General features: G+C 37.6%; 3 protein-coding genes and 1 long non-coding RNA gene across 7 annotated transcripts; 1 reads left to right on the top strand and 3 right to left on the bottom strand.

The window, feature by feature from the left end:
• Positions 1-2,346: 2,346 nt before the first annotated feature.
• Positions 2,347-2,925, bottom strand: LOC120104674. The gene is made up of 2 exons (XR_005507038.1): positions 2,673-2,925; positions 2,347-2,391 (listed from the first exon to the last, which is right to left on the bottom strand). It is a non-coding gene; the product is annotated as an uncharacterized LOC120104674 (long non-coding RNA).
• A 2,296-nt stretch (positions 2,926-5,221) lies between these two features.
• Positions 5,222-34,507, bottom strand: LOC120104671 (uncharacterized WD repeat-containing protein alr3466-like). Of its 3 annotated transcripts, none has more exons than XM_039116179.1 (20): positions 34,088-34,507; positions 33,748-33,996; positions 31,662-31,740; positions 29,779-29,857; positions 29,396-29,694; positions 27,446-27,667; positions 27,137-27,264; positions 21,653-21,727; positions 21,359-21,430; positions 18,368-18,433; positions 18,132-18,249; positions 15,544-15,640; positions 14,067-14,226; positions 13,947-13,995; positions 13,761-13,843; positions 9,441-9,661; positions 6,564-6,650; positions 6,410-6,485; positions 6,229-6,285; positions 5,222-5,547 (listed from the first exon to the last, which is right to left on the bottom strand). In XM_039116179.1, exons 1-20 carry the CDS (start codon positions 34,382-34,384, stop codon positions 5,473-5,475), a joined length of 2,589 nt encoding a protein of 862 aa, XP_038972107.1. In that variant the 5' UTR covers positions 34,385-34,507; the 3' UTR covers positions 5,222-5,472. The 3 variants fall into 3 exon arrangements, with proteins under 3 accessions (XP_038972107.1, XP_038972109.1, XP_038972108.1); XM_039116181.1 differs by having other exon boundaries at positions 29,396-29,686; positions 34,088-34,506; XM_039116180.1 differs by having other exon boundaries at positions 31,662-31,783; positions 34,088-34,506.
• A 1,944-nt stretch (positions 34,508-36,451) lies between these two features.
• Positions 36,452-47,483, top strand: LOC120104672. 2 transcript variants are annotated; one of them, XM_039116182.1, is made up of 7 exons: positions 36,452-36,643; positions 36,810-36,855; positions 39,675-39,798; positions 40,828-40,917; positions 44,415-44,494; positions 46,650-46,754; positions 47,373-47,483. In XM_039116182.1, the coding sequence occupies exons 1-7, from the start codon at positions 36,485-36,487 to the stop codon at positions 47,399-47,401; spliced, it is 633 nt and encodes a 210-aa protein (XP_038972110.1). In that variant the 5' UTR covers positions 36,452-36,484; the 3' UTR covers positions 47,402-47,483. The 2 variants fall into 2 exon arrangements, with proteins under 2 accessions (XP_038972110.1, XP_038972111.1); XM_039116183.1 differs by lacking the exon at positions 40,828-40,917.
• A 2,794-nt stretch (positions 47,484-50,277) lies between these two features.
• LOC120104673 (COMM domain-containing protein 9-like) lies at positions 50,278-51,902 on the bottom strand. Its single transcript, XM_039116184.1, has 4 exons — positions 51,700-51,902; positions 51,320-51,409; positions 50,613-50,732; positions 50,278-50,512 (listed from the first exon to the last, which is right to left on the bottom strand). Exons 1-4 carry the CDS (start codon positions 51,874-51,876, stop codon positions 50,462-50,464), a joined length of 438 nt encoding a protein of 145 aa, XP_038972112.1. The 5' UTR covers positions 51,877-51,902; the 3' UTR covers positions 50,278-50,461.
• Between the last annotated feature and the right edge of the window lie 5,918 nt (positions 51,903-57,820).

The following is a 57,820-nucleotide window of genomic DNA, read 5'->3' on the forward strand; positions in this document are numbered from 1 at the left end:
AGGGACGACCTACCAACGGCCGGTCCCTTGTCCGACCGCATGACGTCGTCAATCTCTGCAACAAGAACGAGATGGTCGGGCTGAGAAACCGAAGGAAAGAACGAGACGAAAGAGGAGAAAAAAGTCAAAAAAGAAATGGTGGCGGGCTCACGGTCGGTGGGGACCGAGCTCAGACCAACATTCACCAAGGTATCCTCGGAAATAAGGCGGGCCACCGGGGGGAGCTGGCCCTCGGCAACCAACCCCTTCAAGGCGGCCAAGCCATCGGATTCCTTCCTCGACAGTCTCGATAGGCCGATCGGGGACTTCATCGGCGTCTCCCAGGTCGCCCTGATTTCCCAAGAGGGATCTACATCGATGAAGAAGAAACGCTCCTTCCAGCCGTGAATGGAGGAAGGAGCCTCTTTGACGAGGCCGCACCCTCGCCGCGCCGCAAAGCACCACCACCCTTTGTCCTGGGGGTGGCCACTCAGGCTGTAGAACTCCCAAAAAACATTCAGAGTGGCGGGAATCTCGTGCATGCGGCAGAGAACCTGGAAGACCGTCAGGGCACGCCACGAGTTCGGCACCAGTTGCGTCGGCGCAACTCTTAAACCCCGGAGTACCTGCACGACTAAGTCCGAAGGGGGAAAGCGGAACCCGGCCTGGAGAATGCCCTCATTGATGGCGATCTTTCCTGGAGGAGGATGGGACATCCTCTCCTCAGGCCCCGGGAGCGTAACGTTGCAGGCCTCGGGAAGGTGGTACCGAGCCACGAGTTTGTCTAAGTCCTCGGCGACCAGCTCCGACTTAATGCGGTCTGCTCTCACTTCGCCCATTCCTAATGGCCAATACCTACGGTCAGGACGGGGACAAGAAGGGGGGAAAGACCGGAACGACTGGGGTACACTAGTACAAAAGGAGAAAGTACGAAGAGCCCTAAGTAGAAGAATGGGGTAACTCACCGGAAGAGAAGGAAGAACGGCTCCGAGAGCGTCAAAGGAGAAGCAAGCGAACAGTCCGACGGCAACAACGGCAGCGCAAAGGGGAAACTCGAAAATGTCTGTAAAGAGGAAGACGGACGGGGGAGGGCCCCCGATTAAATAGGCGGAAAGGCGGGTGATGCCTCGATGACGCCAGAGGACGTCTGGCCGCCGAAGGGTCGCTCGCGCCCCAAAGGCGAATCGACACCATTAAGGAAAGATGTCCGCCGAAATCCTCAGACTGCCAGGTCAGCAACAACCGCCATACGCCATAAAGAAGGCGGAAAGCTCGAAGCGCGCGCGCCTCTCCGAGGGATGGCGGCAATCTTGAAGCATCACTCCCTTCACCCGTTCCCCTTCTGGTTCCAGGCTCGGAAGTGGGGGGCTACTGTTACGGGGGAACTAAGCCGCCATGCTCCACGTGACCGGCACGCGCGCCCATGAAGACTACAGCTGTCCTTTGATCCAGCAATCCGACCCCGAGTCGGACATCTTCGGCTCCACAGCCCGACCTCGAGTCGGCTGCCCTTCGATCCAGCAGTCCGGCCCCGAGTCGGACATCTTCGGCTTCGCGGCCCGACCCCGAGTCGGCTGCCCCTTAATCTAGCAATCCGACCCCAAGTCGGATATCCTCAGCACCGCAGCCCGACCCCGGGTCGGCTGCCCCCTGATCCAGCACTCCGACCCCGAGTCGGAGATCTCTTGATAACGACAGGCTGCTTCCCAGAGGCACGCCGAGGCCTCCTGCTCCACTACTCCCTGCAACGGCTGTATCCGATGCTGTTCCACGATCTCCTGTATCAGCCGTACAAAGCGGAACTCCACTACGCCCTGTCATGGCCGTACCCAGCGCTGCTCCACGACGCCCTGTAACGACCATGTCAGTGGCCACTCCGCCGCGCCCACGATGACAAACCCCCCTCAGAGACTCCCCAGCCAGGTATATATGCGGCTGGGGGGAGAAGGGGGGGTAAGCAATATCTTCCAGAGCACTCTCTTGCTTGCTATTATAATTTCTCCTCCTCCTCCAATCTCCTCTGACTTGATCGTCGGAGGGCCCCCACTACCCCAGTGGTGGTGCGAGGCTTGCTTGCAGGTTTCCCGGTGGAAGGTGGAGCGTAACCAACACCAACCAAGACAACTCAGACGGAACCCCGTTCACACCGCTGTGTCAATCGTTCTCGGTTTGGACCACCAGCAACAAAAACTACAAAGATAAAATAAATAGATCGTGCTATCTCCACATTAACAAGATGAGGTTCTGGTGCGTCAAATAAATAGATATTCACATCCTAAAATGAAATTTCCACACACACACGCACACAAGATTTTTAAGAAAATAAACAGTACCTTTTACCATTTGTATACCATCATCTCCAGTTTGAAATTGTGATAGCTCGATAAGCGCGCCTCCCCACCGTGTTAGATTCTTCAAAAAAGGAAAAAGAAAAAAGAAAAGCAAGAATTATGTTATTCGAGTATTCCAGAGTAGGGTTTCAAAACCAAATAACCACCTAGAAATACCAAAACAAACAGGAAAAAGAATAACAAAATTTGTCGGAGCTCAATCTATCCAGTAGTTTAGGGTTTCCAGTGCTGACACCGCCGACATAGCCGAAGAATCTATTCCCAGAAAAAAGAAAAACCGAAGGATCCATTCCCCAAAAAAGAAAAAAAAAATGGAAAGGAAAGAGGGAGGCGAGAGCTCACGTCGGCATCGAGGGGGTTCTTGGCGTAGGCGGCCTCGGCGGACTTGCGGGCATGCTCGAAGAAGACGAGCCGATCCAAATCGTCCTGCGGCATCTCCATCGCTTCCGGCGATCGAAGACGAGACCAGAATATATCAAAAATAACCCCTCTGATCTCCCACGCCCGGGAGACGTCTAGGGTTTTGTTTGGAAGGAGGAGAGAGAGGAAGAGAGGCGGAGCGGAGGGAGGGTTTTGTATTGGGGGCGAACGTGGCGCCAGTAGCGGGACGTGTGGAAAAAGCCTTGAATTCGAACGGAATCGGACGCTTCCCCTTATCTCCCACTCATCACTGGAGGGTGGAGATCGTTTTAAATTTTTAGGCGAGACTGCACTTCGCTGTTTTTTTTTTTTTGGTTGATATGTGATATTGGCCGTTCGATGGATCTTGCGTCTCTCTTTTCTGGAGCCGTTGCTTGTATTGAAAAGTTAAGGACTAAGCACAACCGCTAAACAATTTGGGCTCGTTTGGTTCGCGGTAAAAGGAGGAAGAAAAATATGGTCAAAAAAAAAATAATGAGATGCCTCTTATTTGATTGGAGTTTTCAAAGAAGAGAGACGAAAAAGTTGTATTCCTATGGAAATATGATTTCCACATTTCATGAAAAAGTCTTTCCCATAAAAAACATGAAAAGTTACTTTCCCATGAGGTGGAAAACACTCTTTTTTTATTTTTTTCCAAATAAAAAAATCTTCCATAATCAGAGCCGTTGCGTCTCTCTTTTGAAGTCGTTCCTTTCTTGATTTTATTTTATTCATATTCTTGATGGTGATTATGGGCTTAGAATGGTATGTCAAATGCATCTAGAAACTTTTAAATACATCATTGGATTTGAATAGTGGTACTAGAAATAGAAATCTACAATAAAGAATATATTAGAATTATTCAAACCCAAATATAGAAATTCAGCTATAATTTTATAGTATCTTCAATGAAAAATTTATAGAAAAATATTGCTCGAGCATTTGCTTGTCGAAGTCATCATCCGTAAATCTGTTGGCTTCTACGAAGCTTGGCATGGTCTAACTGATCATAATACCTACCAGCTGCATCCTATACTACTTCAAATTTTATCAGATATTAATATTTGTAGATGTAATTATTAAATATCACGATCTATACTTGGAGATGGTATTAGTATAATCACCGAAGAATCAAAATTAGTCAAAACAAAAAATCGTTAAAGATGTGATGGTAAGGTTAAGAATTTTGATAAGAGAGCATGTTTTGATTAGAAAGATGGAAGAAAGTCCCTCAGCCCACTCAACTCAAATCTTCCAAAAAATTAAAGAAAATATATCAAAAGTAGCATGTTTATCCAAAAGGCCAACAATATGTTTGGATGATTTGATTTCTAAATCAAGGCCAAAACCCAAATCCAACCTATTCATTTTTTTTTTTCAATATACCTGATCCAAATCTGACCCAAATTGACATGACAACTTGGCTCGAACAAGTGGCTTCACTGAGTCGAGGGAAGAAAGTATATGGATCAGATATCCATAGTCAATTTCATTTTGTGGATGTGATCATACTCATGGATATCAACAAATACTAAAATTTTTATGCATGTTAATTAATTGTAAATGGATATGGATGCTAATCAGATCGATCATTATCTATACTTAATCCAAACATATATGAACTTGAATTAAGCATCAGGCATATACATATTCTCCACGTGAATCAAGCTATAGCAATTATGGTACCAAGTGAATTTGTCATCACTGATGGCTGAGCACAAATCATTCATTATGGTGGAGTACAATTTTTTCTCCTGTAATTTCTGCATTTTTATCACTTAAACTCTTAAGGATCACAGGGAGATGTTTTGCTCTTTCTTATCAAACGTAGACTCCCAACTCCAAATACCAATTCCACTTGATTACCAAAAATGAAGAGTTCAAATTATTTTTCTAAGTGTTACGTTAATTTCACTGCATCAACCGATCTTTCTGTAACTTGGCATTCACCCCTTTGGGCCATGCTTCAGCAATATACTTTGTTGAGACAGGAAAAGGAAGAGGAGAACTACAGGCAAAGGGTATGTTTTTGATGAAGAATGTAAAAGAAAATTGGAAAGGGCGTCCCATAATGATCCTTCCTAGGATGGACTGGTACTCAAACCATAATTACCACTTTCTGTAAATTATTTGCGAATAATTTCATTTCTTTCAGGAAAGAAAGAAGGTAGAAGTTCGGGTAGCAGCAGAGCAGGACAAGTTGCCTGGGTCAAGTTCAAACATAAGTGCCAGTCTTCTAAATAGGAGCTTAAATAGCAGTTTCAGCAGTTATTCACCTTCGCATAGGACGCTGTCCGGCATTCAACCAGCACCAAAGCTCAAACAACTATTCTGAAACACAAGGACCATCATCTCCTTGATTTTAGAACAGTCAAGCCCCCAATTTTAGAACAGATACAGCATCAGAAATCTCCGCAACATTTTCAGGTCTGTCATCTCCTTGATTTTTCTTAGCTATCATAAGATCATATCAGCAGAGAAGAAAAAAGGGAGAAAATGTTGTTTGGAAAATACAGATAATCATAGAGAAAAACCCTGCATGACAACAGTTATAAGACATCAAGTCACTGCATCTTGCCCAAGTACCCAAGCCTCAGCCAGTTTCTCGAAAATTTGGAATTGCACAAGAGAATGACTAAATTGTAGACCAACATATGTAACTATTTCTGTACATATTGTTATTGTTCCACCGACTCATTTCCCACAATAGAACTCAGAATTTGCCATGTACTGAATGATGCTAATTATTCCCATTCAGTGGGTGAGATAGGCGCCATTTTTTATGTGCGCTTCCGTTGTTATTGTGATACAATACCTGTCAACCAAATCGATATATCAGGCAAAATAATCAACATGGAGTTGAAAGGCAATTTTTTAGCACAGCATTGGATGGCAACTTCATGATTCAAGACATGGTTCTAGGGAACTTCTCCGATGAATATGGATGCTTTCAACCTTTTTTCCATGCACATATATTAGTGTCCCATTAAATAAACTTTCATGGTAATATATATATATATACACACACACACTTATCATCAACAATGACAGGATAAGTTAAAGATCCAACCATAATTGTGAATTAGGCCTAGCAGATTACAAAAGGCTTGTATAGATGCAATGACAAGTACTGACTGGTCTTTCCCAGTTAGAATTAACAACGGATAACAGTATTTTGTTTAATGGGGCACAGACACTTAAAAGATGGACAGAGCAACCATTAAATTGAGTGAAATACTCGCCCGCATTATGAATTGATCATCCAATCAAAGAAAGAGGACACTCAGTGGTAATAAAGCCTAAGGATAGTTCAAGTATTTGCTTTTTACATTATCGTTTTCATGATGCTAGAAAGCACTCTTAACATGCATGCACGCATGTTGTTGTGCACAAAAGATAAGTATGAATAGGGAAGAAGCACGTGCATACCTACTGATGTACCCATTCATAGATTTAGATATTTATCTAGCTACAAAGGGCAACTTAGGTAACTTACAACTTTTTGATCATCTCCCCCTGTGCATAAGTATTCATCATTTGGAGCCACAGCAACCTGCAATCACAATCAAATGCACCATTTAAACCTAGGAGCGAGGGACCAAATAAACATTCCATTATTAATGAAAGGCCAAAACATATATGATTTACTGCAATAAAGGAAGAGATTACTGACGTACAGTATTAACACATCTTGTATGGTTGATGATATGCCTGACACATGGTTGACCTAGGGCAACATTCCACATTGCCATGCTATGTACACAAATTCATCTAGTTATAACCATGATGGATATCAGAGAGAAAAAGAATAAAAAAAGGAAATGAGTTCACCTCCCATCACCACTGACAGTAACCAAGACAGGCTCCCTTTGAAGCCACCGAGCATCATTTACACCTTGATCACCATCATCAACATGGCTATAGACAATCCAAAAAAAGAAAAAACCAAATATGCCATTGAATATGACAAAGAGATGTCAAAATAAAAGAAAAAACTATACAACTCATTGCACTACATAGAACCATCCATTAAGCAGTTATATAAATAATAAAATAAAAGAGTCAGCAAGAAAAGGGATTTACTATTAATAATCAATAAGCTATATTATATCCTCTACAGGTAGCTTTATAAATTAAATCCTTTGCAATTTTCTTGTACCAACAGCTAAATCTATTGCAAGGGCCCTCTCCAAATCCTCATTTCATGCAATTCCACTATTTAAATATTCCAATCCTTGCAAATCAAGTCATTCCATTGTCAGGGACTCCTTTAATTGTCCTTATACCATTCATACCTAATGCATGCAACTCTCAAGTTCCATAAGATTGACTCACCATGAAATCATATATTACCTGATTGTCATTGTGCATGCACTTGTCATAATTGTCAGACATTCCAGAACAAGAGTCCAGCAAAACCATATTCAAGCCTATAGTGTATGGCCCCTTATTCTATTGCTACTGAAAGTGCTGTCCATTAAAGATCACTATGTAAGAATCAAGGCTTGCTGTACCAAGCCGTATCACTTGATATTGGGCATACCATATTGTACCGGTAAGGCACCCGTATAAATAAGGGCTCGTACAACACCATGCCGACACATAGTACAACTACTGTTTTACCTCAAACAGCGTACCACGTGCCGGTAGGGGGCGTACCATACCAGTTAGCTACCGGGATGGTGCATGATACTAGTATCGCAAACCTTGAGAAGGCCTATTAAACCTGATAGAGACTGCAGAGTCAGATTACGGAAGTCATGTTTATTATTTATTCAATCTTGGAGCACCGTAAGAAACCAAAATACTGCATATTTTACACAATAATACAATGTATTCAATGGCACATCTTTGTATAGAAATGTAAAAAGAAGCACCAGCCAACCAGACATTTTTGTGGCACAAGTATTTAAGAACTTGTATGAGTCTCAAATCATGTGCAAGGCCTAGAAATAGGAAGAACAAGGAAAGAGAGAAGATAGTAGAGGAAGGAGAGGAAGGGAAAAAGAAAAAAGGGAAAGTGCAATGCCCTGAATGTGTTCTCACCCTTAATCTTAGATTGCAAAGAGGATCCACATTTTAGGTGGATAATAAAAACCAAAATGCCCTCAGTGGCAGAGCCAACAACTTCTAATGAATGTTAAACATGATTCGGCAACAAATCATGCCCAAACCCATACAATTATTGCCTGTTTATAAAAAACAAAGTTGTCAAAATCTCAAGGTCTCTTGGAGCTTAGGCGAAAGGTGAAACACAAGGTGTGTGCCTTGACGAAATGAGCTGTAAAAATATAAATATATATTTAGACAAAAATGGATACATGATTCTAAATATATTTAATAATATAGTATCAATTTATGAACACAAAAGAAAAGGCATTAGAACTCAAATTTATACACATATGGAGGACATGGTATACTCTATCCTCTTTTCTGTTTCTAATAGACAGAAACATAACTGCAGCTGCAGCTGCAGCTGCTGAAGAAAAAGAAGAAGAAGAGTAGCAGCAGCAGCAGCTGAAGAAGAAGAAGAAAGGGGAGCGGAAGTGCAGCAGAACAACAATGACGAAGATGATGAAGAAGAAGAAGAAGAAGAGGCAAAAAAGGGATTTCAGTCCCCTGTTTCACACAGCAGTAGAGTCCCATGTTTTGTACAGCAGGATGCCCTGTCAAAACAAGAAGAAGAGAGAAGAAAAAAGAAGAACAGAAGAAATCCTGTTTCACAGAGTAGCAGGGTTGCCTGTCCAAAGAAGAAAGAACAAAGAAGAAGAAGAAGAAGAGGAAAGCACCTTAGATGGTTGATGGCTTTGATGCTGCCACAAAGGAGAGGGCAGAAGCTTGCCACACCAAACCTTGGAGCTCCATTGAACCTCTTGGAGTCCCCCCCCCCTCCACCTTCTTCCTTTACCAAGTCAGCCACTTAATTAATTTCTTTTGGATTTTTAATTATCATCGCTGAGATTGATTCCTACAGATCTAATCGAGAGATTGATCTTCATCTAAGAAAAGGTTCAAGAGATTGAGCTTTATTTAAGAAAGGTGCACCTTAGAGTCTCAATGAGGCACATGCCTCTGAGGCTTTTTTTTTGTGCACCTCTCTAAAGGAGCTTCGCCTCCCTACAGGCAAGGTGCTTGGGGTGGGCTTTGCCTGCACCTTGCATCTAGACGCTGCTTTAGCAACACTGATACAAAGATACACCTACAGCCCTCTTATAGCCAAAATTATATACATAAATTGTTGACTGTACATCTTTCAAGTTTTTTTGGGAGCAGCATTAAGCAGAGGATTTAAAATGCACGTATGATCATGTGATTGGACATACACAGCCATTTCGTACATATCAAACTCAGGGAAGACTTAGTTCTTGTTACAGTCACTTACTGTTCAAAAGAAATTAGAAAACTATATGATTTTTCGGAGGTCTTTCCAATGAACTAACAACCACAGAACAGGTATCAGATTACATTTTTGATGGATAATGAAAAAAGTGATGCAACGAAAGCACTTTATGAATGAACCTGTCATGTTTTATTAACTTATGACCCAATAATATTAGTAAATAAATACCCCAACAATTCAGTATGAATCAATGGCATCAATATAGATTCACTTCAGCTTAACTGATGCCACCAGTCTTGTTTGAATAGGTAGAAGTTTAATTATACGAATAGTAAACAACTGCAGCAAACCTATTATTTGAAACTCACCCTGGCAGTTGACCAGCATGTTCTGCAGTAGGCATTTGCTTCCCATGGCTCAGACAATGTAGAGGCCTAAAGAAACGCATATCATTGCTTTGACAGGATGCCCCTAGAGCAGCCTGCCCACGGTTAAATGGCAGGAACCGTGTATCCCATACCAAGGTGTTATTTGATGTGCTAGAGGCAGTAAAATAGGTACCACAACCACTAAATGAAACAGAAGTAACCTGTGATAAAGAAACACAAATACACATAAAAAGAAGGTTGAAAATAAAGAGATTAAAATAAAATAAAAAGGAAAAGTAAAAGCAAGACAAAAAGCAAATAATAGTTCTTATGCAGTCAGGCAGAATGCAACTGGGATTTCTCCAAAACTGCCAAATTCACATATTAGTCCAATTATTTTTCTTTAAAAAAAATGTTTTCATACTCCCAACCACCTAGGATAGCAGGGGAAAACTTAATGCAACAGACAATTTCAAGAAAAATCTCAGGTGAAGAAAATAGCATAGCGGACATGGCAGGAAAATATGAATACAGCTGTGTGCAGTGTCACTAAAGGATTAAAAGAGAAAAACTCCAAATGAAACACACAAATTTCTATCAGAAGCACATGTAATCTTGGAGCTCATCTTACATACCACACTTGATTGACCATTATAATGGCAATTATTGTGATTCTGCCCACTCATCTCTCATGAGTCATTAAAAAAATTCCGATCCAGGTAACAACCACTCCTATAACTGCACACCTGAAGACTAAGTTCTTAAGACCTGGTAAGGCCAGTGAACCCAATAAATCGAATAGGCCTGAAACAAATGAACAAATCACCAGGTTTAATTTTAAACACAAGATGCCCTAATTGTCTACTCAAAAGGATAGAAAATAGTCTTGAATTCTTAGGATCACTCCAAAATGTTTAAAACAACCTGGATGAAGGCACAACAGGACGATAAGGAATAAAACCAGCTATAAATCTCGATGGTATTCCCATTTATTAATCAATCTTCCTCTGAACATGAGGAGAACTCATTGAAAAGATGCAAGTATGGGTGTTATTAGCCAACTCTATAGATCAAGGATGGTTGAACCACGCCGAATCGGGCAGGCAGGGACCGACACAGTTCATCCTTGATTTTGGAGACATGCACTTACGTGGTTCGAGTTTCCCCAACCATGGCTCATGATGTTTGAGTGCCCAGCCTCTCAACTCGCGATATTTAAGAGCCCGCCCACCCTGCCTGAGACCTCCCCCCCCCCCCCGACTGCTTGTGATGGTCCAAGAGGAGGGTCTTCTGCCTTTCCGATAAGTCCTCCCTCTCTCACTCCGAGGGTTAGGGTTTCCCTCAGCCGGTGCACTTTCGCTCACCTTCGATCGGTCGACTAGGATTTTTCCTCTCTCTCTCTCTCTCTCTCACCTTCGCTCCAAGGGTTAGGGTTTCCACCTTCACTCACCCCTCCCACACCTCCCTATCCACAGCCTCTACATGAGAAGACCGCATGCATAGGTGTGGTCCCGAGCCCCTTGCTCACCACCGGTACCTTCACGCATTAATGCCAATGCCACCTCATCCTCTAGACCCAACCCAAGTGAGCCCCCCCCTCTCTCTCCCTCTCTCTGTCTCTCTCGCTCACTCCCTCCCTCTCCTTCCTCTTCCCCTTCTCCTTCTCCCTCCCTCTCCTTCTTCCTCTCCAGCCCACTCCCTCTCCGTGGAACCAGTAGCCACGATTCAGTATGGTACGAACCGATATCGTATCATACCGGTTGCCAATCAGCATGCCTATCGATACTGATTCTTCCAACCTTGCTACGGATATACTCCTAACATATTACAATTGATTCTCTCATATAATTTAAGTCAATGGTGCAACACATACACAAGACAACTATATGCAGTCCAAAAAAAAGTAAAAGAAAAATTTTATGATACACCTCAATCTCATAGTCAAACAAGGATAAAAGTCTATATATTAGATTTAGATAGTGAAAATGTGGTATCTGAATCTTGCTAAATAGAGAATAAGATACCTCATAGACAAAATATATGGAAACAATAGGGTAATATAGGAAGTCATGGCTGAAAATGTGACAGTCAATCACATGTTACCATTTATTTAGCGCATCCAAATGTACAGTAGAGAGATGAAAGGGAAATGAAGGCAACAACTATGGTAATGACAGAGTATTAAAACCAAATAATGCAGCTAGTAATGTCAGTCATCACAAGAAGCATAACCTTGAAAGTTGAAACAAGAATAATAAATATTCCATGGTAAGGCAAAGAGCAACTAGATAAGCCTTGAATTACTCAATTCAACCATCTAGTGAGACTTGATATTTTAGACTAGTAAGCAACATAAGTAAACCTTGTTTATATGAGGTACTAGATTCCAATTATATGTTTGTTCACCGAAGAGTTCAAGGCTTGTCAAACACAAATGCTGGCAGTCATGGATACTAGATAAGCTAATGATAAAGAAAAGAATCTTAATAGTATAAAAACCAGAAATTAAAAAAAAATTTATCATAATCACCATCTGTGAAGGATGGGCAGGGAATTGGGATAAGAAGACAGGGATGAACACAGTATTCAAATATCACTTAATGCATCGAGAGTGAACCTAATTAACAGCTAGATAGTTGGGAAGCAGTACAACAGAGCAGATTCGTTGCAATTAGTAAAAAAGCCGAAACCGAACCTGAAATCCATCACCGCTTCCTGAAACCGAAACCAAATAGTTTTTGAAATAAAAAACTATAAGCGCAAAAAAAACCCGCAAATCAAAACCAAAACCAAAAAACCAAAAACCATTTAACTTTTTTTCATTTCAAAATTTTTATATATAAATATCTAAATTAAAGATATCATCTACAATTTTCATATAATTCATAGCAACTCAACTAATAAATATGTCCAAAAATTAATAACATAACCATCTAACAAACTCAATAATTCTAAAATAATAATATAACCATCCAACAAATACAACAATCCAAGTTAAAAATAAGTCCAACTACATAAAGAAAACAAGTCTAACAAACACAATAATCACGAAGATCAAGAGGGAGAAAAACTGTCATCTCTCTAGCCTCTAAGGTTTATCCATTTAGTCATTTACCCATTCATGACCTCTGGACAACCCAAATTGAACGGGATGGAGGGTTAGGATTTGTAGTAAATATAAAAGGTACTAAGAGATAACGGGTATATTCAGTTTTGGTTTCGGTGACGAGTTTGGTTTTGGGACGGGTTCGGGTCAAGAATTTCACCAAAACCGAAACCGAACGGTTTTGGATTTTTAAAACCATCACCTAAACCATCCCCATTTAATTTCGGTTAAAACCACCCCATTCAGTTTGAGACGGGTAAAATATTCGAGTATCCATCACCATGGACATCCGTGGTAAGGAGTTTCAGGATAGCACAAGCATGACAATGAAGTTAAAAGATCCATGATAAAATAGAAACGAAGAATTAAGAGAATCAGAATAATCTCGTAAGTAAATGTCAAATATTATATCAGGTTCAAAATATAAGTCTAGCCTGATCCTCATGCATTTTACTCATAGAAACTTACATAGTTATGTATTAGATAAGTAGAACTATTAAACTTTAAAAAGAATAACAAACTTTTAATTAATGTCTAGCAAGGATTTTTTTTAGCATTTTTTTGGTTTCTAAAAGCTTTTAAGAGTTTTTGTAATTTCAGACTTCAATTCAAAACAGCAAATCTACATCCAATGGTTCCAAAAAACACAAAATTTTCTAAAATTATGTAACATGTATTTTGTTGATTTGTTTTCATGTTGGGACTGTTTTTTTTTTACTATTTCGTTTTCATTCTTAATATCAAAACTGCAAAGGCAAAAACCCAACATACCCAACCAAAACCAAAATTTGGAATCTTGATCTCAGTCAATAAACCATCCCTCAATCAGCATAACTCTTGAGCTACCTCTACCATTTTCTGGACCTTCCATTTCTAAATTTGCTACACATTCAGCTCTGCAACCGAGAGCTTTATCCAAACTTTTATGCCTGGGCCATAATATACTACACAACAATCTGACTTGAACAAAAGTCTACAACATTTTTACCCGAATTTTGAGAACTTGCAGTCCCAATTGGTCACCCCAAAAGCACTTAAGTATGGTCAGAAATATACAATCTTATTAGAATCTCGGTATATTGATGCTTAAAAAGGTAATAAAAACAAAATAGGAATTTTTTGATTTGAAGAAAAAAAGTGGAAAAAAAAAATATCGAAATAACTTGTAAATTTCAATTTATTCCACCAAGAATTTTCCAGTGAAGACAAACCACCTCATGACTAGAGCCCACTGAAAGATGATTAATTGCAGCACAAGTCCGGATGTCAAATAAGCCAACAGTCCCATCCCCAGCACCTATACATCCAGGATATAAAGTATCATTCAACTAGTTAGCTGTCTAGCAGAGCTGAAATTGGTACAAATTAATGCCAACCAATTATGAAATAACAGAACACACCTGTTATTAAAGTGTTGCAAGCTGGATTTGTTTTCAATGATGTGATATACTGTAGGAAAAACTGTGTCAGTAAGCAGTTGAACATGTAAGCTTTTCAGGAGTCAAATGAAAACAACGTACAGAATCATTTGCAGGGAAGGATACACAGGATTCTGGAGATTCAATATCCCATAATTGCACTACAGCTGGACCACCATATTCACAATCACTTCCACATACGAGAAGATTTTCACTGCCAAACTCCATAGCATCAATGGAAGGATGAACTTGGTCTCGGATCCTGCTTTCAGAAAATAAAAAGATAAATTCAATGAAGCTTATAACAAGTACATTTAGAAATTAGAATAACTACATGTCTATTTGACCTGTAGACAACAGAATTGCAAATCATAATATATGATTGCATGAGACAAAGGTTAGAATTTCAGTCATCAATAAATATTATTAAGCACTCACACATTCAAAAATCCACATATACAGACAGCATAGCAGGCACATGTAGACCCCTACCCCAAACACAAACAATGCACTATGGACAAAAATGAGTGAGCACTCATAGGTATCAGATAAAGTACCTTCTGAATTCAATTGATGCTAATCATTTGGGGACTTACCCATCAAGGCTTCGTCTTAAATGAGCTGTCACCAGTGGCAGAGCCATGGTTTTAAGTGAAGGGGACAAAAAATGAAGCAATGTTGAACAATTTTATCTAAATGTAAAACATTAGGAAAATAATACCACCACTTGCGTTTACTCAAGATCATTTAACAAATACAACTGAAACACATATTGGATAATGGTCAATGAATAAAAAATAAGACAACATTACAAATTGGAAAAGACAATGATTCAAATTTCAAAAAAAAAAAAAGAATCTAAGCATGCATCAAATAAAACTCAAAAGTGTACTTTTCTTGTTCTTCTTCTACTTTTCCTTTTTTGACAAAATGATGGGCATAAATGAAACAACAAGCCCGTTGTAAGCCCAAGCCACCGATTGGGTATGTTGGTTCGCTTGCAAGGCTCTTTCGGTACTATATCATCTAAAATACTTGGTCTGAGAGCAGGAAGAAGGATCTCAATTCTAGAATTTTTTCTAGATTTGGTAGCTTATTTATTTTCATTGAAATTGTAATTGACTAGAAAATCTCTATGACTTGATGGCTTATTTAGTTTAGATATATTCTAGAAAGAAGCCAACAATTTTCGAGTTACCTGTGAATCTTTAATAGAAAATTCCTTTTCAAAAGAAATCCCAAAATACTTGGAACAACACTGGATGGTACTTAGAAACATAACATACGAGTGGGGGCAAGTCACTAGGATATTATCACATACCAAGGGACTGCTGGCTCTACAATTGGATGTCACATCAATCTTCATTTATTTGAAGATTTGATGAATCCATAAAGACTATTGTGCTAACTATGCAAATTTCAGCCAGCACCTTATGTGGAAGTACATTGAAAAATATGAAAACCAATTAACAAAATGAAAAAGTCACTCAGCTAAATTCCAAATACCATAAAGTAAAGACGACAAAAGGAAAGTAGGCTTCGGATAATCTGCATTCTATACAAGAAACTACTGCTTTACCTTAAATTTGAATTTAAATCAGCAGCAAGCTCACCCCTCAAAGCATTCCATAATAGAAGTTTTCCATCCCCTTTCGCTCCACTTGTTACCACTAGGCCTGAACCATTTTGAGCACATCACATAATTGATAATACCACAAGGTACAGAACTACGAAATAAACACTGCAATAGGCATAGAGATTCCTTATTGGCAGGCTACTGTTGATGACATCAAATGACTTAATTTCATGCACATAAATTCAGCTAATTTACAAAAACAGCCTGACCTCAATAGCACAGTTAGAATTCTAAAGCCAAAAAAAGGCAAATCCAAATTAGAACATATTTACAGACAAATTACAAATCATATGATCACAAATCATCTAACTAGTTGATGATTCAAAGACAGATGCAAAACAGTCTGAGAAGGATCTCACATCTTGGAATAGAGGTCAAAGCAACAAGAAAGGTGGGAGATGATTAGGGTTGTCATTAGTATGTGCAGACCTATACGACAAGGACTCTAGCTGGACCAAATCAGGACACTAGCCAGACTGATTTTTTGCATCCAAATATGGGTCTGCTTAAAGTTTACCCGGCCTGGACTTAACCTGACACAATCATACAATACACTGGGGCATTCGTTTGATTTTTACTAACCCAACCCAACATGGATCCTATCCAATCCAGACTTGATGGTTTACCCTGTAAATAATATATAGTTTACCCTTATATCCCACACACTTCTTACAAAACTTACTAATTATGCCTTGAGGCTCAGTCATTACTAAATAGTTTCGAGGGGACAGAGAGAATTGAGCTTTCCAAATAATAGTACCCACATGAGACTCAGACCCAATCCCAATTGATACCCTATCCAGCCAGAACCCAGTCCCAGACAGTACATGATCTAACCTAGATCTGATCCCTACCCAGCCTAATCTCAATCCTATCCTACCTAGACCCAGACCGAACCAATTATTGAATGGGCAGGATTTGTGATAAAATGAAGGTCTGAACCTTCCAACAGGTCCGGATCCAGGTTGGTAGGTTCCTGGGTCCAACCTAATCAGACTCAGTAGCACCCCTAGAGCTGATTTTGGAGTAAAATGAAAGAATGGAAGTCTATCTTTAGGTGTAGAGAAAAATGTTAAACAAAATCTGTGCAATATACGAAATACAATTATTGCTACTAGAACAAAATGAAGGCATCTAGAAGAAAAATCTCCAATGTTATGTTGTTCAGTTGTTGAGTAAAATGTGGCGAATGAACAACAGCATCAAACATAGCTTAAAGGTTTGGGTGTTAAGGACATAAATTGCCACCTCAAGAAGGAATGGGAGGATGGTGCAAAACTAGTAGAAAATATGAATCAAGACAGGTCAAGATATCAAACCAATTTTGTCATACACAATGATAAGAAGATGCCAGCACAAATTAATACATGCATCAGCAAGAACAGGCATATATATGTAGACAGGGTAAGAATGAATACAGCAAGCATTTGATGATTATTTATAATATATCATAATACTATAGTATAGCTAGAACATAGCTATTGGTTAAGAGAAACATCTATTTCAAACCTCATGTGATGCTAAATGGATGGTTGAGGAGCCATATGGAATGATATACAGTGGAATGAATTATGTTCTTGAAAACATTTCAAAAGTCCAGTTCAACACATGTCATCCATCATACTATAATCAGTATAGAACTTATTATTCCCTTTTAAAAATTCTATACCTGCTCTGGCTCTTGACCAATAGCTTGTTTTACATCAAACTTCACTAGTCCGTATGTCACTCTGAAAGACATGGGTGTAGATTTTCATGCACTTGATAGTGATTTATGCAATGAATAAATTAGGTATGCAAAGCTTAAAGAGAATTATCATAACTTTTATAAACATAATTTCATGTGCTTGTTAGAAGTACTTTAAGATTTACTTGAGGTGCAAATGAACCAAATTGCTCAGAATTTTTATACATAAGTTTACGTACTTGTTAGAGGTTCTTTAAATTTACTAGAGGTGCAAATGAACCAAGCTGCTCATGGGCTCAGCTCATTTGAGCTTGGCTCAGCTGGGAAACAAGCCAAGCTTAAACATTTCTCAATGCTGGCTTGCAAAAGAGTCGAGCCTGAACATCTACGTTGTTCGGATATAGTGGAAAAGCTCTAAGTCGGCTCATCTTAAAGGTCAACTTGAGGCTTAGCCAAGCCTAGTCCGAACAGGCTCGTTTAGTTTCCGAACTGATCTTAAGCAGCCTGGTACTCAGCTCCGCTTGGCTTGTTTGCACCCCTAAGATATACATATGCTGTTTAAAACGGGAATTGTTACTATCAGATATTCTATGTTTGCATCACATAAAGATGATTGCATGATTTTTAGTATAATCATGCACGTAAGAGTTGTTTTGGGAATAACAAATTGAATAGCAACCATTTTCTTTTTAGATATCAAAAATAGGAAAAATGATGAGATAAGGAATTCACACCTTAGGTTTCTCCACGGCATTGTAAAACATAAGCAAAGCCATAAGGATAATGATGAGTAATATTAACATTAGAAATAGATATACAGCAATCACAATATATGTCAACTTACAGGACTGCCAGCTATTGACTGTCATAGCATTAATTTTTTGCGTATGTCCAACTGAGGCTTGGTCATCTCTCGTGGACCCCAAGGTAAAAAGACAAGAACCAGTTATGCAGTCCCAAACCTAGTTCATATTGAAAATGATGAATGGGGAAGACAAATTTATTCCCAAACTTATCTCAAGAAACACTTCAAATTTCTCTTAATACAAATTACAGTCCAAATAAAAACATATAAATTACCTTTAACAAGTTAGAACCACAGGAAACTACACTTGCACCTTTCACTGCAAATTCAACAGCCTGGATCTATCAAACAACCAAAGTTACAGAGAAAAGGTCACATTACTCTGAACACCAAAATGTGCACAAGCGTAAACTTAAAAAGAAATGAAAAAGAGATCTTCTAACTCAAAATTCACAATCAAACACAGAACACGATTAAAAAATCAAAGTTAAGGAAAAAAGATTAACTAAAGTTAGAAGGAGACAGCAATTCCAGGCTAGGCTGGAGGCCTGCGAGAGAAGGGGGATGCACATGCATGCACGGCGAGAGAGAGAGAGAGAAGCATACATCAGGAATTGCTGGTGGTTATCATTGGAGAGTGGAAAGACATCACCTAAAGGAGGCAAACAGGAGGGAGAACGATTAGGGATGACGGTTCCCTACTTCCACTCTATGGCTTTCCTTAGTTTTTAAAAAGAACATAAATACAAATATATTATTAATTCTATATTATAAGTAATATATTGATATATATTATGAATGCGTGGTCAGGCTAACCCAGGCTAAAATTTGGCCAACCCGAACCTAGCCGACTTTTGATTCATGCTTGAAAGTTTCAACCCAACCCATCCATCAAATTAGAAAACTTTGCACAGGCCTACCCAAAATCAGGCTAGGAAGGCCACACAAATTTTCCATGAGCATAATTTTTTATAGATGAGCAACCACTTTTGCAGCAGTAATAGACCATTAACTAGTTCAATGTTCATGAACTTTTGGGCAAATACTAAGTAAAATCACACGTTTGCAGTGATGTGAGCAAGGTCCAGCATACGGCTATGTGCGGTGCAATGAAATACTTATAACTAATCAATAGAAATTGGCCATCTACGTATGTAAGGATGTAGGTCTCAAAAGATTTACGTGGAAAACCTATCATCTTAAGTCCTCATACAAGGAAGTGGAGGAAATGCTAGGAAAATGTATCGTAAGTGCATTATCTTAGCAAGATTGTCACAAGGGAGTAACATCATGCAAGAAAGAACAAAGTCTGGTGAGTACATGTAATAAACCATGTACAATAACGCAATACAAATATAAAAGCCATAGTACCAATAAATTTATACGTATTGATGAAGCATATAGACATGTATTGTTGCAATGCTTATACAAAATTTTATGCCATAACACCAACTCTAGAAATTCTTTTCGAAATGTTATAGAATTGGACAAAACAATCTTGATCATTCAAACAAATGAACAAATATATTTTCAACTTAAGGGCCTTATCAACGAATCTTGTAGGCAGTTGTTTCCTTAAATGTTCCATACCCTTCAAAGTACTAGATTGATCACCAAAAACCTCACCAAGTTCCAAGTCCTCTTTAGCAACCATCAGCGTTTAAAGTAACTGTGAAGTAATGGACTAACTTGTTCTCCCCATATCCATCTAAATTTTTCCGATCATTCTCCAAATCTCAACAAACTCACTATCCCTACAGCAAAGATCTAATAAGAAGACTACTATTAAAAAATTAAAAAGGCTATAATTGACTTGCATCTATGCCAACAAGATATCAATTGCTTTATTTAATCAATCCTAGTGATCATTCTCCGCAGATTACCAACTTACCTTCTAATAAGAGCATTTAAACTCTTTCCATACCCAAAGCATATGTCTTCCAAAATGGTAATCTGGCAAACATGAACATTCCTAACTTATCTTCATTAACTAATCTCAATATTTATTTCACATCATGTACCGAACTGGGTGGTATGGAGCGTACCATACTGCACCGATTCGGTATCGGTACATGGTACAAATGGCGTACTAACACTTGGTTTGCCAAATTGATCCCGTACCGTACTGTACTGACACATTGATAGTGTCGCACCAATATGGGATCCAGTACTGAGACGGCGTATCTTGCTCTGAATTATGTCTTAATTCCAAAAATATTGACAAAACCATTAACTTCATGAACCATAATGAGAACGTAACAATGGTAACATGTAGGCCATAGTAAAACAATCATGTTAAAACCAGCATCTCCAACCTTATTTGTTGATCTAGGGCCTAGGGACAATGATTTCCTCTTTGTACCCCTAAAATATCATCTTAGTTTCTCATAATTACAAATAATCCCACAACTGTTCTCCCTACCCATGTAACCTCAGAATCCTTCTCCTTTGCCAACAGACATAAAAATTTCACCATAAATTCAGACTTTGCGGTTCAAATTTAATGAAATTCCAAGTTCAACTGGAACATTCCAGAAAAAATTAACTGTAATTTATGGCAACTTTAGGTTCCATCAAACATTCAAGATTCATGTTCCTTTCTCTTCCTGATTCACCTTTCATGTTAAAGTTAAAACTTCATCTCTTAGGTTTTACAGCATCAAACTCATATCATATAATAATTTAAATGGATAAAGATTTTTACTCAAAGCACAAACTCTGATAACCCCAAGTCTGGTTCATATACCCAAAAGTACACCGCCATTTAATTTCTCACAAAGATATTCTTAGGAACAGTTTGTTAATTCTGCAGACAACTTGTTGGACTTCAATGTCTTAAGCTAGACAATCAATGGTCGAGAAACAACTTGTGGAAGGAAGACGAAGTAAGCGGACAAAAACTCAAGATTTAAAGCTACTAAAGACAGATCTTTTATATACAAATATGAAGACAAAATTGGTGGTATGTTCACTTTAACTTCTGTTGGGTATTTAATCAAAATTGCCAAGTGTTTTCACCAAGTAAGCTCGGACCAGTGAACAACAGCAACTGAATAGTCTTCATATCACCAGGTATGAGTTTCCAAATGGAGCACCTCTGAACTTCAAATTCTTGTTATTCTTGACTAATAAAGCATACTCTTACCAACCATATGAAAAGAAACTTTTTTAATGGAAACTTTTTTGTTAAATTCATTGTCTCCCTATACAAATGTGGTAAACATTTAAAATACTGAAACTGGACTGAATCACAACTAATTTGATACCTGACAGTTATGACCGCTGAGTTGAACCGCCCTTCCAGATAGAAGATTATACAGTAGTAATTCATTCGGGGCCTGCCATACAAGTTGAAAATCTCAATCAGATCTGGTGCCATCTTTCAATTCAGAGTAAAAATTCTGAGTAAGATGACCCACAGTTCAACAAACACGCCTTAATCAGATTAAAGGGATTTTATATTAATATCCATATCAACAATTAACCGTGATTTAAGAATCACATAATCTGTGAATAGTAGTTACTCAGTCCTTGTAGACATAGACTAAACCATTCCTGACCTCATTAGCGCTACAAACAAGCTGAGGCAGCCCTTCTGGGTGAAACCTTACGTCGAGAACCTTTTGGACACCTTGCTGAAAGCCAATATGATAAAATAAAACTTCAGTGAGGTACTAACTAAAAGTAAATAAAACAAATTTGGTACAATGGGAAAAAAGAAAATTCGTTTTCCATAATTAGAGTCAATAATAGACTACCATCATCCTGCCCACATTCGTGCAATGTAAGATACTGAAATAAATAAATCTCAAATTTACTGCTATTTAAAATACATAAAGATATTTATGTCAAGAACTAGAGTATCATTGGAACTGAGCATGCTGGTCCCATGCCAATACATGGCTATTCACAAGCATACTGGCACAGGCACACAAGTTATAGCATGGACCCAGGATTTTTTAGGTTTAAAAAAATGATAGTTTAGCAAAACTTCTTCTCAATCTTCCGAACAATTTAAAATATTACTGAAAACACCTATATACTACCACAATCAAAAGATGTGCGTACATAAGCATTTTGAATGTTCTGCAGTTTTGTCTTTTAAGCTATTATGACTTCTTACTGATACATTTAGACTCTTCAGCTCTCCACTGCTCTTCAACCCTTCCGTTATCATCAAATGCAAAGAAACAAAAAAAAAGGCTTAGGAGCACTTTTGCTCGAACCAAGTAAGCTGCAAATGGGTCGGGTTGATCCATGACCCGACCCGACCTATTTCTACCTGCTCCAACCCGTTTTTAAGAACCTGTTGGGCCAGGTCAAATTCCAAAACTGGACCCATTTGACATGCCAGGTTCATGCTGGGTTTATTGAACATTGACCCGACCCGACCCGACCCAGCCCGGCCCAAACCTATTAGACCCGATAACCCATGATATAAAGTGAGAGGTGACTCAGGATTCAAGACATTCTCAGCACTTTCCAACCATAGGTGTATGAACAGGAATATCATATGCCTCAAAGCCTGCAATCTTTAAGTACCAAGTAAATGACTTCTACCTGTTATATAAGGGCATGTTTCAGGTCTATGAGATTGGCACTACAGAATAGGAAACAGAATGATGCATCCATCCCATACGCATACAGCTGCTATGGGATTGGCCTTTACATTATTAAATTGACAGAACAGCTGCTATGAGATTGGCCTTACATTATTTTCTGCTATTCATGTTTTAAGATGTACAAAGTCTTATTTCTACTAGTCAAAAGTATGGTATATGGATCTTATTTCTACCTAGTCAAAAGAATGGCACCCCATTTTCTGGTTCGGGTTTCTGATTTACAATTGGATCCTTGGTGGTTCAATTTGATAATGGTAACCTAGCAGGATACGAAAATTTGATTTTCAAGTGATTATTAGCAGAATGGTTTTTTGCAAATGAAAAAATATCTATTGTCAGATAAACTTGTGCTTCTTCAATGTCCATTTTTCAATGAATATGTGTGATTTTTTAGCAGATTGGTTTTTTGCTTCGATTTGTACCCATAGCAAGAAATTACCAATACAATAAATATATGAGGCCCTATTATCTGAGCCAATATAAGCTGATAGATTTTGAGTTATACACCTACCTTTCGAGATTTTTTATCTGCATTTTACTATTTTAAATTAAACTCAACATAGTTGTCAATCTTTTCTTTGCTATATCAAATAAGATAAATCAATCTCTGTTCATATTGGTAGCAATCACCTACCAAAATAGCTTAGATATCAGCCTTTAGAAACCTTGCTGAAGAGAGAATGGACCAGCCACTTTGGTTTTAAAACATTTGCCATTTCACAAACCGGAGGCTCTTTTCCTTGAAAAATAAATTAGAAGCTATCAAAATACCAGTTCTATTGGTCAAAGAGGTCTTGTGCAGCCCTTGTTTAGCTGAAGTAGTTGGACCCGACCCGGACCCAAACCAAACCTGACTCAGGCACGAATGTTTTGGGTTGGAACCGGGACATGCATCACCCTAACCCAACCCGAATGACCCGTTGGGTCTAAAAAATTTGCCGTGGACCTGACCCACCCAACTCAATCTTCCATTGGGTTCGGTCTAGGGACAACAACAAGACTTGAACATGAAACCAGGGCTAGTCAAGGTCAATCACGCCCCAATTTGATCTGACCCATTTGTAACCCTAGAACCAAGTGAAATCAAGCCTTACTAGCCAGCACCAATCAATATCAAGCAGCTTACCTAATACCAACTATGTGCTAGGTGTTGGTACTTTCCTACCAGCTAGCACAGACCAGGCCAAGAACCAAAACCTGTTTATGTACCATGGAGAAAAATAATAATCTAAAAATCAAAGAACTAGCATGCAAAAGCAATTAAATAACTAATGGACATCACATCTCCCTTTATCGAATCCAAGCATGCTCTTCAAATAAATCAAATGTTGTGTATATGCTAATAATTCAGAATCCATGCCCATTTTTAAAACCCGGGACCATTATATGTGGGGCCCATCCAAACTGTCATTCACTACCGAGTTTGAACTGAACCGGCTGATTCTAGGCTGGTTCTCACCATTTTCGGCTAGTTCGCACCGGGTCCTGTCGGTTCGAAACCAGTTCCGGCCGGTTTGGAGCCGAAAACGAAAAAGAAAAGAGAACCGACCTGGTTTCGCACCGGGTCGGCTCGGTACTTTCCGAACTGAGTGGTTTGGCCCGATTCAGCAGACCATGATTCATACCATCTCGTTCCAGGATGTGCCAAAACAAGAAGGGAGAGAGGGAGAGGGAGAAGGAGAGGAAGGGAAGGGGAGGGAGGGAGGGAGGAAAGAGAGAGGGGGTGGCTTATTAGTGACCCGACGGCTCTTCTAGATCTCCACCATGAGCGAGAGTGAGCAGAGGGTCGCTAATTGGTGATGGATAGATCGAAGAGGGGCAGCTCGCTTACTGGTGCTCCCTAACAGCAGAGTGAGAACGAGAGAGAGAGGAGGGATGCTTACCAGCGACGACCGGATCAAAGAGGGAGCAAGTGGTGGAAGGGGGCTTGTTTGAGCGTACCGGTAAGCGGCTCTATAATAGAACTAGGCGAGGGTGGGGGTGTTGAAGTGGCTGAACTTCAAAAACTCTCGAACCATCATAAGAGAGCCTCGAGAAGTCAGAATTTTATAAAGGAGTGGTTGAACCGTCCTAGGCCGGTATCGATATTGGCCGAACCGCCCGATTCGGGTTGGTTCATCGATCACCGGTTTAAATAAAAACAATAAGATAATAGAGTTACTTGTTTATATCCCAGTTCACAGAATAGTTTTTATTTTTTGAAATGACATAAGGATTCGATCTTTTTCTAAACAACATTTTAATGACTTCCATAACAAGATAATAGTTCAATTGTTGTTGTTATTCAAATGCCCATTATGCATATGTATAACATGCTGGGAGGCTTTCAAGAAAAAGGTTGCTGATAGCCATTATTTTAAACCATGCTTCTTTGTTTCTTGTGTTCATTTCGTTTCTTGTATATTATAGAAACGAGTCCCATAAGTGCCACTAGAGGCCCATTGCTATGTGGTAAAGGGCTTGATGCTTCTGCTTATTTCTTCAATTTCTTAGGACAATATTAGATATCGACAACTGTTTTGACATTTCAAGGGTCGGATATCATAATTGCCACTACATATATGCATGGCATCTAAAGGAAAGCTTTGAGCTACCTATACATGAGACTTTAAGCCACCTATACATGAGACTTTCAGCCACCTGGTTTGAGTCTCGTTCGATATACTACCATATTTAATGAATACGACTTTGTTCAGTAACTCCAATTTTAAGTGAGAAAAAAGTGAAGTGCATGCAGCAAAAAATATGAGCTTATTTAGTATTATTTGTAAATAAACAAACAAACTTGAATTAGATGGGAGCAATAGCAATCCATCATATCCAAGTGTTTCCATGTGCTCAACACTAGTATATAATCCTAACAAGTGTTAAATGACCACAGTACGGATCATCTAAGATAATATTAAATTTATTTATCATAACAGTAGTTATGCATATATATGACCTATAGGAAAAATATTAAACGACACTCTTGGCAATTGTTACTCAAACATTTCGTTGTTCACCCTTTATATTATTATCTTGGACTCGGATATGATATATTGATAAGGAATAACACAATTAGTAATGGTTTGTCACCACATTATAACCACCAACAATAGTTCAAAGCAAGTAGCGATTAGGTCAAATAATGCAGACTTTTCATCTTATAACATCAATACCTCCCCCTTCCCCAACAAGTGGCTTGAAAAAGCAAATAAAAGAAGGATGCAATGATAGCCCGCAAAGACCAGCTTCCAAAAGAAAGCTAGGAGAGAGCAAGAAAGGGATATGCATCTCGGAAACAAACAAAACAAAAATCTTAATCTTCTCCCAAGCCACAGTTCTTAGCCATATGCAGCATTGTTCAATCAATTATCTTGGTTGTCGCCTCCTTCCCCTCCTTTTACCATTGACATGATGGCAGTTTGGTCTACATTAAGGGCTTCTAGTTAAAGTCACATCTTTTTTAGGCTTGCTCATAATCATAGAAAAGCTAGGCCACTCCAAACCCTAGAAGCCCAACTGGAGCTCCTCTCAATTACCACTATCATAGATCCACACCCCCCCCCCCTTCCTCCCAGAATTGGAGCTCTATTGCCGATCAAAGATCACCCAGTGGTATGAGATCTTGGAACGCATTGGCTCCGCTGCCTAGATCGATGTCTAATGGGCCTGCCGATGGTCAAATGGGCTCGTGGTGGCCCTTGAGGAGATCCACGACCACCATACTTCATTCTAGGAGATTGAGACCCTCTAGGATCCTCCAACATCACTGACCTCCTCGAATACTTTTGCCACGAAGACAAGGACATCATCAACCACCCTTAATTTAGGTGGCTGGAAGCACTAGTTGAACTAAGCTGTGTGCAGCACCGAAGAGTGGTCTAGAAGAAGATTAAGATTTTTTTATTCAGTTCCGAAAGATATGCCCCTTCTTGCTCACTCGCAGCTTTCCCATGAAAGCCGGTACAATGCAAGCTAAACCACATCTATAAAAGAATCAAAAAACTAATAATATTGCATTCATGATTTAATAGAATATGCATAACCATTTTAAAGTCTTTGTTCACTTTGTTCTCACAAATCATAAATTTCCAAAAACTCACATCATCTCATGTTTCCTCAATTCCAAGCTCATCACCACTAAACTACTTTTCAGAAGAAAAATATACATGTTGATTTTAGAACTTCGCAAAGAATTATAGCATTACTTACCTTACAAACATCATTACTGCAATTGCTGGTCATCAGCTTGGACAACTTAAAGCTTAGTTTTAAGCATTTCGGTATTAAAAAAAAAGGTAATAAGAAGCCAACGCAAATTTTTCTTTCAGTCAATATATAATCTATTGAAAAAGCAGAAGGCGGGCTCCAAAAAAGTGGAAATATCAACACCACTTTAATTATCAATACATGTACAGCAGTAAGCGTTCAACATACCCTGCCATTAGGTTGAGGAAGAGCCATGCTAGATGTATAGGCACACCAAGTGGGAACCCATGATGAATAACTTCTTTTCGTGAGCCAGACAGCAGGCCCTTCAAACTGATTCTCAAGTGATCTCCAACCTATTGCAGAACATTAAAATCAAGAAATCAAATTAAATATGCACCATCTGAATCTCTCCATTACCATCTGAAAACAAAATAAAGTCCTTGAAATTAAAATATGTTTACACATTTTAGCGGCTGTCCGATACTCAAAAGACCTTAGGAAAAAAATTAAAGGAGAAAGAGGCAAGAAACATGCCTTCAAGAAAAGGGATCCATTTTTCCTGATTCCTTCCTGCATAAGCGCCATGAGAATAGGTTAATTGCCAGCTAATACCTTTTTCTCGCCCCTGCAAACATGAAAAAATGTTCCTGGAGGAAGATCTCTGGGAGGCTGATGAATGAGTATCTCCTTTCCAAATATTGAGATTTCTTGCTTCCTCATAGTGTGAGTTTGACGGTTGATCAACTTGAGATGTACCTGGTTGATGTAAAGATTACGTAAAAGATGCCTTTCCTTTATTTTGAGTAATAGCATTTTTTTATTGAATTTTTAGTCTTAACATTGTCATGAATTGTTTGTATATGTATAAAGATCTTCATGGATTTCAACAAAGCTAAATTTCATTTGCTTACCAGCATGTGCTTCTACTCAATCTTTCAAGACTTCCCAGAATGGCAGGTTTAATCCCAAATATTTATAATGAGGAAAAGTGCCATAGTAAATCCCCATTTAGCACAATACTAATTCTCAAACTTTCTACTTAACATTATAATACCACGATAATGTTCGAAACTTCAATCAAAACAGGTCTATTTTTATAGAAATTGAGCCACAATTGACCCTAAAATCAGTTTAGTCTTTAGGGTTCATCCCAGTCAACTGCAGTCCAGTTTTGGTGATTTCAACTAGTTTCACCAAAAAAATCATCAAAATTAGCAATGGATGCTATATTTATTAATTATACAGGTATCTAGTGCCAGTTTTAGGACATTCTTTCAATCACTAACAATGTTCGGCTATGTATTGTTGATTTTTGGAACATTTTTCATACTTTGAGTTAAAAGAGGTTGTTCATAATCGATAAATCTAACCTATGTAAATTATTTTTCAAGAAAATTGGAAGTGTTTGGCTCTCAGAAGTTACAAAAAAACTTTTCTCTAGATATGGAACCTGTTTTAGGTCTTCAAGAGATTTTTTTGAAATAAAGCCAAGGTGAAACCAGAGAAACGTGATCTATGAAGTAGATCAAACACCATGGATAGTGGATTTTCAAGATATAAGTTCGGATTTCTGGATCTAAGGAGCGCACCGTACCATACCAGGTTGGTACTAGAACATGGTACGGAGGATGTACCAATACTCGGTACACCACGTATCAAGTGTATAGATATAGTAACAAGGTGGCACCGGTACGAGGCCCGGTACCAAGATGGCGTACCTTTGCTGAATCTAATCTTTAAATCAAGTTAGGCTTTTACATAAGAAACATTTAACTGTAGTTTTTCCAACACTTTGCAGATTATTTGTTATATGATTGTATCGCTATTTGATACGATAAGTAGGACTCCAAGTTTTCCATCCCTTTCTCTAGAAAAGCAAACCAATGTTTACACAGTTGAGTCTATATCAGGTCGTATCAAAAGGTTTAATCTAAATATTCTACACTTCTACAGTTAAGACTTTTAGACAGAGAATGCCAAAATCATGCTCCAAAAATCACAATCTATGCTATATGCTTCAAAATATTGTGAAACATCTTCCTTGGCTTGGTTTACTTTTATCTTATCATTCCTGGTCTTTCACAATGTTTGAATCTTTTTGGCCCAAAAGTAAGAGACTCGAGCAAAAGCTGAAGAAACTGCAGATATCTAAGCTTGCTGGGCCCAAGCAGAACCAAGTTTTCAAAACTTGATTAGAAATGATTAACATGTGAAGGGATCAAATTATGTATATCAGAACAATTCTGTATGAAAAGATTGCTCCAGATACTAAAAAGTAAAACAATTGATAGCAAGAGAACTAAAGCAATGTAAACAAGAACAGTGGAATTTAAATTAAATATGAAGTACAGCTAAGTCTTCTAGCAAACAATTTCAAATAAATTATATTTGCTAAACACATTTAGGTGAATCATGATTCACCAACACAATTACTTATTATCATTGATATGGCAGAGAAACCACCGAGCAAGGAAGCCAACATACCACACGATGCTTCACTATAAGACCATGCAGGAGTCACGATGACAGGGTTTCTCTTTCTTTTTCGCCCACTTTTTGTCTCTAACAGTAATCTAGGATTTGACTGTTCAGTGACTTGTACACTCACAACATCTCGAGAGTGAGATGCATTTTCAGGCATCACTTGAGCATGTAAATCCCTTTTTCCCACATTGGATGAGCAAAGATTGGTATTGTTATCAGAATGGCAAGACTCTTTGAAATCAATCACATTTTTGTGTCTTAAGAGGGCACTGGTCAATTGGCTCTGTAAATCTGTTAAGCTGAACCAAATCAAAAGAGTATTGAAGGCAGGAACCATGCTCAAAAAAGAAATAATCTGAAAAGGTCCAAGTTTAATCACTTACAGTTCATATCTAAGAAAAGCTTCCTTCTTTTTTGAAAGTAATATTTTATTGTCTCTTAACACACCGCCTGAAAATTTGCCTGCAAAATATTGGATCCAATTTTCATCCCAGCAAAGCATCCAGAAAAATAAAAATAAGAAAGACACATGCTTTGGCGTAACTAAGCATTCTTTATTACCAAGGAAAGCATTGACAGAAGTAATAGCAGTGTTAGCATGTTCGATTAAATGCAAAAGAACAGATCAATAGATTTAAGTCTTTACAGAAGATTGGAATTGAGAAGGAAAACAACGGTGGTAAAAGAATAACAACTGGTGTCCCTTTTTGACAGCCCCCCACCCCAAACACACACACACACAAAAGAAAAAGAAAAAGAAAAAGAATACACAAGTCCTATATGCAATAAATAAATTGTAGATTCTTTTTTTGCTTCATATGACCAATATATAATTAGGATTTGGTGTCAAAATTTAGTGATGATCACAAATTTTCACATGCATAAATTGGTGAAAATATTCATTATATAGTGATGTTTAGCTTAAGCAAAAGGGGGTAGAAAAAAAATCTTTGACAATCATGCCAAGATCCTAAGAAGAGGTGCAGGATTTGTTGATATATAGAAATAATACACTAGAATAGCAAGTGAGATTATTTGGTTGGCTTTAACAAAACTCTGAATGTCGCATTTCAGTCGTTGAAACATATATAACCATATCCATAACCATAATAGGGGCCACTAGCCATCTCTAGCCATTCCCACCATGTCTAAATGGAAAAATGATCGGTCATGGTGGTGAATTGGTGTACTCTTGCCTATTTGAAAGCTCATGATTATTTTAATATGGTTTGTCAAATAGTTGCAAAAGATATTATCTAATATGGAAAGATAATGGAATATGAGAACTTTAAATCTAAAAGATACCAATTCTTTTGAATGAAATCAACAAAAGAAGCATCCCAGTTACTTGCATCGAAACAAGTTTATGCCATACTGTACTTGATGGCATCCGAAACGTTTAAATATAAACAAATGGATAGAACAATACATATAAGCCTATCTAATACACTTGTGGATAAAGCACCACTGTAAGTAATCCAGTAAGAGTTGGACTAAGATTGAGCTTTTAACCCCCCACAGTTGCACCCCCACAGCATCAGTGAGCAAGCAAGTGCGTGCATGAGAGTGAGAGAGAGACTGTGTGTGTGTGTGTCTCCATCTAATAATGACACAGTCTATCAAAGAAATCACTAAAATACAGACAGAAAAAATACTGTACAATGTGTTTGATAATCATTGACTTATCTCTTAGTATTTACCTGTTAGAAAGAAGGAAATTTGACTAAGTCAAGATGAGCGAAGGTTCGAATGGGAGAACTTACCTTGAAAACATTGAGATAATGTTCATAGAACTACATTGAATTTTAAGATTTAATTCATGATCTTTAACAAAACCATCTCTTTATCTACATTTTTACATTGCAAAGCATAACTAATCCAGTGCAGTTTAGGGGTTCCCTCCTCCAAGGAAGAGAGATTAATTAATGTATGCAGTACATGGCAGAATAGCACTGATCTCATAGTCAATTGTTACATATGCTTTGTGAAAGTTCTAACACACACAGGTACAGAATATCAGCACTAATTGAATGGTCACTCGCTGACATACAAAGATCCATGTTTCACAAACTATTTCAAGAAAAAGATTGATGGCTAATACAAGCATCATGTAGCAAATCCAGTGCATTATGTGACCAATAAAATAATTAAACACAAAAAAAAGCATGCAAATGAAAAGAGTATATCCTAAATTATGCATTGATATTAAAATCACATAAAGAAACGCCATGAAAAGTTTGATACAACATGCAGTAAAAATTCATACATGGAAGAGGAGCTTCTCGTGCTGTCATCCCACTATTGAGGGCCTTCACAGAAGCTCTGGCGGCTGATAGCTGCAAGCTCTGTTCCAAGTATCAACTTTTGTGAATTTGGTGTCATCTTATACTGAATACAAAATGAAATAGATTTACACAAAATGATTTTACAGCTGTAGCATAATTATGAAGAGAATAAGCACTGTGTTTGAAAAAAATAATGCATGAAGCAACCAGATTTAACATCCATGTTGGGAAAGAAAACCTAGGAGATAGAGTTCTCTACAAGGGCCTAAAATGACCATAGTAAGATGCTTTAGGACCACTACTATCTTATATGCTTAAATGTTGTATTCATTCCTCGTAGGAGATGTGATACCCTACATGTGCTTCATCCACATAGGATAAACAGAGATTTCACTTGATATTGGAGCGGTACAATTACGTGAGTGAAGCAACCAAAAATTAGCTGCCAAGCATATGAGTTTTGCGCCATACTGCTTTAACTTAGCACTTTAACAAAGGGTCATTTAGCTTTTGCTTACTTGGCTCATGGCACCATTCAGCAATGCTGTTTTATTTATGTACTTAAGCCACTAGCACAGGTATAATTTTGTTTATTCTGTCTATCTTGGGTATCATTCCAGTAAATTAAAGTTTCTTATATCTTTTCCACCAGTACAACATAAACTGTACCAGAAATGTACTTAACATCCAAAAATGTGACCAATTACCTGAAACACGCATGACAAGATACATATTTCTTTGTCTAGAAAAATCATGTATACTAATGAGTGCCAGCATTTTCACGTAAGAAATTTAATTCAGAGTCTGGATTCTAATTATGATGAGGTCAAAATTCTGCTCGCCAAGATTTGCATACCAACCTAAGCATCTCAGTCACTGCCATGTAAGATGCGCAAAGAAATAGATTGGTTATTTTAATAGACAATACCACCAAAAACAAGGAAATTCCACCATAAGTTCGTATGTCCAATTGTATACATGACAGCAATCATGATACCCACACCAATCGGGGCCACCAGAACCCAGAAAAAGGCTCCAATAAATTAACAAAAGAATAGAACTAGGGTCCAGGAAAAGGTACAAGCAAAGAAGGAGATTAATAAGTGAAAGACTGAAAGAATAAAGAACTAACAAAACAGAAAATCAGCATATCTAAAAAGCCAAATGATATAAATCAATAGCAATTTGCCTACGGCAAATTTCCGATAATATCTTGACAAAATTTCCCAAGGCTCCATTCTGATGCTGAGGAAGTGCGAGATAAGAAAGTTTGTTCAAGGAGAACCCTCTTCCCCAGTGTCTGGCAGCGAAGGAAAAAATTCAAAAAGAAAAATTTGAATTGCATATATAATGTTAACATTTCCTCTAAACACCTTAAAGTTTTTCCCTGCCAAAAGGCAGTGATTTGGGGATTTTGGGATAGAAAATCACAAGATTCATTTTCCTTCCCTGGAATTTGAATTAGATAACAACAAAATTTTTCCATGCCTAACCCTCTCTTGCACAACCAAAAAATAAAATTCTTTACAACTTTCTTATTGATTTCCTTAATGCCATCAAACAACAAAAATAACCCATATTTCTTTTTTGTTATAAGTGATAGGAATATCCAGCAATTCATTTCATGAAAAAAAATGAATGTACACTTTTTTTCTTTTTTTTTCCTCCATCAGAGACAAATTTTTCTTTCACTTTCCCAGCAACCAAAAAGTTTGCATAGCTTTTCTAGTTTACAAATATAGAATACCAACAAATTGAAAAAAATAAAAATTAAAAATGATTTATTCAAAGTTTGAATCCACCAAAGAAGCCATCTATCAGTATTTTTAGTAATCAAGTGGTCAGTATGTAAACGTTATCACTCCATCAAGCCCAAGATAATTGAGCGCACAGTAATATGAGAACAATGGTTAATACCGGATTCCAAGATAAGCCAGATAGAGCAGCATGTCAAGTTTCAATTACTAACATGCTCATTGGATTGTGGCTATCAATAAAATTTATAAAAAGATAGGAGAGAAGGGAAATTGAAAGGAAAAGATGAAAGGAATGTGAGAAAGTTAGCACCTTTGGTAATTTTCCCCTCTTCTTCAGCAGCTTCAAGTGCATTCTCTGAATGTAGTGCATCATATGGTACTGAGAATGCTTCGAGAACAACCTTTCCATGACCGATGGGTTCGCCGACAGCCACTCCGAGATTTCTTTACCACTTACCAAGACATCCTTATCCAGCGATTCCAACCATTTGTAAACTGGCTGCCAAAGGTCCGTGCGCTGGAATCGGTAGGGAAAATCCACCCGGCCGCTCGCTTCCACCTGCAATTCGATAAAATCGAAACTTTCTAGGATTTTACAGCGAGTTCTACCGACTGCGCGGTCGTCATTAATGGAAATAGGAGATGGGCACCTGGTGGAGACTCGGGGCGCGGTTGTGGAGGGAGAGGAGCCACCTGTGGAGCTCGGGGCGGGGGAGTGATCTGAAATCCTCCGGTAGGCCGCCCTGGTTCGAATCGATCCAGGAGTCGATCTCGCCGGCCGTGGGGTTGTGGTTCTTCGGCATGGTGGAGAGCCAGGCTCGAGCGACCTTCTGCCATGGCTGAGATGCTGGAGAGCGAGAAGTAGAAGGATTAGGGTTAGGGTTTAGGAGGGGCGATTGGAATGTGTTGTCCGGTGGAAGGGTTTGGAGCGGACGAGGCTCCGACATTTTGGGCGGAGTTTTGCTGACGCTCTGAGACGATGAAGACGGGAGAGTGGGCGAGGTCTGGGCCTGGCTTTATTCCAAGCATCCGGAAGTGATTGGGAACTCGTTTGGAGGCAAAGGATTTTAAAGTAATGCTCAGTTTGCATGTTTATATCCGTCTTCTAATAATTTTATGCACATTCTATAGACTCCTGATTTTAGTTTTATGTTATTTATTATATTATATAACTATTTTAATCAAACAACAATCATAATATAATATAATATATTATATATAAAATAATATAATAATATTACAATTTTTCATGACTACTATAGATTCACAGGATGTGAGATCTAATCATCTTCAATTAATGGATATTTAGATATTCAAATTAAGCATTATCTCATATAATGTTAGGCACATCTTTAGGAAAGCTAATAAGATGGTTGATTGGGCGGCATCATACATGACGAAGCATAAGGCATTAGAGCTACGAGGGACTCCTTCTTGTTTACCAAGCCAACTTCGAGATATTCTGATGATTGATGGGAATGGTTATTTTTATTCAGAAACTTTGTAAAGCAATTGTTCTAACAATATATACACACACAATAATAATAATTAATAATGTGACATTAATACCATAAAATTATATTATATTTACTATAAAATATTTGATTAGTTAAATAGTAGTCAATAAAAATATATATGATAGTATCTATATTTATAATTCACAAATAATATTTATGTTACCTAATAATAGTCTTATTAACATGATAACATTTAATTTATTACTAAAGCACATATTAAAATATTTCTAATAAATTGATGTATTTTCTATGATATCTTATATTAAAATTATAATATATTTATATAATAATATATGTACCTATAGTAGTGATGTAGTATATCATCGTGTATTGATATTATATTTAATATTCTATATAGTTGCATGATTCTTTAACATATGAACACCATATAATATAATAAAATAATACATTGTTATAATATAATATCATAATATTATTATTTATGATTAGTGTAGTATTTAAACATTAATAATGTAATATAAACTACCACTATATAATATGTTTTATCAATATAATATTCTTCGAATAATATCATTATATCATAATAAAGTATTATAACATATAATGTAGGATATTACTCTTTAATATTAATATTATATCTAAATCTTAATATTTATAACTAAAATATTAATATTATCATATAAAATATACCAGAATAGATCCACAGTAGCTTTACCATTTAGACAAATAAATAATTTATTTTAATTTCTAACTTACTCTAAAAGATTTGACAAGCAAGAAAAATCTAGCATAAACACTAGCAAAGCTGTACAACCTAGTACAGCTTTTCTTACTCCCATTTTTCTTATGCTTCTATCCAATGCCACCTTGAAAATTTTGGCTTAATGCAACGGTAAAACAGATAGGCTATATATAAAGCTAAATGAAAAATAGCCCCATAATGTTTGTTGTTCTTAGGCTTACATGATTTATTGGTTTGAGCTAGCTCCTAGTTACATATAGTTTGCAAGATGGAAAAGTAAAGGTAGGCAAGGAGTTGTCCTATCCCTAGCTATCCCTTCAAAATTCCTTTATCCCTAGGTTAAAGCCAAAAAGTTGTTATTCCTACAATTGTTGTAGGGATAACATGATTTATTTTTTTTTGGTTGAATAGGCAAGAATAAGAGGATAACTAGTATATTTTTTCTAAAATGGATAAGTTTACCCTTTTACAGTTGTAAGAAATACATGCAAGTTGAACTTCTATGACTAGTGTCTCTTCATCAATTCTTGGAAGGGTTGATTCCTTTTCCTTCCACAACTATAATTTGGAAAACTATTAATCCATGAGAAAATTGTGAATCATTTGAAAATTTTTCAATAATCAAGAAAATATTGTCACCAAAGAGGAATAAAAATATTAGAGGCACTGAGGAACAGCCAATCGAATGCTTCCTCTTATAAAATCACAGCTAATTATTTTTATATTTTTCCTCACGTGTTTGGCACGTGGCTAGCAATGGCTCAAGTTGGACGCTTTTCTGTCCTAAAGGGGGCTTCTCCGGTTCCTGGAATTTTTCAAACCTCGAAATGGAGGCGGAAGGGGAAAGCTGCGCCTCCCAGTCGCGGCGGCACGGAACCGCGTCTCCGCCGAGCGATCCCGCTCGGATGGCGGGAGGAGCTTCCAGATACCTTGCCGACCTCCCCTCCCGTGGCCTCTTCTCCAACACCATCCCCTCTTCGAACCTGGTACTCTCCCCTCCTTCCACAACCCTCTTCCTCGCGCCCCGCCCAAGACCCAAGCTCTTCTTCGTTTTCCCTTCCTATTCTCCTCAATTTCCTTGGATTTTTGAACGAGTATTGTTTTCTTTGCAATTTTTAAAGTTTTCGCATCTTGTTTACGATTTGTTTGCAGGGGGGCATCCGGGTTTATGTCTGTGACCATGATACGACGCCCCCAGGTACTTTCCTTAACTCTTTCATTTCCAAGAACTCTGATTTTTTTTTTTTGTGGCTCTAAATGATCTTAAGTTGATTTGTAAAACCCTTGCGTGAAATTACTTTTTTTTTTCCAGTTATCGTGGTTAATGTGGTAGATAGATCACGGATTTTTTTTCTTTGTCTTTTAACTAGAGTGGAAAAAGGTACTTCATTGTTGATGTAATGTGCATATGTTACTAGTGTTTTTTTTTTTTCTTGTTGGATAAATATGCTAAGGAGCAAGGGAAGAAGGGAGGAAGTAATGTGCCATATACTATGAGTTTCTTCTTTTTGGCATAAGATAATTTATTTGGTGGATAATAGGAATCATGGTTAAATAATATGCTTTGTTTGCACATGATATGTCTAATCCATTTGACATGTTATTGGCATACAACTAGATCGGATCTATGTTCTCGCCTTGGTGAATATGCAAGCTCAGCCTGTTGGCTTAGATTACGAGCTTGGGTTTTGTGTATATTATCTTGTTGATAGACTTTTGTCCACTTTAAGTTGGTTTGGATTGTGTCTTAAATTATGGGCTATTAAGAACTCTTTGAACGATTTGGTTTTCAGTTTGGACCTATATGTAGTAAACCTAGAAGGCTAGACTGAATTTATTTGGAGAACCAACCTAGGCTTGGGAGTTGGTCCAACCCATATATCTAGTGTTGTGTTTTCCAGATCTGAGTCCAGACACCGTATTACCCTGGGTTCTAGTCTATGAGGCATAGATATCATAGACACAAGTAAAGTCTTAGTCCTAATTGCAACCCATTTTGTGGTTACTTGGCCAATATATTGTAGTCAAGGGCATGCACTATGGAATGCAGAGCGTCTTTAAATTCCAATGTGTTAAATACTTTATGCTGTAAACAGCTAGCAAGAGGCTGCCAAATACCTAGGTGTTAGGTAGGTGCCTAATTGACCATGTCGAGATTAAGGCAGCCATATTTTTTAAAGGTCAATATCAGGGGATATTAAAAAGATATTTATGGTAATCAATAGGAACTACTATCTTGCCATCAATTAATACCAATTCACAAAACAATCTTAACCTTCATGCTCAGACATGATACAAAACATTTAGATGGATGCTTGGGTCATCTCTTAAAACACTGGTCAGTTCTGGTTGAATGTTTGATTCAAAACATAATCTGAAACAAATCACCTGTTGGAAATTCCACCTACTAATCACACATCGAGCTAAACCATGCCTCTCGATGGTCATCGTGGAGAGGAGTAGGTAATTTGATTGCAAATGGAGGTGGAGAATCGACATAGTGGATGTTAACTACATGGAACATTGGGAGGACATCTAGAAAGTGGTATTACCCAGAGAAGAAATGTGGGATAATCAATGAAGAGGGTTTTGGTGAAGGTAATTATAATGTGATAATACCAAATGCACTGTTAGGTTGTTAGAGAATTTAGATCTTTGGCTAGTGCTTGATGAAGATGGTTTGGTGCTTCTCCATAGCAAACTGTTCAATCCATTTGTTAGATAAAATGGAATTAGATGACAGCGAAAATTTGTGGTGACCTTCAAACATTACTGGTCCATGATAAAACATTGTCATCAAAATATGAATGATTTGAGTGGGCAAATGAGTATAATACATATGCATATTGCTACCTGTCAAGTGACAAGTAAAGGAAGGTTGAACTCTTGTTTAGAGTGGGAATAAAAATTAATACTTATGGTTGCTGATTCTCAGGTGAATAGTCCAGATTAGTACATGGGTTTGGTGTTCTCAGGGTGATATAGGATTAGCTTATATGCTGTTTAAAAGAGAACCAAAGCTTTTGAAGTAGTTGGGAAACTTCAACTCAAGCATATTGAATAAAACATTGGACAAAACTTGGTTTATGATTGTCTTATTCTTGCACTGAAGGGGGCTTGCCCACAGCTTATGTCGTACTCAATTAGTAATTTGCTATCTATTTATAAGTAGTTAGAACCATGCAAAATGACTGGCAAAAAGATAAGGCTGCAAGAAATATTTTTTATCTTCTTTTTTTTCCGCGTTATAAGATGAAGATGGAGAAGAGAGAAAGTAGCAAAAATTTCCTTATTTGTTCATTCTTTATCCTAAGGTGGTATGATAGAGCCATTATATATAATATTAGGAGTGAGTGCCTTATTGGGGATCAGTTGATAGTCATGGGACCTGTAAATAATATGGAAAGTAATATCATATAACAATAAGAATATAAATTATTCTGGGCTCTCCTCTTTTGTAGATCACTATGCATATATTATATATCTTGGAATATGTTTGGATTCCTCTACGTGCATTCATTCATCCCTCTTTACTTTCATGCTTTCATCTTACTCTGTAGTCTGTACTGTATTCTGCCTCATCTTTTGAGGAATACTCAAAATGTCAAGCACTGATTCCAATTGTTAAATCACTATGCATATATTATATATCTTGGAACATGTTTGGATTCCTCTACGTTCATTCATTCATCCCTCTTTACGTTAATGCTTTCATCTTACTCTGTACTGTATTTTGCCTCATCTTTTGAGTAATACTCAAAATGTCAAGCACTGATTCCAATTGTTAAATTAGGAGGGAACATTAGGACTATATACTTCCATATTGTGTTTTTACTTATTCTTTTTTTTAAAAAAAAAAACGACACCTTGATTATGTTTGTCTCTCTCTCTCTCTCTCTCTCTCTCTCTCTCTCTCTCTGCGTGCGCGTGTGTGTATCAGATTATAGTTTCTAGAATATGAGAAATTTTAAGTAACTAATGATTGGGATTTCTGATGTTCACTGTTTGTCTGTTCAGATGAACAACTAATTAAGACAAACACAACGAACATATTGATTAGAGCTCTCCAAATCAACAAACAAAAGAGTGATTCAAAGGATGCAGCAACTAAAGCTACATCAGAGAGCAAGAAAGGAAAAAGGTATCATTTTCTTTGCTCCGAAAAGTGATGTATTTACATATTCACCCATCCACTCGCCTTTGCATGTGTTTCTATTGCAAAACACGTATACAAAATTGTTATCTTGTATTTCAGCTTTGCTGGGCTACTTTAACCATGCTTATATTAATAAAAATCTAAATATCATCACTGTGTTTATCCAGTGCAGATGGTGTATTGTTTTATACTTAGCCAACAACTGGTGCATTGTGACACACAAAAAGGAAAGTACTGAAAGATACACCGAAGATGAATAAAATGGATAGAAAACCTTTTTTTTGTGGCATATGGGCTACCTTCAGTTGCTTTCTAGTGAGAAATAGATATGTTATGAACTCTCCACTGAGGTTCAACTTTTCCTCGTACCATCTTAAGTCAAAACAAATGCATGGTTTTGCCAGTGGCAACAACATAAACATGTGATCCACATTAGGCAAAGAAATCGAACCTCACAAGTTATACAAATGATTCATATTGGAATGTACTAGACAAGAAATGCAAGGAGCTTAACTTCTAATGATTTGTTCTTTTTTCCTTTTTATTTTTTATTATTCTCCAATAATATATACATGAGTATTATAATGTGTGTTGACATTGCTTAGATAATCCACTATTATTATTTGGTTCAGTAGGTTATTACCCTGTTCTCTCCTGTATCATTATGTGTGAAAAATGAGATTACCTAGTTTTTCTCATATGTCAAAAGGAAAAAATTCTATTTCCATCGAACTTTAAATTCTTGATAATTCATTATTTTTTTAATGTATATTTAAGGAATGGTGATAACAAATCTGTAGATCATGCTGGAAAAGATATAAAATGTTGCCCATGAAGGAAGAAAATAATAAAAGAACTTGTTTCCTTTTTGAAAAGTGATAATTTTCATCTTTAACAAACATTTCTAGATTTTATTGATGAAAGTATATTTTGTTTCTCCTTGGTTACATCCACTTAGACTTCGTAAGTATTAGTCTCTATTGTTGCCAACCAACCCTCTTCATTTCATGGCAGGTTCATTCTCCCTTGTTTTCCTACAGTTGGCTTGGCGAGGAAGTTGGTTTCGTTAGTTCAGGCTGGTTGTAAAGATTGGAACATATGGATGTATCTTAACCTGGATCCATAAATCTAATCTCAAATAGATCATACAAGGCTTGTCTGCTGGTTGGTTGTATTGACGGCATATATCAACAGCATATATTTTGGATTGATGAGTCCTTTATACTGATTATTTGTTCTTGTTGAGCTGGAGTTTTCTTGTTCACTTCATATATCATTAAGAGAAGAGCAGCGAATTATTCTGTCAAAGACTGTGACATAGAATAGCACAATTAGTATGAAAATGAATACCTAGGGGAAATGCCTAAGGATAATTATAACAAGCAAGATTAGTACGAAAATGAATACCTAGCAAGATTGGTATATTCTTTGAGTCATTTGAGGATGCTTTTTTGGCTATTTCCCATAGGGTTGTCACACAAGAAGGTCTGCAGTTAACCCCGCACCCTCACCGAAAAGAAAAACATTATAACATTGATGGACTTTGGTATCTCTTTACATTTATATGTCATATAGGTGGAAAGTACATGCATTTCTATGTCTTGAAAGAAATCAATAGTGAAATTTGGATGCATTCAATAGCTATAACAGGTGATCTCTTTTAATACTGTTGGGACATGAAGTTTTTAGCTAATAGCACAATCATTCAATTGTACCTGATGTGGTCAGATTTACAATATGTGTTAGAGTTGCCTCTTCCATTCAAAAGCAGTTGCAAATGAATGATGATGAGGATGCATCTCTTAAACTAGTCAATTAGTGGGGTAGTGGAGTATTCGATTAAGGGGAGGATATGCAAATATTCTGTTCACTAGAAAAGATTATAGAAACCATGCAGATAGGACTAGGAAACATAAACTCGGAGATTGAGCAGGCTCTTTAAGATGTTTCAACAACTTGCAAACTCAAAACTCAAACATCTTTTACTGTTGGGATATGGATGAAAAAGTTGCTTTGGAGATTTTTCTCAGGCTGATGCTAGGTCTATGGATTAAGCTTGAGCTATATTAATTGAAAATTATCCTTATGTATCATCCCCTCTGATAATGGGAGCCAGCGACCATGATCGATATGTATTGTTAGGGCATGGTTACTAGCCTTATTATGACAACTCCAACAAAGTTCAAATCCAACCATATTGATGACCCTTTCTTGTAGCCACTAGACCCCTAGTGGACCTAGTTGGCTTCCTTATTTTTCACAAAGAAATATAAATTGAGAAATAGACACCCCAAACCAGTAGCAGTTGCAGCACCTGGGGTTGGGGGTGGGGGTTGGGGGGGGGGGTGGGCAAGTAAAGTTTCATAAGAAAGATATATTCAAATGTTGTTGTTGATTCATTTCATATTATTGTCTCTGAAATGCACCAAAAATTGAATAACATGTTGGTGATTAATTTGATGTTGCTCATTAATATTGGTTTTTTATAAAATGGCCAAATTTGTTGTTTATATGGAATTTTAAAAAACTTCAGAATACTTACAATAGTTGTTTCTAAGAAGCAAGAAATTCTAATATTGTGAATCAGTTGTCTGCTTCTAAGCTTTTTTTAGACAATATGAATAATCATTAAAAAGAAAAAAATATCATTCTAAAGAACATAAGATAGGTATAAAGATACAATACAAAAGTAATGAAAAAGGCATAAATAAAATATAAAAATATACATACTTTGTTTCTTCTTCTTTATAGGTGACCTCATATTTTTTTTCTTCATTTAAAATTTCAAGAAACCAATGAAGAAAATAAAACTTTGTACTGAAATAGACCTGCTTATATTGTTTATCTTCTCCTTCTGTTACTCAGTTGACTGTGAAATTTGACACTGAATCAGTATCTTTCTGTTTTTGTTCTTTGGTTTGTGGGCACAAAGAACAGTGCATCAGATGAATCAAAAGTTGGTTTGCTTTTTTCCCCCTTTTCTATTAATGAAAAAGTTATTATAATTCATCACAACCTTTGATATGAAATGGATAGCTGGGATCAACTGAGCTAGTAAAGGCAGCAAGATGCCTTTCTGTTTAGATAACCATACCCACTAATCTATGTTCCACTCTTTTCTTAACCAACCTCTTTGTTACAGGGGGAAAACTCTTCAGTCATGAGGGCCAAATTTATATGGAATGCCAAGAAATAGAGAAATTCTATCGAGATTTCAAAAATTCAGGGGGCAATTGCCCCCGGCCTCCCCCCTGCAACCCAAGTTAGACTAGAAGGGTTATCGGGGCAGAGGCGGAGCCACATTGGGATTTAATGAATATAACTCTAGTTCTTCCAGTCTTGCTTGTTGTGAGCCTTCTACTAGATCAAATGCATACAGACACTCCTTGACATCACAGTACACATTATGATGTAGTTAAGAGTAATGTTTAACTATCTCCACTATCACCAGGGAATTTTGTGCAAGCAATTCAGTTTATGTATGAACTTGAATTAGTAAACTAATTATAGACAATGAAAAGTTAACACTTAGTGTTCATTTAGATCATCAAAGAAGCCTGATGCTTATTCACAATACTATGCAAAATGATCCACATAAGGGGACAGTATGTTATTATTCAAAGATGGCTTTGTTTTGACTGGACATGTCATAGACAGGTAAAGTAAATGTCACACAATCTCCAAGAGAATAGAGTAGCTGGTCTAAAGAAAAACACCCCATCATACCACAGTTTACCGCTTAACTGTAACCACTTCTTGTTGACTTTTGAATCTGTTCTTGCTGGCTCTTGCATGAGGACAAAAATGTGGCACAATGTTGGCAAAAGCAACTGTGGCAGGATACACGTATCTTGACAGCTTTTGATCATCATAGGCATGATTCATGACACTTTAATTCTTGTTTTGAACATGTCAGGCCCTATGTTTCATAGAAACCAAATTTATTGGAATCTAATAAGTCCATGATTACTTTATGTATATATATATCTTTTATAGAATGAAATTTATCTACCCCCTCCTCTTTGTCTCTCTACCGACACTCAAAAGGGATGGTATGCTCCCATGCTTTATTTGGTCATGCCTCTTTCCCATGGAAATTCCTCTTCTAGAACAGGCAACTGCACTTCCACCCTATGAAATTTATGGCAGGCTGGAGCATAGTTGAGTGATTGGAAGGAAGGGGAGAAGGGGGCTGGGGGCATGGCCTGGTGGGGGAGGTGGGGGAGGGAGGCATAAACATGGAGTTACTAAGAGGCATGAGAGAGTGTGACAGCATAGTATCCTCCAACATTTAGTTTATGAATACCTTTGCTTGTTGTGGCCAGAATTCCAATGTGATGTTTGCCTTGTGTCTCTCTTCCTGTTTCTATGCTTCTGTTTAACTGTTGTTGTAAAATTTGGTGGCTACCGAAAGTCTTGGCAGACATTAGTTTCTGTTTGGTGGCATGACTTACATGTGCTTCAAAATTTCAACATCATCCTTGCTAAGCGAGCATGACTTATGTTAACATTTGATCCCTTTTGTTGAAGGTCCTTGTTGTTTATGACTTTTTACAATTTATTTTGACATCACCTAAGCTGTGATAACTCTTGTTTGCTAGATCTGCTGAAAGAACTTCAGAAGGAAGGACTCCATCTAAAAGAGCAAAAACTAATATTGCTCCTGGTAGTACCCATCAAGGTATGTCATAATGAATTTTCAGTTGCTTAATTACCAAAGGGACTGAAAGTATCAGAGTGATGAATTCATTAGTTATTGTCATTTCCTTTTCTGGAAGTATGAATTAAAATATCTCTAAGGTTTATTAATCTTGAGCTAATTTTGCAATATGTTAATACTTCCAAGCTGTGCTTCCTTTGCCTTCTCCATATCAAGAAACCTGTGTTTGATGAGTTCTCCATGTTTTATGATTATAAATAAATGCAAATTAATAGCATTGCAAATAGTGAAAGATATGGAATATATCAAAATTCTGACTTATAACTGTATTCTTATTTTCTTGCATATGCATTCTGTAGTTTTCCTTCAAATTTACGCACATCTCTATACATTAATGTATGGAAGCAATCCTTAACTTACATGAGTGATGATACAAAATCCATGACTTTTGGTTCCCCTCAATGGTCTCCAGACCTAGAATGGAAATTCTGCCTCTTCATTCCGCAAATCAACTGCTATGACATATTACTCCTTAAATGCTAGGACATTTATTTTCAAAAATTAATAAAGATAGCATCTTAAAATATAAGATTAAAATATTAACACCAATAACAAAATTTTGATAAATGATTCTACAAGATCAAATACGAAGAGATATGTTTGAATTAATTTTAGACTGTGTCAAGTACTGTATTGAAAATGATATCTTGGTTACTTGTTTGTGTTTTTTTTTTTTTTCAAATAAGAGGACCATATATTTGAATTAATTTTAGACCATGTTGGTCAGTGTGTTGAAAATGATACTGGCATGCATACACGCTCGGGCGCATTACCTCTATCCATTAATGAAATAATATACTCCCTTATACATTTTGTACACTAGTAAAAGTTTGTGGAGGTAATCCTTAACTTAAAGGTAGAGCAATGGTATGACGGCCATGACTTCGGTTTTCTTCGAATTGCCTGACCCAAAATGGAAATTCTGCCTCTTCCTTCCATTAATCAAGTGTGCCATATGACTTCTTAACCACCAGGACAATTATTTTCAGATTATTAAACATAACATCTTAAAATATAAAATTTAAAATAGTCAACCAATGATGAAATTTTGATAAATGATTCAACAAGTTCAAATAAGAGGACCCTATATTTGAATTAATTTAAGACTGTGCCAGGCACTTTGTGGAAATGATATCTTGGTTGTTGGCTTGCTTGTGCACTGCAATGTGTGTGCATATTCTTGCTTGCTTATTGTGGAACCAAAGTCTACTTGGCAGTTAAGTGAGATTTGTAGAGACTTGAGAATCATCTCTTTCATGCCATTTTGCTTCACATTCAACATCCAAAACCGAATTCGCCCCTAAACTAACCAATGAATTCTATATGTTCACCTGTACTTTAAGTCTTTAAGTCATTCTAAAATTCTAGCTTTCCAATTTGGGAAAGAAGCCATTTCAGTTCACATAAGTTAGTACCAGTAAAAGTTTTTAAAGGACCTGTCAATTTTGTGGTGACAAGTTCTAGAAGCCCGCCATTTTTAAATGCACCGACACCTGCAAAACTCCTCAGTAGAACCACATGCAGCGCTACATATTTGGGAAAAGTAAGCACCCTTGTTGTCAATCAATAATCAGAACACCAGCAAACCATTATTCTATCAATGGCTAAAAATGACCATGATTTTATTTTGCATGATATTTTTAGATTTTTTGGCTGTTTAGGCTTTAGACCTTTTGATTGTAACTTTATTCTGTGTTCTGGAAGCAAGAATGGAAACACTGGAACTTCTTTGGTGTTTTAGAGCCTACTTTTGATACCCAAGAATACGTCCAACATGGCTCCACATTCTGAAGATGGTAATGTTATCAGTCGTCAAGTCTGCTGGGCCCTGAACTATGGAATACATTATTACAAGACTAGATTCTTTACTTGCTGGTCTGCGAGCTTCATTTCCTCGTTTGGCAAGCTGGTATCTCTTAGAGTGCATAACTATAATTTGAGAGGAATCTAAATGGTCTTGATTCTTCTTGCATTTGTAGTTGCTGAGGATAAATGCATATATTGCTTTTTGGCCAGAAAATTTCACATAAGAGCATAAATACATTTCGATCTTTATGTTGTAACAAGCATTCTTTTCTTCTTCTGAGTTTAAGGAAACTGTTCTTTTGGCTTGTAGAGGGAACCAGTTCTGGGCTTTTCTTGGAGGATGCTTCATACTATGACTGTAGAGCGGTTGCGTGCACTACTGAAAGAGAGAGGGCTCTCCCCAAGAGGGAAAAAGGCAAGGATTTTGTGCTGCTCCCTTGTAATCCTTATCTTTTTATTCTGTTGAATAGTTAAACCGTACCATGGGCCTTTAACTATTATTTTTAACCTACATCTTTTCATAACAGTCCAATTTTGATAATGAGACTCTTTGGTGGTTGTGATTTTGAATATACTTCCCATGGATCAATTATCTTATACTGGTCTGGTTGGTCAAAGGTAGGCCTTGCTTTTGAGATCAGCATTCTTCTTACTTGGACAGGTAGAGTTACATTGCTTGGGCTTTGGACTGAGTTTATAACTCGGTCCTATTAAAAACATGACAATATTACCTCTACATATTGAACTGGATAACTTGTATGGTTTGTCATTTATTTTTTCCCATGGACGCGATCAAAGTAAAGCAGTCGTTGCATGAAAAAAAGGTATATAACTGGGATTTGTTGAGTGACAACAACACCCTTATGCAACTAAAGCTAATCACTGCAATACAAGGGAGTAGGATTGTCATTTCCTGGTGGTTGGAGCAATGTGGACTCCACCCTACTTAGAATGAGCATAAATTGTATAATTTAACTCTTACAGGTCTCTAACTTCGATCTGCATTTACTGATTATCGGCTTTCTGTGTGCAGGACGAACTGATTACGCGCTTGCAAAATGAAGCATAAGTGGAAAGGGCAACTAACAAGTTTCCAAGAGGTTGTTCCATCAAAATGTACGGTGTAGGATTTGTTGAAACCCAGTGTTAAGCTTAAAATGTTATATCTGAAGCCCACAAATGGTTTCCATCCATGTCTGAATATTTTGGTGTATCTTGTTGCATAAACAGGGCACGTCTAGTGATGATATGATTTTGATTGTCCAATGCACTCTACTGTACTGCATATATGTTAGTAGTCTTTATTAACATCAAATTCCATAGATCCTCAGTTTGATTTAGGTTTCTTATCTATCATTGGGAAGGTAAAGGAGAATCAGCAATGGTGCATTTTGCATGTCTGCAAACTATTAAAAAAGTCAGCACTCTCCCAGGTTTAATGCATCTCTCATTGTGCAGGCAAACTTCCATAGTTTGCAATCATCTATACCAACAGTTTAGCACATGAAGAACAAAGCAAGCAACTCAATTTCTACCTTTAAACCACCTTGTGGGTTTCAGGCCGAAGCAGATGTTACTCATTCTAAAGTCTTGGAACATGAATATTGTCATGCTTGGAATCCCTCTAACACGAATCTTATTTAGGTCCACCCAGCTTGTGTGCTTAGCTTGCTTTCAAGCTGAGTGGTGGAACTTGAGCTTTGACCTGCAAGATGAAATAACCATGCAGAGATAAAGATAGGAGCTCTTATGAACATTATCATGATATACTTTTTTCCTGTGTTATTTGCATCTCTTATTCAGCTATTGAGTTTGGCTTTTATGGTTGCTAAGAAAATAGATCCTTTAAAAAATTATATGGCACCGATACAATTATCAACTCTCTCAATCTAGTGGTCAGTGATCTGTGTTTTATGGTCTGGAAACGTTTAATGTGCGAGATATGCTTATGTTTTTTTTTCGGATTGATGAATGATTAAACTAATGTCATTTGTGCTGATACTCTCCTCAATCATATGGGGCAATAGGAGATGGGTGAACCATTGATGTGCTGGTGGACAGGTAGTTTGTTGAGTAGCCACTTCGCTGGTGGCCGACCTTCGTTAAGCCAGGTGCTTGGAGGGGTGCAGGGTTCATGAACTGTTTGCTCCTGGGGAGAGAAGATGGGATGTGGGTTGTGTTCGGCAGGCCTTCGGCGAGCAGCTGGCTGATAGGGTGTTGGCTCTGCCGATACCCACTGGGAGACCGCGGACAGGAGAGTATGGGAGGCAACAGGGAGACCAAAGGTAAGCGCCTGAGATATGTAGGATGTGGCTAGAGGGGGGATAGCTCGTTAGTTGGATGGGAGGTGGATTTGGAGGATGCACATTTATCCTTATGTTGCTTTGTTCATCTGGAAGGTGGCATGGGGATATTTGCTGACCAGGGGTGTCTTGGCAAGGAGGGGTGTCTGTGTTGCCTCTGATTGTGAGTGGTGTCCAGATGTGGAGAAGACTGTCGGCCATGTCGTTCTTTGATGTCCACGTGTGGCGTAGATCTGGAGGTGTGCTGGGGTCTCTTTGTAGGTCACAACGTTGACTGAGGACTTCCTACGGGTGCTACAGCAGTCGGTGCAGAGGCCTTATGCAGTGGAGTGGGGTATTAGATGTGCCTATGTAGCCTATCATATCTAACTCGATAGGAATGGCTGGATCTTCAAGGACAAGAGGATGCATCCGAGGACAATGGTGGATAGAACATTGGTCCAAGCAGCTGAGGTGTCCAGTACCACTGCTGCGAGATTACCTAGGGTGGCTAGGGACATGTAGGGTTTCTATTCAACTAGTGTAGCGACTAAGACGATTCTTGTTTTCTAGGTGTTCCCACTATCTAGTTTTCTAAAGGTCTATTTCGATGTAGTGTTTTGGAGGCCAAAGGTAAAGGGGGAGTGGGTTTTGTGATACGAAGCCACGAATCTAGACTCGTAGCAGGCGGCGGTCGGTGCACCTTCGATGAGCATGTCACCGGAGCAGAATTGAGAGTTGTATGGGAAGGCATAGTGCATGCGAGGTGTGTATCGTGAGCAAATAGTATCTACTTGAAAGGCGACTCGGCCACGATGATTGATTGGATTCAAAGTCAGCACGACAATGACGATTAGCACCCGCTGATTCGGGACATCTGCAATATTGTCGGGGGAGTTTGTCGCTTTCCGAGCCATTCATGTTTTTCGGAAAGTGAATAAAGTCACCGACTGAGTTGCTTCTAATGCTGTGCATCACTCGGAAGAATTTCTTTAGGAGTGTCCCAACCCCCCCCCCATTCTCTTGTTGGATTGTACTGGGTGCACCCATGCTCATAATGTGCGAGTCACCGATGTATCAAAAAAAAAAAAAAAAAAACTTTAGGTCGAGCATGGAATGCATATGGCAGCAACAATGCAATCAACCATACCATACAGGCCAAAGCTGACTCAGACGCAACTTGATGTTTCAACCCCATTGACTTGAGCTCAGTAACCTTGGAGCTCAGTTGGGTTGCACGGCTCTACAGATTAATGTTTTGTTATTTACTATGTTTTTTCTATTTTGCTATATCCCCTTTCTGTCTTTTGGTGTTTCAGGTCACATGCAAAAGCTCAATTTACTAACTTGTATTCAGAACTTCAGAAGTTGATTTCTTGAACCATATTTTGGCTAATAAATGTTGATGAGTAAAACTCATGCAGTCAGTCTTTATTGTGAGCATTACGAACAACAGTCTTTGATACTCTTTCTACCTTATTTTATTTTTTCTGGGAAGAAAGAAGTTTGATAATCTGCTTTTCGCCTTGGTTGTAGTGTGGAAATGGTTCAAGGCTGTTGCATGGATTCAATTCGGTAATCTTGAAATCACGGTATCATGATTAATTTGGGGAAAGAAATAGAAAAGTTTGCTGCATGCCAAAAATGATGCCACGATTACTAACAGAAAGGCAGAGGCATAATTTATAATTATGAAAATAAGATCTAACTTACACAGATACTACATTATAACAAGGCAGAGACATAATTTAGAATTATGAAAATAAGATCTAACTTATATTGTACAGATATTTCATTATAACCAAGTCATGCTGTTTTTCTGGCCCCAGTATCCCACTGTTTACGTGTTAACAGTTTCCTGTGCTTGTCCATGTCCATTAGAGGCATCACCCTGAGATGGTACAAGTGTTGGAAACTTTAGGATGTCAATGGAGATATGTGCATCAATTTCATAGTACCAACTAACAACAGAATTTAGTGCTAACACTCACCACATTTGACAACTGGTCTCTTATAAAGTACATGGACTTCAACATTGTTTCCAGAGTGTCCTTTGCTAACTGGAATTTAACTTCTGTTTCTCCTGATAGAGATTGAGTATCACCTTGAAGCTGCACAAAAATACACTCTGAGCAGGTTAGCACAATCCATCCTTTTTTTTTAACTCTCAATCGTAGAAATTTCCACTTTTCATTTTCTTTGTTCCCTTATAACTTTTCTCAAATATCGCTGTGGTTTATAAAAACAAGCCTTAACCAATGCTAATGATTGTGAAACCATTCATACATAACAGAGTTAAGCATGTGAGACAATCGCACTCAAACATAAAAAGAAGAATAAGGTTTGGTAGTAGCCTCGCACATACTAGTTAGGAGGTTGTGTTCCAAAACGACAGCATATTAACCTAGACACACCTTCCGGTGTGAGTAGATAAACAAAAGAGTAGACATACGCATCCAGTTGTATTCGAATAGTTCTCTGCAACTAAATAATGAATATGCCAATGGACAATTTTATATCTGGAGGCAGCAATTTTGACCCCTGAAACAGTAGTAGTCCATGCCTCAGTGAAGCCAGCAAAATGTATTTTTGTCATTTTATATTTGTTTGATGTTAGAAATCAGATCAATTCTTTGGTCCTTATTGAAGTACATTGAACACTGATTAATAACAAAAGCTTTAGAAGTTGTTCAACTACCTTCAGATTAATAATAGCAGCATGCTCAGTGGAATCTTGATTTTGATTTGCCATATTCCATGTCATTGCCTTTAAACGGGGTAAAGAAACCTGAAAACATTAAAAACAAAAAGTTAAGCTTCGAATTGCTTAATTCATAAATTGTTCAACATGGCTAGTCTTTGATTTGCAAAGGAACACCAGCTCATTCATTCTTTTAGGTTTTATTAGATAATGTTAGTTATCAATCAAACAAGCAAACGATGCTTAGCAAAATGAAAGGGCAAAAAGGAATAGAGTGTTGGGAGTTGTCTGTTAAAAAGGACTGCCACCAACTCTTGCAAAAAACTCCAGAGAACCCAGGATGGATAATTTATATTCATATAAAACAAAAATCAGACCTGATCCTTAAGAACATCTCCTCGCCATTCTCTTTGAAACTTCTGCAACAGCAATGTGAGCAACCTTTGCAATTCAGGTAAGACCTCTTGTGGGAACAACTTCTGAATCTCGTCCTTGGTAATATTTTCATAGACGCACCTGCGTATCAACATGCGGAGGCATACCAAAAGCTGCATAGGAAATAGTAAGCCATAAAGTTACAAATTGGCCCAATGATACAAAGATTTATATAGTTTATGCAAGTCTGCTGGCTCAGCATATGATATGGCTGTGAAAGGATGTCTGCATAAAATCATCACCCTATTATATGTGTGGGTCCATGTGGGCTGCAAACAATCTGAGCTGTCATGAACAGCCTGGATTGGCTCCAAAATGACTCGTTTGAGCTTGTCCCAGCTAAAACCAGGAATGAGTTGAGCTCAAACAGATTTTAGATATTGGCTCCTAAACAAGCTGGTGCCTGAACATTGAATGCTTGCAAAAATACATTGAAGTTCATCTCGACTCGATAAGAAGCTTGGCTCAGAGCTCATAAGACCAGAGCTTGAACAGCTTTTGTAAAGCTCTGTCAAGCTTGAGATGAGCTCACCAGACCTGCCACATAGTGATCCGAGCCTGAGCAGCCCATTACTTGGTTCAGCTTGCTCGTTCACACTCCTAGGTCCATATCCTAACCTCTACTTAGAATTTTTTCCATTCCTACTGTTCCATGCACAAGATACAAAACCTTCAGGCAGCAAAACTCTGAATTTTTACAAATGACTATCACATTTTGCATCTACCAATAGGCAACAATATATGAGCAAAACAGAAAGCAAAACACATTATAGTAAAAGCATGGACAAATAAGCTCCACTGCAAGTAATTAATACTTCAAATAAAGCATGAGTAGTTGTGGAATAAAAAAATAATACTTCCTTCTAGCATTTCAATCATTCATGCATGAAGCATGCTGCTAGCACCAACAAACATGTGGCTCAATATGTTATAGCAACATAATTGACATATAAACTCTGAATTGCAGATGAGATAGATAATCTCACAGAAGAACCAGCCAAAAGAAAAAAAACAGTTCCTAGTCCCAACTGAATTTTGAGCTTGATCATATCAAACAATTCATACAGAACTCGGAATAAGTGTTTGATACAAGTATTTCATCATGAAATTCTGCATTTAAAAAGGTGAACTCACTGCTTTAGAAGCGTAGATATATGGTATCTCAACCAATTTGCATTCAAATATCTCATAGACCTTAGGGAAATGCCTAGCTTGTATTACAAATCGACCACTATTTTCTACCAATTGGATCACCATATAAAGAAAGACCAATATCAATAATTTTCTGAATTTCTATCCAAGCATAGGTGTTCTAGGAAAGCAACAAGCAAATATAATAGACCTTTTGTCTGTATCTTTTAAATGAAGAGGGAAGCATAAGTCTGTCCTTTTCTTATATATTATGTTTTAGAATGAATAAATAGGTTGCTTACATGGCTACTGCAAGGCAATCTCTTTTGTTTTCTGTCGAACATCTATTTATGTTGCTGTTCACCTAAAAAAAACTTCAATCATATTTTGAACATCCAAAGTCTGATGCATCAGCGATAATACCTTCTATTTTCTTGAAGTGCCAAAAACCAATCTAACATCAACTGTCAAATTCAATGCTGCAATATAAGGCCTTCAATTATTGAACTTTCAACAGAAGCAAAATGAAAGGACATGTAGCGTTTTGTAGGGGAATTGGAAAATGCCACCTATATCAGTACTGGAAATATTTGGGAATATAATGTTTATCCTGATGTGTCAGCGTACAAAGGCTTCCAACCACTTATAGGCACTTTATAGGTGTACACTAACACAACCTCCATGCTAGTGATAATTGGGTTAGCATTTTGAGGTGAACTTTAGTCAACAAATAAAGCTTTAAGTTTCATAAATCTAATACAAAAATATACCAAACCTTTAAAGTATAGAGTTATGCTATATTCATCTAAATGGCGAGAGAACAACGCAAACGTTTCGATTTGAAATTCATTATCTTGTTCAGTGAATTGTTGCAAGAATTTATAGTCATACTAACTGCATTCACAGAATAAACTTGTGGTCTGCAATAATGGAATTATGGATCTTGTCTTGATACATTCCACAACAATCACATATAGCTCTATTAGATAAAATGACAATATCGTCATGACGAGTTCTTTCCACAGGAAAAGCATGCCATACAATTGATGCATTATGGCAATCACATCACTATTTAGAATCTTTTACTCAATGCTAATCAAACAGTTAGATCCACTTCTTATTTCAGTTTCCATGATGTTGAAGGCTTTCCATGCTTTGATGAATTTACACTGAAGTAGAATTTAATGCCAAATTACTATTAATAGCTTAAGGAACAGAAATTTCACAAGCCAATTGTCAGATTGACACTAGCTTTGCATAGAATCAAAGCAACAATCCAACGACAATTATTCAAGCCTAGCCAAAAGAGAAAAATAGAAATTTCATTAGCATTTTCTTTAAAAACAAATTGTGGTATGTTAAGAAGGCCTTCCTACTATATATAGGACATGATGACTAAAACACCTAGACCTAAATGTAACAGTGGAGAATATAAAAAAAAGTATACTTTTGTATACTTAAAAACTGATCATAATATTATCAATGTCTATGCTAGTCCAAATTTGCTGTTTGGTCAACTACTAAATCCAACTAATGCCTTTTACAGAGGCACTCTAAAAGCATAAATTTTAAAGTTGACAGTCCTAACATATAGCAATTGTTGCAATTTATAGCTGAAGTACGACAATTGTATTGAATTTTATCAAATGAACCGCACCATCAACCGACATTGTTGTTCATTCTGGGGTATTCTTAATAACACTTAGTAGATGGTTCTTTCCAGCAATGACTAAACACCATTTCCTCTTACAAACCCAATATGACGTAGAAAACTAATATACCAAGCAAGACTCATGACGTACGCAAATATGTGAAGACAGAGGCTTGTTAATTCCAGCTCAGAGCATTTATCTTGACAGAGCAACTACCATCCTTAATTTGGGCGATACCTAAAACTTTTACCTACCCCTACAGTATTGTAAGCCTTTTTGCTTTCACATATTCCTTCCTTGAAGCCTCAGCCCTCACACACATATACCACTCCACATGAATCTTCCCGCTTTGACTTCATTCTAAATCTCTATAAACATAAAACCAATCAACATAACATGGACATTAATTTTCATTGAAACATTAGTATCCTTCTGTTTTCCAATTTCATTGTCACAGCTTTACCGGTGTTTTTAAATTGTTATCCTTCAAAATTATTTATCATCCAATTCTAGCATCCATCAGTAGGGGTGTAAATGGGTCGGGTCGGGTCGGGTCGGGTCCTGAGTGACCCCGATCTGATCCGGTTTTTTATTCGGGTCCTAATTTTGGACCCAGATCTGACCCGGTTGAAGATCGGGTCGGGTCGGGTCCGAATCGGATTCGGGTCCGAGTCGGGTCAGTCCGAATCGGATCCACTTTCTTTGTGCTTTTGGGAAAAGATTTGGGCAAATCTAATTTGGTCATATCATAATTATGAGGTGCTGGGTGACCCATGACTTGAAAGACTTGCAATTGACACTTCAGTCAGAACAGATGACCCATGACTTACTAACTAAGTCGGTCTACAAGCCAAATTTCATATCACACTATTTTTTATCTATATGATTGATTGGACGGAACTTGGTGTCTCCTAGCTCCCCTCTCACGAGGACAAAAAAAAATCCCAGACCTTCTTCCAAAATCCAATTCCATTGCAGAAAACAGGCACATGACCCATATTCAGCTCAGTGTTCCCTCACTTTCTCCCTTCAAAAGTTAAAAGAAACAAAAACCAAAAAACATAAGGAAAAAAAAAAGCCAGCTACCGAGACACCAGAGGTATCAACAATGTAATAGATCGAGAGAGAATCCTGATGGGCCGAGGTTCCTTTGGATTTTATGAACCTATGCTTGTTGCTATCCTTCCACGGTTGAACCCTACTCCCCTTAGGCCTTAGGGCTTTTCTCCTCCTCCTCTCTCTCTCTCTCTCTCTCTCTCTCTCTCTCTCTCTCTCTTTTCGGGTCCATTCGGGTCGGGTCGGATCCGTTCAGTAAACCCAGACCCGACCCAGAAAATGATTCGGGTCCAATTTTAGGACCCGACCCAGACCCGCGGGTCCTAAAATTCGGGTCGGGTCGGGACCATGACTATTACATTTCCATCAATAACACTATCATTAGCAGACAGCAAACACTATGAGTCACTGCAAGCATCAATAGTTAGTTCGTTAAATCAGTTGTGCTAAATTTGAAAAATTATGTAAAAGAATAGGTATTCTGGCCATCATATCATGATCAAATCAATAAAGAAATTAAAAAAATCCAGAAAATATTTCAAATTTATGTAATGATTTAAAATATACTAAAACAGGTCAACCAACTGTAGACTAAAATAACAATTTTGTACTTCCAAACTCCATATGAAGATTGGCATGCTTACATAATGCAATTGTTAATAAAATTTGAATAAAAATTTTGGAAGAGTATATTAACTAAGCAAAAAAGCCCTCACATGTCTCTAATATTTTAAAATTTAGAATGTCTCTTATCATATAACAAAAAAATCAGCACCTACCTATATTATTTTTAAAAGCATTTGTTAGAATCTTCAAACTTGCATTTAGACATCTAGATCTAAAGCTATCCTTACAATTCCTTGTCAACAACCAAACATACCAACTTAGAAATTCGAGCAGACATATCTGGGGCACTATCTTGTATAATGATCATTCCACACATAGGATAGAATGAGGAAATCCAATATATGCAATGTTTTCTTAAGTGACCCTTGCTTTAAAAATACGACATCCAATTCAGTAGCCATTCTGAAAAAAAATATCTAACAATGGTATAAATTTACTCATCACAGAAAACCACGACTTCTTCAAACCAACTCAAGGTTTTAAATATTGTAGGATGGTACAATCCCGATTTTTCCCAGTTCTCCCGAACACGGGATTGTGGAGCTCTCGTCCTAGTCCATTTCCTGACTCATCCTGATCCAATACTCCGGACAGCAGGACACCATGCCATCGCACCAGCATTTAAAAATCTTGGACCAACTAATATAAATTTATTAAGTACCATACAACAAAGCATCAAAGTTTTCCATGTCAATACTATACTACAGCTAACAAATTGCAATTCCTTGTCCCTTGTTCTATTCCACAACATCTTTTACTTTTCCCTTCTTCAGAAGCTGATCTTACCTCCTCATTTGACACTAGAATTAAGGCCATTATCATGGCAACATGACCTAAAGTAATTTTCTTAATAAAGTGCATATATATCGAGTTATCAATGCTCTCAGAGGATCTACTTGTCCTCACAGACCTCATGAAAACTAATGATAAAAGTAGTGGTGTTTCTTATGATCCTCCAACCACTTAGCTTTCTTTATTGGTATTTCATCTAATATGCTGCTCTTACTTCTCTTAATGTTTGCACTTCTTATGGATCCTGGAAATATTAATGAATATGTTCTTCTATTTTTCTGTCTATTCTAAACTTCTTTCAATTTCATGATTTTGCCTTACTGGTATTTCTTATGATCCTCCAACCACTTAACTTTCGTTATTGGTAGTTTCACCTAATATGTTTCTCTTACTTCTCTTTCATGTTTGCACTTCTTATGGATCCTAGAAATATTAATAAATATGTTCTTCTATTTTCCATCTATCCTAAACTTCTTTCAAATTCATGACTTCGCCTACCCTTTCGATAGCCTTAGTTTTCGTTAAGGACCTAAGCTCACGAGGATTTCACAAATGTTTTCGAAAGCCTGCACTCTTTTCTACATGAGAAATGATGAAGAAATTTTAACAAAGTGATTTGCTACTATAATCATGATCATTATCATGGCAATAGGGGATTAAGTAATTGTATATACTTATAAAGTTATTCATGCTCCAAAATTTATCTCCTTATCCACCATAACAAGCTTGCATTTTACCAAGCTAAAAGTAGTGTTGTTTCTTATATTTCTCCAACACTAATTTTTGCCATCAGCAGTCTCACCTG

Source organism: Phoenix dactylifera, unplaced genomic scaffold (assembly GCF_009389715.1).
Source record: "Phoenix dactylifera cultivar Barhee BC4 unplaced genomic scaffold, palm_55x_up_171113_PBpolish2nd_filt_p 000074F, whole genome shotgun sequence".
Lineage (NCBI taxonomy): Eukaryota > Viridiplantae > Streptophyta > Magnoliopsida > Arecales > Arecaceae > Phoenix > Phoenix dactylifera.

What these genes read in the sequence shown, in the direction of transcription:
- LOC120104672 (XM_039116182.1), top strand. Translation starts at nt 36,485, where the DNA reads ATGGAGGCGGAAGGGGAAAGCTGCGCCTCCCAGTCGCGGCGGCACGGA. An exon ending in AAAGATTGGAACATATGGAT is followed by an intron (nt 40,918 to 44,414) that starts GTATCTTAACCT and finishes CTTGTTTGCTAG; the next exon opens with ATCTGCTGAAAGAACTTCAG. An exon ending in TCCTGGTAGTACCCATCAAG is followed by an intron (nt 44,495 to 46,649) that starts GTATGTCATAAT and finishes TTTGGCTTGTAG; the next exon opens with AGGGAACCAGTTCTGGGCTT.
- LOC120104673 (XM_039116184.1), bottom strand. Translation starts at nt 51,876, where the DNA reads ATGCAGCTTTTGGTATGCCTCCGCATGTTGATACGCAGGTGCGTCTAT. An exon ending in GAGATGTTCTTAAGGATCAG is followed by an intron (nt 51,410 to 51,699) that starts GTCTGATTTTTG and finishes TAATGTTTTCAG; the next exon opens with GTTTCTTTACCCCGTTTAAA. An exon ending in CTGCTATTATTAATCTGAAG is followed by an intron (nt 50,733 to 51,319) that starts GTAGTTGAACAA and finishes ATTTTTGTGCAG; the next exon opens with CTTCAAGGTGATACTCAATC.
- LOC120104671 (XM_039116179.1), bottom strand. Translation starts at nt 34,384, where the DNA reads ATGTCGGAGCCTCGTCCGCTCCAAACCCTTCCACCGGACAACACATTC. An exon ending in ATGGATCCCTTTTCTTGAAG is followed by an intron (nt 27,265 to 27,445) that starts GCATGTTTCTTG and finishes GTTCTGCAATAG; the next exon opens with GTTGGAGATCACTTGAGAAT. An exon ending in GGGGAGATGATCAAAAAGTT is followed by an intron (nt 5,548 to 6,228) that starts GTAAGTTACCTA and finishes TTTGGTTGACAG; the next exon opens with GTATTGTATCACAATAACAA.